General features: G+C 36.5%; 1 protein-coding gene across 1 annotated transcript; it reads left to right on the top strand.

Moving 5' to 3' along the window:
* Nucleotides 1–15,699: 15,699 nt before the first annotated feature.
* LOC107867923 (E3 ubiquitin-protein ligase BRE1-like 1) lies at nt 15,700–49,106 on the top strand. Its single transcript, XM_016714417.2, has 19 exons — nt 15,700–15,887; nt 18,152–18,313; nt 18,515–18,602; nt 19,732–19,953; nt 20,046–20,207; nt 22,595–22,788; nt 22,876–22,959; nt 23,067–23,186; nt 23,271–23,457; nt 23,565–23,725; nt 23,823–23,894; nt 24,119–24,195; nt 29,971–30,165; nt 32,714–32,786; nt 32,894–32,980; nt 47,336–47,473; nt 47,550–47,752; nt 47,854–48,019; nt 48,801–49,106. Exons 1-19 carry the CDS (start codon nt 15,780–15,782, stop codon nt 48,930–48,932), a joined length of 2,631 nt encoding a protein of 876 aa, XP_016569903.1. The 5' UTR covers nt 15,700–15,779; the 3' UTR covers nt 48,933–49,106.
* The last annotated feature ends 22,983 nt before the right edge of the window (nt 49,107–72,089 follow it).

Genomic DNA, 72,089 nt, shown 5'->3' with positions numbered 1-72,089 from the left:
GTTTAAAACTAATTATCTCCTTAATGCCTGCAGTACCTACACTTATTCAGAACAAACAAACAAGAAGATTAGAGGGATGGGTTGCCTCCCACCAAGCGCTTTAGTTTTGGTCATGGCTCGACTCTTCTTTTTGAATTTTCATTTACCAAAAACAAAATCCTAGTAAAACCATGGGTTGTCTCCCATGTAGCGCTTGATTTATTGTTGCGGCACGACACAGTTATCTCGATTACTCAGACTTATAGAGATATATGGTGGCTATACATTTTATCAAGTCGGTTGGACCAATATATAACTTTACTCTTTGTCCATTCGCCTTAAAGACACTACCATCATCATTTTCTAACTATACTACTCCAGATGAGTAGACTTTGTTGATTCTGAATGGACCAGACCATTTAGACTTCAACTTACCTGGAAACAGCTTCAGTCTGGAGTTGAAAAGGTGTACCAAATCGCCTTTCTGAAAGTTTCGTTGGATAATCCTTCGATCATGGTACTTTTTTATCCTTTCCTTGTAAATATCTGCTCTTTCATATGCATTAAGATGGAATTCATCCATCTCATTCAGCTGTCCCAATCTCATATTTATTGCATCATCCCAGTCAGGTTAAGCTGCTTCAGTGCCCACATTGCTTTATGTTCTAGCTCAATTGGCAAGTGACAAGCCTTTCCAAAAACTAATTGGTATGGTAACATGCCAATCGGTGTCTTGAACGCGATTCTATATGCCCATAAGGCATCATCCAGCTTTCTGGACCAATCTTTCCTGCTGGCATTCACAGTCTTAGGAAGGATCAGTTTGATTTCCCGGTTTGTGACCTTCACCTGCCCACTAGTTTGTAGGTGGTACGGTGTAGCTACCTTATGTTGCTTAACCCCATACTTTGCCAATACGGCTCTGAATAGCTTGTTGCAGAAATGTGATCCTCCATCGCTTATGATGGTATGGGGTATCCCAAAACAAGAGAAGATATTTCTCTTTAAGAATGCCACAACACTCTTACCTTCATTATCATCTAGAGCGACTACTTCAACCCATTTGGATACGTAATCCATAGCAACTAAGATATATTTCATCCCAAATAAACTCACAAATAGGCCCATGAAGTCAATACCCCAGACATCGAATAACTCTACAAGCATTTTGGACATGGGCATCTCATGGTGCTTTGATATAGAACCTTGCCGCTGGCACTGATCATATTTCTTACGAAATCGTAGGCATCCTTGAATAATGAAGGCCAATAGTACCCACTTTGTAGTACTTTCTTAGCCGTCCAATCACCTGTATGGTGACCTCCAATTTGGGAAGCATGGCTTGCTTCCAGTATGCTAGACACCTCTACTTCTGGGATGCACCGCCTAATAATACCGTCAGCACATCATCGAAAAAGATACGGCTCATCCCAGAAGTAATGCTTCATATCATGCATGAACTTTTTACTTTGATGAAAGGAGAGATTCTCAGGAATCACATCGCTTACCAAGTAGTTAGCAAAATTTGCATACCACGGTAAGTTTTCCACCATAGTTGCTAGAATCTCTTCATCGAGGAATGCATCATCAATCTCTAGGTTGTTCTGCACTGTGTGCTTACTCTCAAGTCTAGATAGATGATCAGCTACTTGGTTTTCACAACCTTTTCTATCCTTTACCTCGAAATTAAATTCTTGAAGCAGTAGCACCCACCTGACTAGCCTTGGCTTGGCATTCTTCTTTGCCATTAGATATCTCAAAGCCACATGACCTATATGAACCGCTACCTTGGTTCCCAACAAGTAAGCACGGAACTTCTTGAAAGCATAAACAACCGCAAGAAGCTCATGTTCAGTGATGGTATAGTTCTTCTGTGCTTCATTCAAGGCCTTGCTCGCATAATAGATTGGATGAAAGAGCTTTTCTCTTTTCTGACCAAGTACAACACCCAAGGCTATACCGCTTGCATCACACATAATGTTAAATGGTAGAGACCAATCGGGTGCTACAATAATAGGGGCTTCAACTATCTTCCCTTTGAGGTATTCAAACGCCTTCAAGCAATCTTCACCAAAGTAAAACTTCACCTTCTCTCTAAAAGTTTGTATAATGGGTTTGCAATCTTGGAGAAGTCTTTAATAAACCTCCGATAAAAACCAGCATGACCGAGAAAACTACAAACTCCCTCACAAAAATTGGAGGTAGTAGTCTCTCGATAACTTCAATCTTGGCTCGATCAACTTCAATTTCTTTTTCAGAAATTTTATGCCCGAGAACAATGCCTTTCTTAACCATAAAATGACACTTCTCCCAATTTAACACAAGATTGAATTCCACACATCGCTGTAAAGCCATACTCAGATTTGCCAAGCATGACTTAAATGGCTCACCTACAATCGAAAAGTCATCCATAAACACCTCCAAGGTGTCTTCAACCATATCTGAGAAAATGGACACCATGCACCATTGAAAAGTGGCAGGTGCATTTCATAGCCCAAATGGCATCCGTTTGAATGCAAAAGTACCATATAGGCATCTAAAAGTGGTCTTCTCCTGATCTTCAGGAGTAATGCAAAACTGGTTATATCTGGAATAACCATCCAAGAAATAGTACCATCCTTTTCCTGCCAATCGATCAAGTATTTAATCCACGAATGGCATTGGGAAATGGTTCTTTAGCATCCATGAGTTTAGCTTTCGGTAATCTATACATACCCTCTACCCTGTGACAGGCCTGAGTGGAATTAGCTCGTTCTTCTCGCTCACCATGACTGTCATGCCCCCTTTCTTAGGCACACATTGTACAGGACTCACCCATTTACTGTCTAAGATTGGGTACACCACCCCCACATCTAGCCACTTGATGATTTCTTTCTTCACCGTTTCTTGCATAGGTGTATTCAGACGACATTGATGCTTAATAGTGGGTACACAATCTTCCTTTAGCTGAATCTTATGCATACATATGCCAGGAGGGATGCCAATGATATCTACAATAGTCTAACCAATAGGTCTCTTGTATCTCTTAAGAACAGAGATGAGAGCCTCTACCTATTGTTCACCTATATCAGCAGCAATAATAATCGGTAGTGTATTTCCACTACCCAAGAACACATACTGTAAATGACTGGGTAGCTCTTTCAAGTCTAACACCGGTGGCTCTTCAATGGATGGCTTCGTTGGTGGTGAAGGTCAATTTATAAGGTCAAGATCCAGCTTTTGGGGGGCATAAGAATACGACCCCATTCCTGTCAAAGCACAGATAGTTTCTTCGTACTCATCAATATCCTAACGATCAAAGTTCATAAGCACAGCAGCCAATGGCTTAACAGTAAGTTGCTCTTCCAAAGATAATTCCTGCTCATCCTCATAATAAACATCAACTATAGAGAACACATTCATATCCTTGGACTGCTTCATTGATTTGCATACATCGAAACGTACCACTAAATCATTCATCCAAAATAAAAGCTCATTTGCTCGCAAATCAATAAGCACACTTTTGGTTGCAAAAAAAAGGTCAACCCAAGATTATGGGCACCTCAAAATACACCTCGCAATCCAAAATAACAAAATTAGCAGGAAAAATGAAGGTATTCACCTTCACTAATACATCGTACAGAATCCCAACATGCCGTTTTACCGACCTATCTGCCATTACAAGCCGCATGTTGGTTGGTGTAGGATCTCCCAACCCCAACTATTTATAAATGGATAGCGGCACCAAATTAATGCGAGCCCTCAAATCACACAAAGCCTTAGCAAAATCTAAAGATCCAACCATGCAAGGAATAGTGAAAGCACCAGGATCTACCTTCTTCTGTACTAAGGACCTTATGGTAATCGCATTGCAATAATGGAAATTATCTGTCAGTTTATAGCTTACTGCCCTTTTCTTTGTCAAAAGGTCCCTCATGAATTTGGCATACCCTGGCATCTGCTCCAGTGCCTCCACCAAAGGCACATTTATAGTCAGTTGCTTCAGCATGGTCATGAATTTACTGAACTTAGTATCATCGGCATTCTTCTCCAGTCTCTGAGGAAAAGGGGTGGTGGTTTTGGAAGAGTTTTCTCCACCGCTTACTTTTCATTATGCTTCTCATTATCAATCTTTTCAGACTGTTGACAGCTAGGTGTAGTATCATGAATGACCTCATCCTGATTTTCAACTTCTATAGAATCATCACAATCCACTTCAATAACATTCTCCTCCATACTATCAACCACAGACTTACCCTTGGATGGATTTTCCAATACGTTATCACTCCTGGTAGTAATGGCCAAAAATGATCCATCTTTCCTTAGATTTTGCACAGTGTCACTTGGTAAAGTTCCAGCTTTCCTTTCATTGAATGCCATCGATAGTTAACTCATTTGTTATTCCAACTGTTTTATTGAAGTGGAATACAATTCAACTAATTGATCCATTGAGGACAAATTATTTTTTACCTCAGCTACTCCTGTGTTGGTTGCCTCCCCTCCTTTTAACAACTTGACCATCATGTCCTCCATGGACATCTTCCCAGAGCTAGATGTAGCAGCTTCACGATTTCCAAGAGGGACATACAAACCTCTCCTGTCATTCTTATTCTTTTAATTCCCTTGGTCTCGGTCCTTGTATCCAGATTTTTCATAATAGTTTCGACCTTGGTTTCTTTGGCCACTACCTCGAAAACCCCTCTGATTATTCAAGTAATTTGCTTCCTCCTCAGAATCGGAGTCAGCTCTTCCCTGTGATACAACAGCTTTGACCTTTTCTATCTTCCCCGATAATAAATGCTTAGTAAGAAGGTTCATCTGCGTTTTCATGTGAGCCATATCCTGGTCACATTCATCTTTCCTTTGTCTCTGTTCTGTCGTCATGCCAATAGATACAGTAGAGCTTGCTACCTCAGAGTCCTTGGTATGCCAATATCTACTCTGCTTTGTCATACGATCCAGCATGTCAGATGCCTCAAGAAAAGTAAGGTCCATGAATGACCCACCTGCAGCATTATCTACCACTAGCTTAGTCATCGAGTTCAAAGCCCTATATAATAGCTCCATCAAGTGGACATTGGTCATCTGATGATTTGGGCATCGCATAAGCTTCTTCTTGAACCTCTCCCAAGTCTCGTAGAGAGCTTCAGTTGGAAGTTGTCTGAAATTGCTTATCTCATCTCTCAATTGTGCCCTCTTGGACGGCGGAAAGAATCTTTCTAGAAAAGCATCTTTCAGTTGCCTCCAATTGGTAATAGAGTCGGGAGTTAGCCCGTTTAACTATAGAGTTGCCTCTCCAGATAGAGACAATGGAAATAAGTGCAGCCGGATCGCATTTTGTCCAATCCCTGTATTGCCAAACAATTTGCATGTTGAGATAAAATTAATCAGATGTATATTCGGATCATCGCCTGTAAGTCCACCAAATAGCCCTTTAAGTTGTAATAGCTGGATCATAGTGCTGGTGATATTGAACTTAGCTCCGAGTGCTAAAGACGAAGGATTAATAGCCCCCATGGCACCAGCCCCATCCAAGTCATCATCATCATCATCAAAAGCAAACTGCATAGCTCTGCGTTCGGGTCTCATTCTAGCATGGCGATCTCTGTTGACATTCCTGTTCACAAGTGCAGCCAAATCCTCTGCACGCCTTGGATTTAATAGCTCATCATCACCCAGGTCTTCATCATCCGAATTGGGTACCCGACCTGGGTTATCAGTATTATGCCGATTTACTTGCACAGCTGCCAAAGCAGCTAATCTAGCCTGCTCCTGTTAAACAGCTAATCTAGCCTGCTCTTATTGAGTAGCTATCCTTTTCGGGTCTCGTTGCACATCCATTTTACCAATGAGATGTGGTTCACGATTTATAGCTAATAATGCTTGACCCAATCTCCACGTATTTGGCATACAATCCACTCAACCTGAACAAAACAAAAACAACAAACAAAAAGTAAAATTTTAGGAATCTTTCACCAAAATTTCGATTAACAAACACAACCTTAGTTGACAACCGTATTCCCCGGCAACAGCGCCAAAATTTGATATGCCCAAATTACAACTCTCTTACGAGAATGTAAGCGGTCATTGTCAAATATAGAACCCAACTAGGTTGGGTGTCGAATCCCACAAGGAATACTGTGTTACTAAGTATTGTAGTTGTTACTGGACTGTTGGTCAAAGGTTCCTGAATAGGGGGTTTTGATTTTTCTCTGAAGTGATAGTTACAATATAACAATGAAGCAATATGTGTATTAATATTTGATTACAGAGAATGACAAGTTAGGGTTATGTCCACCTTGTAGCTTTTACTTCTCTATTAACTATGAGTATTAAGGATTTATACATGCATGCACTTATAGAGAGATGTATTCGAATTCTAAATCCAAGTGTTTCTCAACCATCAAGGATTAATTCACTTTAGTTCTCTCGAATCCAAAGTGTACAACCAATCATACAAACTCTCCAAGTTATCAATCCTATTAAGGCATTAACGTGTAAAATAGAGGTTGGCAACCCTATTTTCTTGTCGCTACTCTCTTTTTCAAACATTAACTTTTCTATCGAACAAGTTATTGCTATAATGGCATATTCCCTACGTTTACAACCACGAGAATTCAATCATAACGAAGAGAGTAATGATATAAGTGGATCAACACATCATAAATTCAAAAACCCATAGCAATAGGGAGTATATTATAAGGTTTCCATAACTCTAACAAATAAGTTTAGCTACTCATGAACCAAAAGGAAATAACCATAAGAATGTTCATCATACCCAAGATTAGAGGATGATCTTAGTGTCCACAAAATAAAGAAAACAAGAGGAGAAAACGCTTTCTCCCTCTCACCCTCAACTAAGCCGCCTTTCCTTGTTTGAAAATAATATAAAATTTTCTCTCATAAAAATTCAGCCATAAGGCTTTTAATAACATCATTCTCTAATAAATTGCTACTGAGTCCTCAACTATTTAAAAATATTGAGTTTGCCCGAAAAAAGTTCCCATATATCACATTCAGTCCAAAAGCTGCTTTTCTTTTATGTGAAGTTTCCTCTGCTATCCACAAGTCCCCAAAGTGTTGTAATCTTCTTCATTAGTACCTGAAAAGCATGCTAATCACATTGGTCAGCTCACTTAACTAAAAATAGACTAAAAGTGCAAGAATTATGTATTTTATCCTCAAAACTTAGCTAAAACATAGGTAAGTTATGGTGCTTAAACGTATAAATACGCCCAACATCAGTCATTAGGCATGAATCAATAAACTTGTCCTAAGTTAATTTGGGCTTTCAGCCCATCATCATATGTCCTAATTTAAATATTGGGCTTTCAGCCCACAACCTGTCCTAAACTATATTTTTGAGCCCTTTTGGCCCAAAATCTGATTCACCTATATTAGTTTACAACTTTGGCTTCGAGGTTCCAAATGAATGAATTAAGAAGTAAATAAGTAAATAAAGACAGGTAAAGCGATAAAACAAATGAGACTTTTCGAGTCTCTTAGCTACTTTAACAATGGATTTTTGATTCATTTTCCTTCTTCTTTCATCTTCTTGCACTCGCACACCATATAATCAACTTTTGAACTTAATCTTCAAACAAGTGAATCCCATTGGCCCATTATGAAATCAAGAGAAGAGGAGTCCATTTGGACTCGAGACATTTTTTACATGCAAAGAAAATATAAAGAAATTAATATACGTTCAAGGCATAAAAGTGACATATTTCAAAGCAAAAAAAATATCAAGAACCAATCTTTAAATGACAATGATAAGCACACTTGCACACGTATAACAAGAATGAGAGTCAATAGATAAAATGCAAAGCAAAGACACCCACTTACATGCCTCATGATTTATGTTCATATTAAGAATGAATAAAGGTAAAAGGAAGAAGGTCATATTCAATGAACTAATGCGAGAACAAACAACGTAAGCTTTCGAAAGTAAAGGGATACGACAATTAGAAAAAATACACATGACTTCTAAAATTGAACAAACATAGATACTAATTCATATAACAAAAGAAAATAAAGGTTAACTTTTCAAGAAAGGAAATCTTTAAATTTCTATTTAGGCAGCATTAACGAAAATTCATACATCCAAAACGTGGCCAACTTTAGGGAACACATGTAACGATCGATGATTTATATTTCTAAGACATCGTTGATTTTTTTTATATTATGAATCAAAGAGAAACATGAATCAAGTCCTTACACACACAAAGAGCACATATAACAATCCGAAGTAAGAAAATTAGAAAAAAAGTTTAGCATATCTAAAAGTGAAATATCTTTCAACAATCATACTATGCATGACTCAAAAATATCTAAATAATTCTATTTAGCCAAAAAAGTCTAAACTTCCTCATCATTTTGACAAAACAACATGAGAACAAAAGAGGAATAAACATCTTGGATGGAAAACAAAGCTAGCACTTCATCTCTTATATGAGGATTTTGAAATCCATTAAAATAATTAGCAAGCAAATGACAAATTCTTGACTTAACCAATTACTATTTTACTAAGGCGAAACAAGCAATAGTAACTATTTTTCCAACATAAAAGAAATAACTTTATATGCTAAAAACAAACATATCCATCAACAATGACTTTAAACATGGCATGAGTACGTCTTTTGAGCAAAGATCAAAACTTTATACATAACAATCAAAGAATAAAGCCAAAAGGCAAAACAATCAATATTAACTATTCTTTTCAATATAAAGGAAATAACTTTATATGCTAAAAAAACATATCCACAAACAATGAGTTTAAACAAGACATGAGTATGTTTTTTAAGCAAAGATCGAAACTTTATCCATAATAATCAAAGAATAAGGCCAAAAAAATACGTTCAACTATTGCTAACTCATTTTATATCATTTTTATACCATGAACATGAAAATAGTCATCATATCGATACCACAACGTCCTATGTCCTTCAAGGTTGCTTACAGCAAACAATCCCAGCAAATAAAATTACAACTACTACGAATTACGAAGAAGAAGAAGATGAAGAAGAAAATGATAACAAAACTAAAAAGGGAAAGGTGTGTTTACCTTTATTGGAGCAGCAAAATGGGACTTCAAGCTTTCTTCAGAGTCTTGATCGCCACCGGAAAACAATCTTTCAAGAACTCCGATTAGACTACCGTTTGAAATTTTTACTAAAGAAAAGAAATTTAATTATTTGCTCAAAAGTTTTTTCCACTCTTTTAGACTTTAGACTTTGAAACTTGGTATCTCTACAAAAATAGTGGTAGTATTTACAGAAAAGGATGGGGATCCAATTCTATTAATCCACCAATGTGAGAGAAAGTATTTAGGTGTATTTTTGAAATTTTAAAAATTGAAGATAAGCTGAGGTGGAAGATAAGGTGGGGCAAATTGTACAATGTAGTAAAATTTTAAATTTCAACATTGGAAAAAGGACAAGGTTGAAGGAGGGAATTGTACAAATGTAGTACAATTTTTGAATTTGAAAATTTGAATTCGAAAAAAGGGCAAGGTTGAGGAAAAATTGTACAATGTACTGCAATTTTTTAATTTCAAAATTGGGAAAAGAACAAGGTTGAGGAAAATTGTACAATGTAGTATAATTTTTTAATTTTAAAATTCGAATAAGGGATTTGAATTTGAATTGGTGGGAATTGGGTAGAAATTATGAGAGTTTTTGGGAATTTATGGTTATTTAAAATATAACCCCAACTAAAATTTAAAATTTAGCTAAATTTATTTAATTTTGACCAAATTAAAAATCAATTGGCAGATTGCATTTCAATTATGATCAATTTGATTTCAATTATGGCCAAATCTAATAGATTGACTAAATTAAATAAAAACTCAATACGCAATAATACTTCCTTTAATCCTGAACTTCTTGATTTAATAAAATCAAATCAATATTTCTCCAAATAAATTAATTTTGAGAATAAATTTTATTTAAATCAAGACTTTATCCATTTAGATTAATTTTCAAGTTTAATCATTAAAAGTCCAATTTTGATAAAAATGTTCATTTAAATAACAAAATTCATACAATTTCGCATATATAAATACGAAAACGTATAATTGTCAATTAAATGACAAAATTAACCTAAATAGTTATTTTAGAGCGCATTTATTAAGATGATATGAACATTTTAATTTTATTAAAAATTGAAGAAACCCAGAGTTAAATTTAGTCATGGATCGTAAAAATTAGGTGTCAACAACAACAACAATAAAATAATAATAGCAGCAATAGTAATAATAATAATAATATTTTTTTAAAAAAAAGTGATTTGTCTTTTAAAAAAAGGGAAAAAGGAAATTAGACCGTTTTGTAATATTATAATAAAAAATTTTAATTTAAAATTTTTAAATACTTTTAGAAGAAAACAAAAAAATTCATTAACTTAAAACTAGGAATTCATAATTAATGAGTCATAAATAAACTCTAACTATATGATAATCATAGTAATAATAATAATCTATGAATAAAGAATAGTAGAAATAATAATAATAATAATAATAATAATAATAATAATAATAATAATAATAATACACATATGTTACTGTTGGTAGTAGAAGTAGTATAATAATAATAATAATAGTAGTAGTAGTAGCAATAGTAGTAGGAGTAGCAGTAATAATAATTAATAAAATAAATTTGTAATTATTAAAATGTACATTTTAAATTTGATTTTTACTTCTTTAATTGGAAAAAAGGGATGATTTTAAACCCAAAAAATTGAAAGATAAATACAGAGAAACCTATTAGTAACAGGCTATCCATGCTCCATGTAATAAGATAATGGTAGTTTTATTTTGATTTTGAATTTAAGTTTATCAATATGTTGACTATTTCAATTTTGAATTTTTAAATTCAAAATGTTATCTATATAAAATGATCAATATTCATCATTCCACACAGTATTTTCTTGCTACTATTCATATTTTTTATTTTTTTTTTCTTCTAGGTAAGTCTACATATTGAAACTTGAAAGTAGGTAGTTAACTCTTATTTTTTAGATGTTAACATTTTTTTATTGCAACTTTTTATTTTGTTATATATATATATATATATATATATATATATATATATATATATATATATATTGAGGCAATCAATAGCTATTTAGTGTATTATATGTGCAATCATTATTGATAATTTTTCTTCTTATGTTCTTTGTTAGAAATTGTGCACTTATGATATTTGACTTACCTTTTAGCACTTGATACTTTGTGCAAATTGGAGCTAAATTTATGTTGGTATAGATTTTGATTGATTTTGTTTATGTAATTCTTAATTTATGAGTTTATGCGGAGGGACAGCTTCTTCAATTATCCTATATTTATGTGTAATATTCTTATTAATTTTCTTTAGAAAAAAATATGCAGTCTACTATAAAATACAAATGCAATTTTTTTTTTAAATGAAGTGCGAATTAGTGTGAATTATGTAAAATATAAATGAAGTTACGAACTATAAAATATAAATACAAGTGTAAACTGTGAGATACATACATATACAAGTGCTAACTATAAAATATAAATATAATTGTATCAACGAATCTAAAAAAAAAATGATATTACAAATATAAATACAATAAATAATTGTGATATTTTTATGGGATAACTACATAGCTTAGCAAATATAGACTCCTAATTACTCTATTTAGCCTAGTTTCAATTAATTACAATTCATAGCCCCTCTTGCCTATTAGTTATTTATAATTACAATTCATAGTCTCTCTCATGTATTTTTTCTCTTTTTCTATTTTCTATTATTCTCATTTTTTTCCCTTTTTCAATTTTTTTTATTTTCCTTTTTTTGTTGTTTTCTCTTTCTTTTTTTCACTTTTTTCTTTTCCTTTTTTCTCCTTTTTTTTTTCTCTATTTTATATTACTCTCCTTTTTTTGTATTTTTTTCTCTCATTTTTTCTCCTTCTTCTTTTTTATTTTTATTTGTGCGAACTAACAAACATAAATATAAGTGTGAACTATAAATACAAATACAAATGTGAACTATAACATACAAATACAAGTGTGAACTATAAAATACAAATGCAAATACGAACCATAACATAAAAATACAAGTGTAAACTATAAAATATAAATATAAATGCGAACTATAACATACAAATACAAGTGCGAACTATCATTTATATTTTTTTAATTATTGAAAGGAATGATTGATTTTCTTTCTAAGAATACTTGTTTGTATTTATTGATACGAATTGTATATATTGATACAAATAAATACAATTCAAATTTTTATCCAAATACAATACATACAGTTACTTCTGTATTTGTATTTGTAAAATTATTTATTTGTAATTGTATTTGTACCAAGTGATATTTGTTTATTTACAAATATGAATGATAATTTTGATATACAAATACAAAATGGTACTTTTGTATCAAATGATACATTACATATTTATATATTTTAGAACCAAGAAAATAATTAATGCATTTACTTGTTCGTATACAAATACAAACGGTAAATTGTACATAGTCACGATTAAATACAATATCCAATCAACTTACAAATACAAAATAATTTTTAAAAAATAAAAATGAATCGACGAAAATAGAATACAGATACAAGTATAATCCAAATATACAAACATAATAAAATCATAATCTAAATATAATTCTATATAATATGTAGTCAATTATAAAATACAAGTACAAAACAGTTCTTTAAAATACAAGTGCGAATTATATAAAATATAAATAATACTGCAAACTAACAAATACAAATACAAGTGCTAACAATAAAATACAAATACGAACTATAAAATATAAAATACAAGCGTGAACTATAAAATAAAAATACAAATACAGTTGTATCAATGAATACAAAAATATAAATGCCGACATGACTATAAATACAATAAACAATTGTGGTATTTACGTTCTCATTCATGAATTGTGCTCGACTAGTCATATTTTTTGAAAATATAAAAATATAAAATAGAACAAAAAAAATGATAAAGAAAATAAGTACCAAAAAAAAAAAATCAAACAAGAAAATAAAAAAAAGAAAGAGAAATAGAAGTTAGAGATTAAAGAGAGCAAAAAAGAAAAAGAAAGAAACGAAAAAAATAAAAATTGGAAAAAATAGAAAAAAGAAGAAAAAAATGGGGAAAACACGAAAAAGAAAAAAAATAAAATAATGGTAGTGTTTTTGGCGAGACTAAATATGTAATGTATTTATGTTTCTTATGAATACAGACCACTGAGTAAAAGTGAATACAACGACTGAAAATCAAATACATCGGCTATAAATGGTAATTATGTAACATGTGGCTATGGAAGGAGGGTTTTATAACAAAGTGCTGCTATTTTTGAAAGATCCCCTTATTATATCTGTAGACAGTGAAATTTTGTGGACTCTACAAAAAGAGTTCAATTTTGGTTAGAGTTCTTGAGGGCTACGTTACCCTAAATCTAGCTTGATGACCACTCGACCTAAACCCTAAATTATGTCTATATAAAGGGGGCAAATATCCTTTTAAAGAGGCATCTTCAGTATTCTACAAATTCACGGGATATTCACAAAGAGATCAAAGATCTGAAAAGTCCCAATAAATTCATGGGATATTCATAAAGATCAAAACCCTCTCTTCTTGATAATCAAATACATCAAGAAAACAAAACCTCATTTCATGGAGATCAAATCCAAATGTTCTTACGTTCGAGAAATACGCCACTAACGGCCCTCGAATTAAGGAGAAAATCAAGAGAGAGGAATCAAGGAAGGAACAGATTTGTACCCCCATCGTTTATCAATCAAACTGTTGTTTTTTCATATTTTTATTTGTGGTTGAAGTTTATTTTCCATTAATTAAATTATGTTGGAAACAAATTGGCACGCCTAGTGGGACAAAATCTGCCCTTCATCTCTTCTCTCATAAATCAAATATGCAAAACTATAGCCGCAGGATCGTAAAGATGGAAATGGTACTTCAAGACTCGTCTTTGAGTTTATCAAGTCTACACTCCGACAAGTCTTGAAGCATGGGGCATTTGTAGACATTGAAATTTTGTGGACTCTACAAAAAGAGTTCGATTTTGGTTAGAGTTCTTGAGGGCTACGCTACCCTATATCTAGCTTGATGACTACTCAACCTAAACCCTAAATTATGCCTATATAAACGGGGCAAATATCCTTTTAAAGAGGCATCTCCAGTATCCTACAAATTCACGGGATATTCACAAAGAGATCAAAGATCTGAAAAGTCCCAATAAATTCATGGGATATTTAAAAAGATCAAAACCCTCTCTTCTTGATAATCAAATACATCAAGAAGACAAACCCTCCTTCCATGGAGATCAAATCCAAATGTTCCTACATTCGAGAAATACGCCACTAACGACCCTCAAATTACGGAGAAATTCATTTTCAAATCTTCATACATTCGAGAAATATGCTACTGACGGCCCTTGAATTATGGAGAATGTGAAAATCAAGCATCACAGCTTGATGATTCATGAACAAGGAAGAAGAAATGAGAGAGTGAAGTTGTAAGCTTTATTCATCATTAAAATCACATGTTACAATCAGATATTGTACCTTATATAGGCTATGAAAGATATACAAAATATCTAATAACTACCTCCTTTTAGAATATTCTATTTGACACCTCATTGCACCTAACTAAACATTGTCTAACAATCTCTAACAATTTTCAACCCTTTATACGACTGACTTAACAATATACAACTAACTAACTAACTGCATATCTACTCTTATTAGTGCTACACATAAGTGGAACAGATGTTAATATTGGTCTTGGACCTAACTCACACCTCAAAAGCTAGCCCATGATGAGGAGGATTGCCCAAGCCTTATAAGGAGACCAATGACCCTTTCCTCTTCCGATATGGGATACTTAACACTCCCCCGCACGCCCCAGGATAACTGTAGCGTGGACAACACGCACAGGCTAACTGGAGTGTGGAAAATATATATGGGGGCCCACCATCGGTGAACAAATATTTGGAATGGGCCTGGCTTTGATACCATGTGAAAATCAAGCATATGCTTGATGATTCATGAACAAGGAAGAAGAAATGAGAGAGTGAAGTTGTAAGCTTTACTCATTATCAAAATCACGTGTTACAATCTGATATTGTACCTTACATAGGTTATGAAAGATATACAAAATATCTAATAACTACTCCTTCTAGAATATTCTATTTGACACCTCATTACACCTAACTAAACATTGTCTAACAACCTCTAACAACTTTCAACCCCTTATATGGCTGACTCAGCAATATATAACTAACTAACTAACTACATATCTACTCCTATCAGTGCTACACATCAGTGGAACAGGTAGTCACATATGTGTCAACAACACAGTAGTTAAAACAGAGAAAATCAAGAGAGAAGAATCAAGGGAGGAACAGATTTGTACCCCATCGTTTATCAATAAAACTTTTATTTTTTCATATTTTTATTTGTCGTTGAAGTTTATTTTCCATGAATTAAATTATGTTGGAAACAATATCACCCATGATTTGTGTTCGATGTAGACACATTTTTTAAAAATGAAGAAATATAAAATAGAATGAAAAAGTGTGAAAAAATAAAAAGGAAAAAAAGAGAAATAAAAGTTAGAGATAGAAAAGAAAAAAGTAAAAAAATAGGAAATAAACAGAAAAAATAAAAAAGGAAAAAAAAAAAGAAAAGGGCAAAAAAAGAAAAGAAAAAGAGAAATCGAAGCTACAAATCAAAATAGAAAGAGTAAAAAAACGAAATGTAACTCAAAACTCGTTTTGCTCGACCTTACTCTCAAAAAGAAATGTTCGTTTTCTGATGGTTATTAGTTGTTTGCCGGAGATACCAATTACCAAAGAGACTGTTAACCATATTACCAATTTCACTATTTTCTGCTTTTTTTCACCAATGGAAACCTTGCTACCGGTTAGTACTCTCTCCCTCGCCTCTTAATATGCACGGTTCACTTTGGTTTCATTGAAATTCAATTGCATAATTTATGTTTTCTTTTGTTGTTGTATATTTATCATTTGCATTTTTTTTTGTTATTCTCGGCAAGACTCTAAATGGTTGTTAGTTGTTTGTTTTATGAAAACTAACACTGTTCACTAATGCTTTTATTTGTATTATGTTTCGTTTTCTTATTGGGTTTAAAGATATACAAATTTTGTTTCCGGAAAGCAAATTGGGTTGGAAGGGGTGGTTGATTGTATAATTTTGTTGATTTGGAATAGGTAATATAGTTAGAAGGAAAGTATACTGCCAGGTGATGAAACCGTTGTGATCTTTTTTGATAACTATGGGGCCGGGGGCAGGATATGTCACTCACTGTATTGGTGCAAGATGGATGAAATGGAGGCTCACTTCTGGAGTCTTGTGTGATAAGAAGGTGCCTCCGAAGTTTAAGGACAAGTTCTACATAGTGGCGGGTAGGCCAGTTATGATGTTGTATGTAGCAGATTGTTGTCGGGTCAAGAATTTTCACATCCAGTGGATGAAGGTGGCGGAGATGAGGATGCCGGGATGGATGTGTGAGTTTACTTGGAGAGAGAGGATTAGACATGAGGATATCCGAGATAAGGTGGGAGTGACTTTGGTGGAAGATGATGCAGGAAGCGAGATTGAGAAGGTTCGGATATATGAGGAGATGCATGAGTGCCTCATTACAGAGGTGTGAGAGGTTGACTATGGATGGATTCATGAGGTGTAGAGGTAGACCAAAGAAATATTTGGGGAGGTGATTAGACAGGATATGGCGCAGTTGTAGCTTACCGAGGACATGACCTTAGATAGGTAAGTGTGGCGAATGCGTAATAGGGTAGAAGGGTAGGATGTCGGTTTGTGTCCATGCTAGTAGGTAGGAGTGTTATGCTTATTAGTACTTGTAGTGATGCACTTGTAGTTTTGTGTTCCTGGATTCTTGTTGATGTATGTTGTTTCGGGTAGATCGCTTGTAGTATTATTTTATTTTAGTATTATTCTGTTACTATCTGTTTTTGTACCTCTGTAACATCTTTTTCTAGAGTGTATTTGTCTTGAGCCGAAGATCTATTGGAAATAGCTTCTCTACCTCAGAAGTGGTACCGACTGCATATACTTTACCCTCCCTAGACGCCACTGTGTGTGTGGGGGGGGGCAACACTGGGTATGTTGTTGTTGATAATTGTGGGGTCAGGGTCATCTTCCACTAGCAACAGATACCAGGTACTAGTTAACTCTGTCCACCGAGTTTAGGACGGTTGGGAAGAAATCACCTAGTGTTATTTTGTCTCCGTTGGGATTTTGAACTTGAGACCTCATGGTTCTCAACCCATTTCATTTATCACTAGGCCACACCCTTGGGTGCAATGCTAATGAAGTTTTGGTAGTGTCTAATCTGGGGTACAGGTCTTCTCATGACCCCCCCCGAAAGCAAAAAAAAATAGAAGACAATAGAGGGATTGAAGTAAATAATAGGCTGGAATCTTTCTTATGCTGTCTGACTTTTCCTTCAAGTAAGAAGTCCGAGTTAACTTTTTGTGAAAGGAAAAATGGCTTTCTATTAGAGAGACATTTTCAGTTGGGAGCCGTTCTTTTGCAGCTAGGAGACATTCTTTTTATGTTCTCCAGTTATGAGCCATAGTTATGAGCCATTGTTGTGTGGTCCCTTTTGAGTGGTTCCTCCCCTAAACCAATCAAACTTGTGCCTTCGTTCCATTTGTTTATTTTCTCCATTGCTCATTTTGGGGGTATTAATATGTTTATTGCTTCTAATTTTCACGTCACAGAATTGTTTAGTCTTCACTTTCTTCGAAATTAAAATTGTCGAAGGGTATCCCATCTTTTTGATTGTATTCTAAATGTCTTTGAGTGATCTAGTTTACAAAATATTTACAAAGTATATAGGTTACGCATACTTTATACTAAATATACATATACTATACATATAATTACATACATATAGTGTATATGTTGAGTATATTTCGAACATATTGATAAACTAGTCAGCCAAACGGAATATAAAGAAGTCCAGTAATTTCCATATGAACAATGATCACGTAACCTTGATAACTAAATAGAAAATAGACTGCAATACTAGCAGAAAGTTAACATCAATTATAATATTTCAAATTTGTTTTTTTTTGCGTTTCAAAAGAAATGCTCCTACAAATTTTGTTTCATTCATGGTCATTATTTTTTGCTTGCTATAGCTTGACACTGCAGTTCTACTGCATCAAAATCAAAAACTCTCTCAAAAGCTAGAAGCTCAGAAAATTGAGATTGCGGTTCTTGAAGATAAATTCACTGAATTGAGGGATAAACAGAAGCCATACGATAACACTGTAGCAGTTATTCAGAAATCATGGGAAGAGGTATTTTATTTTGTTGCTGTAATTGGATGCTTAAGCATGATATTAGCTAACATAAATTTGTGCTCTCTATATGTGTACTGTCAGTCTGGTCCTCAAGATACACACACATTGACCTTTAGACACATGTATGGACATGTTTTTCCATGTCCTGTATGTTACTGCGTATTTCTGAATGGAACTTTTGACTTGCTTCTTTACTAGTTGGTTGATAAGCTGGAGGTATGTACCATGCACGCAAAGGATCCGTTAAGACATGGAAATGCAAGTAACCATCAGTCTAATGCAGAAGGTACGAGATGCTCGTCTATGCTAGTTTTTGTTTCTCGTTAATTCCCAAACGCTCCTTTCTAAAAAGGAACATAGCGTGATTGTGCAACGAAAGGGTTAGCAAGGTTCTGATTCGCTGTGCCTATCAGGATGGGATGCTATCTAGATTTTTTAAAGAAGTTTGATGTAACAGTATGTGCAGCATTCTAACTATTTATAACTTAATTAGCTATGATAAGCTGATAAGTAATTTTTTTCATTGATGATTATTGAAAACTAATTCTAATATCTATTTTATCTCAAAAAAAACTAATTCTAATATCTACTTCTTGTTTTTTTTCTCAGTTGGAAGTAGAAGCGAAGATAATTAAACTCTGTAGTGGATCACTGGTAGTGTTAATTAGGTAAACTAGTAGGTCATTATAGCCCTTCTCAATTAATTGGTGGCTCAAATTGAAATTATCCAGAAATCTATAGTGAGGGATATAACATTAACCCTAAAAAGAGGTGTTACATGTTTTATCTTGAACTCCATTGTCTAACTACCTTGTTCCTTTTTTTCTCTGTCCCGGAACTCTTGAAGTAAAACGTGGGAGGTAATGTAGTGGAAAGAGAGATGATTCTATAGTGTAAGGTGCTTTTTGGCCTTCCAATAAGCGCTTCAAGTTTGGTGTTGGTTTCCAAGAGCAGATGGCAGACACTAATGCGTTGTTTAGAGGGTGTGGTGCAGAACATTCTCACACATTGAACACTAGGGTATATAGTACATGTTTCATGCTTTTTGTTTTTGTTTTCTTTTTGCCATCTAGCCTATATTGTCTTGTTTACTACACTGCTGTTAAATTTGTGAGCCCTGTCTATCCAACCAGTTAATATATTGTTGATGGACCTCAAGATATTGTATAAAGACTTTTTGTTATCTTACCTTGAATACGAATTTAGTAAAAGTGTTTTATCTGGTGTTATATTTTTCCGGCTGTTTCCCTACACACTCTTATGGTAAGATAGGTTTATTCTGAAGATTCCTATCTCTTCTAACTTAGTTTGTGTTATTGTGTTCTCCTAGTAAAATAAAAAAATTGGAGATATACGTTTCCTGAAATTGGTTCAATTTGTTTCTCTCATCTGTATTTGTATCATCTTGTCGTTAGATGGTTCTTTCCACGCATGCGGGGATTCTTTCTTAAGTCGCCTTTTACAAACTGGTGCAACTGAAAGCAGCTCCGCTGTTAACAATCAAACAGAATATGAACACAAGAAAATGGATGATCAAAAGATCATGAATATATTGCAGAATATAGTATCCACTGTAGATGACATTTGGCAAATGAAGGACAAGCTGTGTGCTGATCTCAAGGTGCTTCCTGAAGACGGTAAGAAGTTCTCAAATGTTTTATCTCCAATTCAAATGATACAGCCTTACTCCTTCTCCAGTTTTAATTTATTCTAATTTCTTGCTCTGTAGGATCATGCCTCCAAAATTCATCGAGTGATTTGCATATAGGGGTTAAAAATCTTAGGCAGACAATAAATGAACTTCATTTGAAGCATCGATCCCTGGCCGGTGCATTACAGAATCATAGAGATACTGATGCAAAGAATAAAGCTGAGCTTAAGTGTTTAAGAGGTAACTCCTTATTCTCTAGTCAAGTTAACGCTAAGTTTTTGACATCTTATTATTGGGGAACTCAAAATACTCTGAATTTTGAAATTTTACTTTGTAGTTGGTCATGTTAGGTGTCAACTTGTTTAATTTAGTCAAATACTGTTTACTCAAGCATGTTGTGTTGATGTTTAAACTTGATAATGTTTTTTTCTACCGTCAGAATTCTGGTCACTTTGGGTCGGTTATTGAATTAGCACTTTTTTTCTCATTTTGTATCGTCTCCGGTATGGTTGTAGTGTATAAACTGACTTTTGCTTTAGTCGTTAAAGCATGATATCAGAAATTCCTGAGAGAAAAGATGCATAGCCGGTAGAAACATTGATAGCTAATTGCAACTATTAGAATATGAGTATGAATTGGAATAGGAATAGTAAATAGAATCCTACTTGGGAAAGGATTGTAATGTCAGTGTCCTAGTTGGAAAATGAGTCTCGTGCAGTTTCTAAAAATGGGGTCTCAATCTAATAATTTAGATACAACAATTCAATAATATTATTCTCTTATATTTCTCACATGGTATCAGAGCCTCTACAATCTTTGTAGATAATTAAAGAGCTTCCGCTGCCGACAGCAGTATGACCCATATATGCCGCCCATCTGACCAATGATTATGTTAGCAAAGGTTGGGTCACAATGTATCTTTTTGGTGACTATTTTCTCATATATGATTTGAGTAGCATCATGCATTTATTCGGTGACTACTTTCTCATACCAGATTTGCATAGCATCGTACATTTCTCTAGACTACTCATATTTAATTTGCATAGTACCGTGCATCTTTTCGGATTACTTTCTCATATCTGAGTTGCATAGCAGCGTGCACTTTTCCGGTGACTCCTTAGATCTGATTTGCATAGTACCATGCGTCTTTACGGTGACTCCTCAAATCTGATTTGCGTAGTCATGCCATCATTCGGACCCTACTCATATAATTTCTCTTTTTAAGTAGGGTTATGCCGTTATTCTGATCCTACTCGTATATAATTTCTCTTTTTCAGTAGGGTTGTGCCGTCATTCCGACTCTACCCATATAATTTCTATTTTCCAGTAGGGTCGTGTCGTCATTTCGCCTTACCTATATAATTTCTATTTCTCAACAGGGTCGTGCCGTCATTTCGATCCTACCCATATAATTCTCTTTCTCAGTAAGGTCGTGCCATTATTTCGACCCTACTCATATAATTCTCTTTCTTAGTAGGATTGTGCCGTCATTCTGACCCTACCTATATAATTTTTTATCAGATTGTGACCACTTTTTAGCCATCAAATGTAATAATCCAGTGCGTGAGCATGTTCCAACCAGTTCTTCGGTGACTTTCTTGTTCAAGATCTACTCATCTCTTGATTTCGAGATGACTCATATATTTAATACCAGTTTCCGGCAATTTTCCAGCGACAGATAGACTTTTCGGCGATGTTTACTACTTTCCAGATCACTTTTTCAGTTTGTTCCTTTTTAGTTAAGGTCTCCCAAACGTCCAGAACAATCCTTAACAATTTTCTTGCAAATTTCTTCACCAAGTCCCTCAACAATCCTCATATTAATTACCTCCATAACAAGCTTGGTACATATGCCTTGTATGCACCAACTTAAGGGAGAGTGCTAAAATATGAGTAGGAATAGGAATAAGAATAGTAAGTAGAATCCTACTTGAAAAAGGATTGTAATGTCAATGACCTAGTTGGAAAAGGAGTCTAGTGTAGTGTATATAAACAGGGTCTCAATGTAATAATTTAGATACAACAATTCAATAATATTATTCTCTTATATTTCTCACAACAGCCTACCCCCCCCAGACCCGCGTGTCTTGAGCCGGGGGTCTATCGGAAACAGCCTTTCTACTTCGTCAGAGGTAGAGGTATGGACTGCGTACATCCTACCCCCCAGACCCCACCAGGTGGGAATACACTGGGTTTGTTGATGATGTATATTTCTCACAACAACCTTTACCTTTCTCAAACAAAAAAGTAACAGCTAATTGTCCTTTCCAATATGATTTTAAATTTTCTTGATTATCCTTGGGAAGTTTGTCAAGCGTCATCTTAAATACAGGTAGGAAGCAAGAAGCAATCTATATTCCCCTTTTAAGTTTAAGTAAATGAAAACAATTTTTGGTGTACAAAATGAAAACAATTTTTGGTGTACAATCAATATCAAATGCATTAGGGTGATTAATCAAATGCTTAGTCAGCTTAGTTATAAGAATTTGTTTCACGTGCTTTTTCTGATCTATTCTATGGGATTTTCAGTCAAAACTGTCAACTTTGGTAATGCCATCATGAATATTGATTCCACATGAGCCAACGGTTTTTTTTTGAGATCAACTTTCTTTTCTGTCATTGTGAAGGGGAGTTGGAGAAAACCGTAGCGCATTTGGATGAGAGTAATAGAAAACTGGCAATACTAAAAGCAGAGAAAGATGCTGCTAAGGGGGTCCTCTTCCCTGTTCTGAATCTTGGAAATAAGCACTCTGCTAATGATAAGGCGAGAGACAAGCAGAGAGACATGCAGGATATGGAGTCCACCCTTAAGGAGTATTTGGTAATTTACTGGTTTGTGCGTTTGCACTCATGTTTGGATCCCATTTAAGTAGGTGAATGTATTATATGAACAAGATCTTGTTTACAGGACCAATCCTCTTTCCGTTTACTCGAGCTCAATCGTCTTCATGAAGAACGGATAGACATATTGAAGCAGTTGTCTAACTTACAGGTAAACTTTGGTTTGCTTGATTTCCTTCTTCCGCTCTCTTGTTGCTAGTGTTCTCTCTGTTTTGCTATTGTAGCATCTCATTTGTTGAATGGATATTTCCTTGACAGAACAAACTTAAGAATGTGAAAGCCATATGCTCTTCCCAACCATATGCCTTGGTTAAAGAGCAACTTGCGAAATCTAAAGAAGATGTATCTCTGTATCAGTCCCTATATGAGAAGCTACAGGTTGTAGCTGCTTAGTAGTTCAATTTTATTTTGTTCTTTATTTGGTTTATCTTGTTGCTAATTTTTTTTTTCCGATTAACCTAGGTGGAGAAAGACAATCTTACGTGGAGGGAAAAAGAAATGAATTTGAAGAATGATATAATTGATGTTTTTCGGCGATCTTCCACTGTTGCTGATTCAAGAATAGCCTGGTTAGAAAAGGAGATACAGAAACACATGCAAGAAAGAAATATGATCGAGGCCAAGCTGGAAGAAGCATCAAGAGAACCTGGTATATAGAAAAGCAGTTGTTTTTGGTTGCTATTTTGTTTTCCTTAAAATGTGTATTTCGATGTAGCAACATGCAGCAATATTTAATATAGATGCCATTTGTTTCAGGTAGGAAAGAAATAATTGCAGAATTTAAAAAATTGGTTTCTTCATTCCCTGAAACAATGGGCAATATGCAGAATCAATTAAGTACTTATAAGGAGACTGCTTCAGATGTCCATTCACTACGAGCTGATTTTCAGTCACTTTCCAGTATGCTTGACCGGAAGGTTTGGGTGCTAAAAACACTAACTCATATGATTCCCTTATTTTTTAAATGGTCATTTCTCTAAACTTAATGCCCTTTTTTAATTCCCTTTTTAATAGTCGAAAGAGTTGGAAACATTGTCTACCAAGTCAGCTTCCCAGGTGACTGAAATGCTGAAGTTGCAAGCTATGGTATGTTCAACCTTGCTCTTGTCTCTCTGCTTGCAGTCTTTCACCATCTATTTTCGGTCTGTTACTCTTGTTGGGTGCTTTGTTAATTTTAAGTTAGTTCTCACTTCATTATGCCATGTCACTTGCAATTTTTTGGCCTCTTCTATGAGTGTTTTTGATTTCAGGTGCTTCACAGAGTACATTTTAACATTAGGTTGCTCCTTGGTTTGAATTTCCTGGCGTAGGTTAATGATTTGAAAGAGAGTGACATGCAGTTAAAGCTCATTTTGGAAATGTATAAGCGTGAATCTACTTTCTCAAGGTAAGACATGGTTAAATGTTTATTCTGATCAAGTGAAGTCACTTTTTTTTTCTAAGAGTTTCCTGCTGCACGCTTAATGTGTGTCATGTGATTAAGTGTTGATTGTGTTGTTAATTAGCATGTTTTAGGAGATTCTATTTTTCCATTGCTAGCATAATTATAAAATAGAAGAAAATTGTAATTGATTGTCTTTCCTTAATCAATTAGGATTCACTTGTAAAAATATCCCTTTTCATGGGATGAAAAGACATACTGAAATACAAAAAACCTTTTTTTCCTCAACTTCTACATAGTATCAAAGCCATTGGTGCCTTTTTGAGGTGAGTTTTTCTCCCTCACAGCAGCAATATGGTTCCTGCTTATTAAAAAGAGGTCAAATTTTCTCCCTCCTTGAAGCTGTCTGCAAAGGCTACCTCCGGCGGAATTTTTTCAAGATTTTTTCTTGCTTGGGTTTGTCTGTCAGATTTCGAGCCTACCCACCAAGCTTCATTGGATTTTTCGATCACCAGAGTTAGGGCTCCGGCAAGGCAGTTTTCGGGCTAGACAGATCTATCCGGCAATTTTTTTTCCAGTTTTTTCTTCTCCGAGGGACTTATTTAAAGATGATTTCCTTCTGGAGGTTTAGGAAATTCTATTTTCTGATTTGAAGTCCTATTAAAACTGTGGGGGAGATGACTTCAGGAGAAACTTTGCCTTCGGTGAAATTCAGCATCTTCACCGATTCTTGATTAAACATGACTCACCTTCTGTTGCAATATCTAATTACGTGCAATCAGGTACTGCCTTTATTACAACAACAACAACAACAAATCCAGTGTATTCCCACCTAGTGGGGTCTGGGGGGTAAGATGTACGCAGTCCATACCTCTACCTCTGATGAAGTAGAAAGGCTGTTTCCGATAGACCCCCGGCTCAAGGCACGAGATACCACACAAACACATAGTGCAGCACAGAAGCAGATTACATAACATAAATACGGCACCCATAAGTAATATAAAGCAGAGGAAAGCAGGGGAAAGCACACAGATTCGTAATACAACATGGAACACGGAACACGGAATCATGACAAGAATACAACCCCCACCAAGTAATTCCCTACACTAGCGACCCGAACTGGCCCTAATCCTCTGCCGTAATTCGCGTCCTCCAGACCTTCCTATCTAGGGTCATGTCCTCGGTGAGCTGTAACTGTTCCATGTCCCGCCTAACCACCTCACCCCAGTACTTCTTCGGCCTACCCCTACCCCGCCTAAAACCATCCAACACTAGCCTCTCACACCTACGGACCGGGGCATCTATGCTCCTCCGCTTCACGTGTCCGAACCATCTCAATCGTGCTTCCCGCATCTTGCACTCCACTGAAGTCACACCAACCTTCTCCCGGATAGTCTCATTCCGAACTCTATCCCCTCTAGTCAGTCCACACATCCAGCGCAACATCCGCATTTCTGCCACCTTCATTTTTTGGATGTGGGAGTTCTTAACTGGCCAACACTCCGCTCCATACAGCAAGGCCGGACGGACTACCACCCTGTAGAATTTGCCTTTAAGCTTGGGCGGCACCTTCTTATCACACAGCACCCCCGACGCGAGTTTCCACTTCATCCATCCCGCCCCAATACGGTGCGAGACATCCTCGTCAATCTCACCGTTACTCTGGATCACGGACCCAAGATACTTGAACTTGTCCCTCTTGCATACCTCCTGAGCTTCCAGCTTCACTACTACCTCATTCTCCCGCCTCACGTCATCAAACTTGCATTCCACATACTCTGTCTTGCTTCTGCTCACCCTGAACCCTTTAGACTCAAGAGTTCGCCTCCACACCTCTAATTTGTCATTCACACCCCCTCGAGTCTCATCTATCAGAACTACATCGTCTGCAAAAAGCATACACCACGGCACCTCCCCTTGAATACGCCGCGTCAACACATCCATCACCAACGCAAACAAAAAGGGACTAAGAGTAGATCCCTGATGCAATCCTGTCAGGACAGTGAAATGCTCCGAATCTCCTCCCGCCGTCCTCACCTGGGTTTTCGCTCCATCATACATATCCTTAATTACTCTGATATATGCCAGCGGTACCCCACTCACCTCCAAGCATCTCCAAAGCACCTCCCTGGGGACTTTGTCGTAAGCCTTCTCCAGGTCGATAAACACCATGTGCAGATCCTTCTTCCTCTCCCTATACTGCTCCACCAACCTCCGTACCAGGTGGATTGCCTCCGTCGTCGAGCGGCCGGGCATAAATCCGAACTGGTTCTCCGAAATAGACACTATCCGTCTCAGCCTCACCTCGACCACTCTCTCCCAGATCTTCATCGAGTGACTCAATAACTTAATCCCCCTATAGTTATCGCAACTCTGAATGTCCCCCTTATTCTTATAGAGAGGGATCATGGTACTCCACCTTCACGCCTCGGGCATCTTTGCCGTCCTGAAAATTTCATTAAACAATCCAGTCAACCAACTTACACCAGCCTCTCCAACGAACTTCCAAAACTCCACCGGTATCTCATCCGGCCCTGTCGCCCTACCCCTTCGCATCCTGCGGACAGCCTGTCTAACCTCTTCTACCTTAAAACGTCTACAGTAGCTAAAATCCCGACACTCCTCTGAGTGCTCCAGTTCCCCTAACACAATAGCTCTATCCCCTTCGTCATTCAAGAGCCCATAAAAATACGACTGCCATCTCTTCTTGATGTGGCCGTCCTCCACCAACACTCTACCGTCCTCCCCCTTAATGCACCTCACCTGATCGAGGTCACGACCCTTCCTCTCCCTAGCCTTAGCGAGTCTAAACAACTTTTTCTCCCCTCCTTTCCCCTGTAACCCTGCATACAAGCTCTCAAAAGCGGCCGTCTTAGCAGCCGTGACTGCTGACTTCGCCTCCTTCCTCGCTAGCTTGTACTCTTTCCTGTACACCCGCTTCTCCTCTTCGTCCTTACTTTCCACCAACTTAGCATACGCCCCTTTCTTGGTCCCCACTTTCTTCTCCACCTCTTCATTCCACCACCAATCCCCCCGATGGTGCCCGGCCCGGCCCCTAGAAACACCCAACACCTCACTTGCATTCTCCCTGATGCACCTTGCCGCCCTGTCCCACATACTATCCACGTCCCCCCTACACTCCCACACCCCCATTCCCGCCAACCTCTCCCCTATCTCCCACGCATTCACTGGCGTCAGGCCGCCCCACTTAATTCTCGGTCTACCCTCCTTACTACTCCTCTTTCTATTCTTCTTTATACCCAAATCCATAACCAAGAGCCTATGCTGGGTCGAAAGATTCTCACTCGGGATGACTTTACAGTCCTTACACAACGCCCTATCCCCTTTCCTAAGCAACAAAAAGTCAATCTGAGTCCTGGCTACCGCGCTCCGAAAGGTGATTAGGTGCTCGTCCTTCTTCGGGAAGCCCGAGTTCACCACCACCAGCCCAAAGGCCCTCGCAAACTCCAATAGGGTCGCCCCCTCTTCATTTCTCTCCCCAAAACCAAAACCACCATACACATCCCCAAAGCCTCCCGGTAGCGCCCCGATGTGCCCGTTGAAATCCCCTGCTACAACAATCTTCTCCGAACTAGGCACGCCTCTCACCACCTCCTCCAAAGCCTCCCAAAACCGCGTTTTCTCCTCCCCCTCCGTTCCCACTTGCAGCGCATAAGCACTACACACGTTCAGGGTAAACCCCCGAATGACCAACTTAATAGTCATCAACCTATCGTTGATCCTCTTCACCTCCACTACCTGACCTCTAAGCTCTTCATCTACTAAGATGCCAACTCCATTCCTACGCCTGTCGCTCCCAGAGTACCACAGCTTGTAACCATCCACATCCCTAGCCTTAGACCCTACCCACTTGGTCTCTTGGACACACGCAATGTTGATCCTCCTCTTCCTAAGAATCTTCACGAGCTCTATGGACTTACCCTGAAGGGTCCCTATATTCCAAGACCCAACCCTCAGCCTACCGTCCCGCCCTCCACTGCCCTCCCTCCCCGCCCCGCGGCCAAACCTTGGCCTCCCTCCCACTCCCGCCCTCTCCTCATCCCCTGCCCCCACCACGGCCCCACGCCCCAACCCCCTCGGACATGACCCTATCCACCCATTACCACCCACAGCCACAACTACACGAAAGTATAAAAATATACAGATATACACGGTGGTAGTATCAAAGCAGCAGCAACAAAGAAATACAAGGCTCACACAAATTCAAAGGAATACTCCCGAAACAAAACTATACTCAATAATGGAATATGCAATACTGAAATAATACTAAGAATGGAATATGCAATAATGAAATACAATGAAATATGAAATAACGAAAATAACAAAGGTTAGAGGTCATCGGATTACGCTTGGGGCTGCGGCTGCTGGAGACGGAGCGGCGGGTGGCGGCTGGGGACCGGGTGGCGGCTGGCTGGGGACCAGGTGGCGGCTGGGGGGAGGGCTGGTGTACCCTGTCGGGGGGGGGTACGGGCAGGGCAGGTAAGGGTGGGGTGGGGGTCTGCACAACCGGAGGGGGGGGGGGGGGAGGGGGGAGCGGCTTGGAACCGGCGGTCGGCGCCGGAGGGTGGCGGGGAGCGGCGACGGGATCGGCGCCGCGGACCGGAGGTCGGTGCCAGCGGTGGAGTCGGATTGGCGCCGAAGGACAGCGGCAGCGCCGGGGACCGGTGCGGGAGAGAGGGAGAGAGGGTCGGCACCGGAGGTCGGGCGAGGGAGAGAGGGTCGGCACTGGAGGTCGGGCCCGGAGGTTGGGTCGGGTCGGCGCCGACGGGGGCCGGTGACCGGAGCTAGCAAGAGAGGGGGTAGGGAGGAAGAGAGAGAGCCGTTAGAGAGAGATGAGAGCCGTTAGAGAGAGATTTGTGTCCCACATCAAAAAGAGTACTGCCTTTATTGCTCATCGTAAATTTTGGATTGTTGATTTGGTGTGAATAGGCACATGATAGGTGTCTCTAAAGGTTCACAAAAGTACTCTCCTAGTTCCAAAGGGAATTATTTCAGAATAGGCAACTGGAAATTAGAACTGAGCAGTATATAGGGAAGCGACCTTAGTGTTACAACAACAACAACATACCCAGTGTAATCCTATCAGTGGAGTCTGGGAGGGTGTGTAGTGTACTCATACCTTGGTGTTAATTTCTTTAATTTCTCGTTATATACATTAGATTAATGTGATGGTGGATTTTCTCAAGTCATTTATTTTTTTTAAATTGGACTGAGATATTGTGCCTTTGCATTGGTGGTTTTAGCTTGGAATTTGTCATAACATGTGTATGTATGAAACCGAGGTGCATGTGTTGGGGATCTGTTTTAGGTGGCTTGATTATACTTATATTGATAACTAACGTGTCAATGTAGAAAAGTGGTTTGTCCTCTATATTTCTGAATATGACATTTTCCCATCATGCCTGTAAATTAGATATTGTTTATCTGGTGACATTTGCTCTTTTACGATGCTTCTAATTGCATTTGAGCTGCCTAAGGTACTTTTGACCAATCGTATGTCAAATGTTTGATCTCGAAGATGGTTTTTGAGATAAAATATATGGGTGAATATCCTTTTGCCGTGTGAAGTCTTTCCAAATACTGTTTGGAGAGGCGCTTCTTCCACTTTGTAATGCTGAAATAGCATTTAGTGTTTGTGATAGATATCCTTGCTGATAAGCTGCTGAATTCATATCTTTTAGGTACATAGATTTTCAATGGGCATATATTTACTTGAATAGATCTAAAGAACTCTTCGAAACTTTACCATGGTGACTGCAGGGATGTTTTTGAGGCTCGGGGTTCCGAGTACAGAGCTTGGGCTTGTGTTCAGAGTCTGAAGACTTCTCTTGATGAACACAATTTGGAAGTGAGAGTGAAATTTGCTATTGAAGCTGAGGCTAACTCCCAGCAGAAGCTAGCTGCTGCAGAAGCTGAGATTGCAGAACTGAGACAGAAGTTGGATGCTTCTAAAAGGTCTGTTCACCCTCTTGTTATTTTCAATGATGAGTTGTCATGCTGCTGTTGATAGATCATCAGAAAATTGTCTGTATGCACTTCAACAATAAAATGACATCTTCCTAAATAAGAGCTGAAGTTATTATGTACTCTCATACATGAAAACTCTCGTAATCCTGTTGTTTGTAATGGTGTTGGCAAATAACTTGCCATGCTTTCTGGGCTTGACTATGTAGAGGGTATTGGTTGGAAGGTCAGAAGTCCTTTATCGGTGGGAAGAGTAGAATTTATCCATGCACTCCCGGCTTCATTACAACTTCCAGCATGTTTAGAGAAGTTGACCTAGTGGGGAACCATGTTCTCATTAGGAGGTCTTTATGGTGTTGTCAGAGAACCTTGGACTTTTGAGAGAAAGATGCCTCTGGAGAAAAACTCTTGTTTTTCTTGTTCCTTGTAATAATTAAATAGTGTCTGATAATATTCACGAGTGCACGTTGTGGGAATATACTAGGTATGTTGTTGTGTCACGACCCAAATGGTCATGAGTGGCACCCAAACTAATCTTCCCGTGGGGGAACAATCTAAATCAAACTATTACCCAGTCACTTAGCCAATATTAAGATGATATTTCTAAAATCTACATTGTAACAATAATCCAGAACTAATCATTAATTATGCGAAAATCCAACAAACTCATTACTAAAATCCCCAAGACCCGAAAGTCATCGTACAAAACTACTAACGAAAATATTGTCTAAAGAGATATCCAAAATATAGTAAATAAGGAATGTTCCATTGCCCGAAAGATGGACAATAACAAATAAGATGACCCGTGGCAGCCTGAAGATGGAGTGCTGATCCTCGGATCAAGATCTGCTATTTAACTCTCGAGGTGAGGTCGTGTCTGAGCCTCTAGAACACTTTCTGCACTCAACAAAAAAAGAGTAGCAACCACACTGTAAACATCCACAGAATCAACACAATTATGTACACACATGCTATGGGACTTATTTTTGCCCAAATAGTCATGACCTGCAGCGAACAATCTATGTTCATGTACCGTATCGGCGTGGTACCCAATTCAACATATACATATTCGTACCGGCGTGGTATCCGATCCAGCATATACATATCCGTACCAGCGTGGTACCCGATCCAACATAAATATATCCGTATCGGCGTGGTACCCGATCCAACATATACATATCCGTACCGGCGTGGTACCCGATCCAACATATACATATTCGTACCGGTGTGGTACCCGATCCAACATATATAAGTATTATCAATATCAGTTTACACAACCTCACAACATACAACACAATGTACTGAGTTTACAAGTACACTCAAAGTCATAAGACAATTCCATCAAGTAAATTTTCAGTAAACATTATACACGCATCCACAATCCAAACATCAACAATTTCAAGCATGTACGAATACCAATCATCAAGTATCCAATTTAGGAGTGTACACACAATTAAATCGAGTCTAAACTCCAATTAAACCGTAACCTACCCCAACCAACAAATTTAAATGTAGTTAGTCCGCAAGCTCTTTTTCCTTCCTCGAAGTTTCAGAATCTGTTTCAACATGTAATTCCCATAAGAATACGAATCTAAAAACACCCATTTTATAAATTTTTACTTTAGTTTTTTTTTTTTATCTAAAGCCAAAGTTTTCTATAATAAAAGAGACTATAATTAGTGGCTAAGAGTTATTAAGATCATAATTACTGGGATTATCAAATCCTAAATAATCTAACCGTCACGCTGTTCATCATTGTAAGACCCTGAATAGCCATTATCGCATAATGATTAGAAAAAGAACAAAATTAATATATTATGCTTAATTAATCATAAGAAAAGCTAACAGAAAGCTTCCAGGAAACTTATTTGCACATGTTACTGCCACTTTCAATTTATTCCCATTCACCTTCACACCATCCTTAATACCATTTTGGCATACCATGATCACCGTATACACCTTGTCATCATAATACTATTATTATCCATCAATCAACTGTAATTTTTACCTCACAAAAACATAAATTGGTCATCCCTCGTCACTGTCAAGACTTTACTCACCCTTCATTCGTTATATATAAGAAATTGTAACAATAGGAACAACTTCACAAAAACAAGAAAGAAATCGTATACTAACCTAAAAGTGTCGACCCTTCTAAAGCTGTGAATGGGGAAAGAAAATATGCTAACCGTCATATTCCCCTAGCCCCAACTTTCTGATGGTATTAATATTATCATCTACTACCAAACCCTTTCCACTTAAATTAATTCTTGTATTGGCCACCTAAGTAAGTAAATTGTCACTTTAGCCCATTAAATCACTAATCAAATTAATTATCTAAAATATACCCAACTAATGACTTAACTTACTTCGGGACACCTCAAGAATCGGTACTATCTATCTCCGTAAGTCATAAATCACATATGCAAACTACGGAGAGCACAAAATAGAGAAGATGAGAAAATTCCACAAACGACCAAGAGGGTCGTTACATGTTGCTGATAATACTCACGAAGATAGTTGGTTCTCGTTACTTCAGGGAACAGTCTAGACTCTCAGAAGTCTTGAAGTCCAAGCATGAAGAAACCGAGGCCTACCTCTCTGAGATTGAGGTGTGTTTACTGCTTAACTTGTGTGCTTATAGGTCAGTTGTATGGAAGTTGAACATTAGCCTTGTAAAATAATCTGAATTCTGAAAGATAAGATTCTTTTGCTCCAGACAATTGGGCAGGCCTACGATGATATGCAAGCTCAAAATCAACAGCTCTTCAAGCAAATCACAGAGAGAGATGATTACAATATCAAGGTAATATATCTGACGAGAATGCCTTCAATCTCTTTAGTGTTTGTGTAAAATTGTTAAAAATCTTATAAACTGTTTTATGTACCATTAATTACTTAAGATAAAAGGTACCATTAGTCCTCCCTATTTTTTCGAATTGGTGAAATCTGGAAAGTTGATCTCAATTTAGATGTTTCATGAGTCAATTAACTTCTTCATGTGTGTGGAGTCTCTACAGTCTACAGTTAGGAGTAGTATGGTTTTGACATTTCTCTTCAGACTTCATTTGTCATATGTGAAGTATTTATGATGCTCTTCTCCAGCTTTTAACTTTTCATTTTCCTTTTACATCATATGTAAGGAGAAAAAATGATTGTATTGCAGCTGTTCATTGTTTTCTGATGAATGATTTTTGCATTGCTTAAGGGTGTTAATAATATCAGATTCAACTAATTACCAGCTTCAAAATAATAATTTCAAATGCAGCTTTGTTATTGCATCTATATTGGTTTACTATACCAGTAGCTCCTCTAATTCTAACTGCTAACCACTACTACGAAACAAATAATTTCAAATATAGATTCAAGAGATAATCAAGAAATTGGGGGGAGATAGGGAAGAAAGAAAGAATAATTCCACAATTGAAGTAAACTAGAGATGAACAAATGTAGATGTGTAATTCTCTAATTTGAACAAACAATTACATGATTAATTCAAGGGAGGAGAGAATTGAACTCATACATTAATAATCTTACCAAAAGATATTCAAGAGATTCAATATAGAGACAAAGGGATAAACCCATAAACTCACCAAAGAGTGTTCAATCTAAAAATATTGTCCACCTAAAATAATGTTCATCCTATTCTATTTATAGTGCTAGGGTTGGCTAAGATAGAAAAAGACATAAATGCCCTTAGTCACATGTGCATCATGGATGCTCTATTACAAGTGTGGATGGTATTTGGTGTTACTTACACTGTAATTAACGTTCACTAACCCAACGTTCACTGACCCTTGACCGGCTGACGCTGGTGACGACGTCGGAGCGCCAGTAACAGTCAAGGACACTCCCTCTTTCTCTCTCCCCAATTCTCTTTACCCTCTTCTCTCTCCCTTTCCCTTTCTCTCTACGCCGTTTGAACCACCCACTGCTTTCGCCGGTGGGTCAAGGTCACCGCCGACATTCACTGACCCTTGACCGGCTGACGCGTCAGAGCGTCGGTAACAGGCAAGGACACTTTCCCTCCCTCTTTCTCTCTCCCCAGTTCTCTTTATCCTCTTTTCTCTCCCTTTCTCTCTACGCCGTTCGTACCACCCACTGCTTTCGCCGGCGGGTCAAGGTCACCGCCGGCCGACTCCGACGGCATAGGCAGCGCGCAGCCCCGGTCACAAGCTACTGATTTCGGTGGGTCCACCTGAAGGTTCTACTAGTTCCGATCAGATCTGATTCCGGTAGTACCAAATCTGATTCCGGCGACACTCCGGCGATAATATTCCGGCGACCAGTTTCTGTATCAGTTTGCCGGGATCCAACATACTACGCAGGAAAAGAGGACGTGGTCTACAAGCGTAACCCGGTGACTTCTAACCTTTGCTATTTCCTTCTTTGTATTAATTCTAATATTATCTCCTGTATCTTGACTTGCGTTTAATTTGTTGGGATTGTCTGTTGTCGTATAGTGGTGACTTGCCCCGCTTTTAATATTGGTTTTGCTGTCCTTGGTGCTAGGCCATTAGTGTGCTTTATATTTCCTGCGGTTAGTTTTGTTTCTATCCTAATTTAATTTTGTTTGTATCATTGTTTGTTTCCTGCTGTTAGTTTTGTTTCTATCTTTGTTTGTTTTTCTTGAGGAGTGGCTTTGGGCGTTGATGACAAGGTAGGGTCATGTTCGAGGGGGTTGGGGCTGGGGGCTGTTGTTGGGGTGGGGGAAGAGGGGAGGGCTGGGGGGGGGAAGAGGGGAGGATCGGTTTCGGACTAGGGGCAAAGTATGGTGTTAGGTCGGGGTTGGGGTATGGAGTGGGGTTGGTAGAGGTAGACGTGTTACAAGTATAGATAGGGTGAGGGTGGGGTCGTGGAACATAGGGACCCTTCAGGGTAAGTCCATAGAGCTTGTGAAGATTCTTAGAAAGCGGAGGATTAATATTGTGTGTGTTCAGGAGACCAAGTGGGTAGAGTTTAAGACTAGGGATGTGGATGGTTACAAGCTTTGGTACTCGGGGAGTGAGAGGCGTAGGAATGGAGTAGGTATCTTAGTAGATGAAGAACTTAGAGGGCAAGTAGTGGAGGTGAAGAGATGACGATTAAGTTGGTCATTAGGGGGTTTACTATGAACGTGTGTAGTGTTTATGCGCCTCAGGTGGGCTTGGACGGTGAGGAGAAGAAGCGGTTTTGGGAGGCTTTGGATGAAGTGGTAAGAGGTGTGCCTAGCTCTGAGAAGATTGTTGTAGCAGGGGATTTCAATGGTCACATCGGGGTGTTACCGGGAGGCTATGACAATGTGCATGGGGGTTATGGTTTTGGGGAGAGGAATGAAGAGGGAGTTGCTCGTTGGACTTTGCGAGGTCCTTTGGGATGGTGGTAGTGAATTCGAGCTTTACGAAGAAGGAGGATCACCTGATCACCTTTCGAAACGCAATAGCTAAGACGCAGATTGACTTTCTGCTACTTAGGAAGGGGGGATAGGGTGCTGTGTAAGGATTGTAAGGTCCTTCCGAGTGAGAGCCTCTCGACCCAATACAAGCTTCTGGTGATGGATTTGGGTTTAAAGAAGGATAAGAAGAGAAGGGGCGGGGAGGGTTATCCTAGAATAAAGTGGGGGGCTTGACACCGGTAAGTGCGCTGGAGATAGGGAAGAAGGTGGCGGAGATGGGGTGTGGGATTGTTGGGGGGACATGGATGGTATGTGGGATAGGGCAGTTAGGTGTATCAATGAGATGGCTAAAGAGGTGTTGGGGGTCTCGAGGGGTCGGGTTGGTCATCGTCAGGGGGATTGGTGATGGAATGAAGAAGTAAAGAAGAAAGTGGAGAGTAAGAAGGGGGCGTATGCTAAATTGGTTGAGAGTAAGGCTGAAGAGGATAAGCGGGCAAATAGGGAGAAGTACAAGTTAGCTAGGATAGAGGCTAAGTTAGCAGTTACGGCTGCTAAGACGACAGCTTTTGAAAGCTTGTATGCGGGGTTGGAGGAGAGAGGTGGGAAAAAAGGTTGTATAGGCTTGCTAAGGCGAGGGAGAGGAAGGGTCGTGACATTTATTAAGTGAAGTGCATTAAGGGGGAGGATGGTAGTGTGCTGGTGGAGGACGCTCATATTAAGAGAAGATGACAGTCGTATTTTCATAGACTCTTGGATGATGAGGGGGACAGAGATATTGTGTTAAGGGAGCTGGAGCACTCGAAGGGGTGTCGCGATTTCAGGTATTGTAGGCGTTTTTAGGTGGAGAAGGTTAGCGAGGCTATTCGCAGGGCGACGGGACCAGATGAGATTCCTGTGGATTTTTGAAAGTTTGCTGGCGGGGCGGATTTAAGGTGGTTGACCGAATTGTTTAATGGCATTTTCAAGACTGCAAAAATGCCTGAGGCTTGGAGGTGGAGCACCATGATTCCTTTATATAAGACAAGGGTGACGTACAACGTTGCAACAACTATAGGGGTATTAAGTTGTTGAGTCACACTATGAAGATTTGGGAGAGAGTGGTCGAGCGGAGGTTGAGGAAGATAGTGTTTATTTCGGAGAACCAGTTTGGCTTTATGTCCAGTTGCTCGACGACGGAGGCAATTCACCTGGTGCGGAGACTGGTGGAGCAGTATAGGGAAAGGAAGAAAGATCTTCACATGGTATTTATCGACTTGGAGAAGGCCTACGACAAAGTCCCTAGGGAGGTTCTTTAGAGATGCTTGGAGGTAAGTTGGGTCCCGGTGGCGTGGCGTACATCAGATCGATTAAGGACATGTATGAATGAGCTAAGACCCAGGTGAGGACGGCGGGAGGAGATTCAGAGCATTTCCCTATCTTGGTAGGATTGCATCAGGGTTCGACTGTTAGCCTTTTTCTGTTTGCTTTGGTGATGGATGTTTTAACGCGGCGTATTCAAGGAGAGGTGCCTTGGTGCATGCTTTTTGCGGATGATGTAGTATTGATTGATGAGAAGCGGGGAGGTGTGAATGATAAATTTGAGGTTTGGAGACAAACCCTTGAGTCTAAAGGGTTCAGGTTGAGTAGGAGCAAGACAGAGTATATGGAATGCAAGTTTAATGACTTGAGGCGGAAGGACAAGGTGGTAGTTAGGTTGGATTCCCAGTGTGTGTGTAGGAGGGATAGTTTTAAGTATCTCGGGTCCATGATTCAGGGAAATGGTGAGATTGATGAGGATATATCCCACCAGATTGGGGCAGGTTGGATGAAGTGGAGGCTCGCCTCGGGAGTGTTGTGTGATAAGAAGGTGCCGCTCAAACTTAAAGGAAAATTTTACAGAGTGGCAGTCTGTCCGACCATGCTGTATGGAGCGGAGTGTTGGCCAATGAAGAACGCCCATATTCAAAAATTGAAGGTGGCGGAAATGCGGATGTTGTGTTGGATGTGTGGGCTTACTAGGAGTGCTAGGGTTAGGAATGAGACTATTCGGGAGAAGGTTAGAGTGGCTTCGGTGGAGGACAAGATGCGGGAAGTTCGGTTGCGATGGTTCAGGCATGTGAGGAGGAGGGGCACGGATGCCCCAGTTTGTAGGTGCGAGAAACTGGCTTTGGATGGTTTCAGACGGGGTAGGGGTAGGCCGAAGAAATATTGGAGGGAGGTGATTAGACGTGACATGGAGCAGTTACAGCTTACTGAGGACGTGACCCTAGATAGGAAGGTTTGGAGGATGCGGATAAGGGTAGAAGGGTAGTACTTGCGGGTGGACCGTAGTCAGCAGCTAGGAGAGCTTTGGGGTGGGGGTATGTGGGTAGGGATGCCTTTGGTTTGTTAGTATAGGGTATTACTGTGTGGGTGCCTCTTCTATATTGTGCCAACTTATTTCATTTCATATTGTATTATGAATTTGCTTATTATTCTTAGTCCTGAGCCGGGGGTCTATCAAAAATAGCCTTGCTACCTCTCTGGTGATAGTGGTATGGACTGCGTACATTTTACCCTCCCCAGACCCCACTGTGTGGGAATACACTGGGTTTGTTGTTGTTGTAGTTACATGTGCATCATATATGACCAAAAAAGACCCTAGAATATAATGTTAATCTTCTCTTTTGTTGATTCTTGGCTTTCATACTCTCTTGAAACACTCCAAACTTTTGATGTCAAGTTGAAATCCATCCATGCAATAAGTACTTTCCGAACTTGCATCATTCTCCCCTTGTTGAAAAGAATTTGACCTCGAATTCATACCTTGCAAATCATAGAGCAGAATTAGTACCTACGCCAAAAAATAATCTTCCAAATAAGTTATATACCACTCCCAAAAATACACACTTGAGTCAAAAATCATGAAATCCCATAAAATTCAACTTTTCAAACATAGTATCAAAACCAAGAATCATGAAATCCCATAACAACAACAATTATAAAAAAGGTTAAAGAAACTAATAATTCTACACATTAGAACTTTTAAGTCAAAACTGGTTTCTTCAACAACTTGGACCAAATAGTTCCTTAATTCACAATTTAATTGTACTGTTCTATCCACATGATTAAGAGAACTAACAATATCATCCACAAACCTTGATTACAAGTATGATTCCTGGAATCAAACACAAACATCAATCTCAAAACTTTTTTGTATTTCTCACTTAGTAACTCACAACATGAATCAAATAGCAACATTAAAGAATTCTCACTAATCACAACAAAGTTGCTAGTATAAAGGTCAGAGACATAGAATTTTACCTTTATGGCTTTAGAAAGTCCAAAAATAAGCACTAGCCATTCAAACAAATCATTCTTGGATTTAGAAGACAAAGATACCTCAAATCTTTTTGTAGCCCAAGAAAAATCTCCCAAATATCTTACCTTATTGTAGAATCTCTCTTGATGGTGTTTCACAAATAGATCAACAAGGTTAGTAAACTCATCAAAGAAAGAATTGTCATATTTATGTCCATAGATATTTGTGCTTCCAATAGATCATATTTACATTTCCTTCTAGAAGCATTTAAAAATTCATCTCAAATTAAATACTCAAAGGCAAGATTAGAGTAAGTAAATAAAGTGACACAAAAACTAGCATCTATCAATTTACCACTCCAATCACTTGTGCCTCCCCCATTCTTTAAAAGATTTTCTTCAATTTTAGAGGACTTTTCAACACGAGAAGTACTTCCAACAAACAATTTGGGAGTTAGCTTGCTAACATCCAAACAATTAGCAACCTCAAGCAAGCCACAAAAATCATTTTCATAAGTCATGCACTCTTTAAATTTTGGATCGTCATTTTCATCAAGTGCATATGAGACAACAAGGAATGAATCATTCAATTGAATTTCGTCAATAGTATTCACACTTTTAAACTCAATTTTCAAATTATGATCATTGTTAATCACACAATCAAGATTAGGATAACTCAAAGAATGACTCATATTATCAACACAAAAATCACTTTTCAAATTTTCTTGAATATTTTCACCAAATAAAGGATTTTCAAATATTTTGAAAATTTCATATTCTTTTGGCTCAAAAAGGATATTATCACACATTGCATGCTCCATTCCAAGTGTTCTACCACATAACATATTCATGTCCTTACAAGATGAAGAATTGCTACGATCAAACTCTCTTGCAAAGAGACATTCATCATCAATCACATTTTTAGTGTTCCTAGTAGCTAAAGAAGAAATATATTCATCTTCATCACACGAATTCAATTGAACACCATGCTTTTTCATATTTGACATAAAACTTGAAACATTTTAAGCTCACAATCAATAACAATTTTAGCTCCACAATCATATTCAACTAGTGTATGACCATCATCCATTTGTCTATTGACACAAAGTAAAGAATCATCAATCTCACTAAAAGATGGTCTAACATTAACACTTAAGTCACTATCAAGTCCATTTGAAGTAACTAAAGAGTTAAGATTAGTCTTTTTACCTTGGTGAACACTTAAAGAATCTTCTTTACCTTGATTTTCTAAAATTAAGCTCACTTGCTCACTTGAAGTAGTCCCAACTTGACTTGCTTCTTTCAATTCTTGAATTTTTTCCCATGTTGAGCCATTCTTTTTGTGTTCTTCTTCAAGAAGATCTACAAAAGAAGTGGAAACACTAGAAGAACAAGAATTCAAAGGATTAGAGTTAGAATAAGAAAACCTCTCACTCGAATAAGAAAACCTCTCACTCACTCTCTTTTGTTTTTCTACAACAACAACAACAAACCCAGTGTATTCCCACATAGTGGGCACTCTCGTGTTTTTCTATTATCTCATTTCTTTTCTCTCACTTGCTTCACTCATCTTCTTTCCTTGTGATAATTCATTCTCATTTTTCAACTTTCTTTTCTTTTGTGCTTGTAGCCACTCATTCACTTCATTCCAAATATGATCACACCACTCAAGCCTTTTACCACCCAAGGGTATTCCTTAGTCTCTTCACGGTTCTACAAGCTCAAATTATTTCAAGGTAAGCTTTCAAGTATCGATTCAGAGTAGAGTTTATGTCAATAACAAAGAAGGACAAAACACACTAACGGACAAGAAATGAATTAAACATACAATGAAACTAGAAAAAGAGAAAAGTACGAAAGAAATTGACACGAAATGAACACAAAAATAACTAAATAACACAAGTAGAACTAATACTCATGTAATCTTGCTAAAGAAATTGACATACAATATGATTTATCCATAAATCAAACAACTCAAATGTTAAGAGTTTGGAAAGAAAGATCACTCAAAACAAACTCAAAACACCGCATTCATCAAATCTATCAAGACCCAACTCAAATTAAGTTTACCCAATCAATATGGGACAATTTTAAGCATCACCCAATAGTTTTCTAAGTAAGGAATCAATTTAAACTTCAAAGTTTCACTAAAATTTGCACAAGAAAAATACCCAATTTTTGAATCCAAAATTGACCCTAAATTCATCCTTAGATCCCAAAATTGGAACCTAATAAAGTTTACCCATGAGAGAAACAACTTAAATCCAAAAGATGGGACTAAAATTTGTATTAAGAGCTCAAAAATTCAAATTTTCGCACTTTAGAAAGTGCTGAAATTTCAGCTGCGAAAATGGGGCAAAATCAACTCCAAATCAACTTTAAATGCTCCCAGATTTGATATTCAAACACTTTGAACTATTCCCAACAAAACCCACTTGAAAATTTCTCCAATTTTCAGTTCGATTGTTTTTCCCCAATTTTTTTTTCTTGAATTTTTAATGATACAAACCAAGAATTAAGTATTGTAGAAACAATTTTTTAGCCTTGCTCAGATACCAATTGATGTAAAACAAGTTACAAGATATATAGATTCAAGAGATAATCAAGAAGTTTGGGGGAGATAGGGAAGAAAGAAAGAATAATCCCACAATTGAAGTAGAGATGAACAAATGCAGATTTGTAATTCTCTAATTTGAACAAATAATTACATGATTAATTCGGGGGGAGGGAATTGAACACATACATGAATAATCTTACCAAAATATATTCAAGAGAGATCCAATGTAGAGACAAAGGGATAAACCCATAAACTCACCCAAGAGTGTTCAATCTAAAAATACCATTTATCTTATTCTATTTATAGTGCTAGGGTTAGCTAAGATAGAAAAAGACGTAAACACTCTTAGTTACTTGTGCATCATAGACGACCAAAAAAGATCCTGAATATAATGTTAATCTTCTCTTGTGTTGATTCTTGGCTTTCATACTCTCTTGAAACACTCCTAACTTTTGATGTCAAGTTGAAATCCATTCTTGCAATAAGTACTTTCCAAACTTGCATCAACCTCGACCTACATTTTTCGTTGTTTTCACTGGCTGATGCCTCACTTTACCTAGCTATTTTTGCTTTTCCTTAAAAATAAATATTATTACTTCCTGCCACAAGAGAGTGCTATAAGATATATAAGGGGAAGCATCACTACTTGCTCCAAAAAAAAAAAAAAAAGTAAAGAAACATATCTTTATTTAATGCTAATTACAGATTCATATTCTCTTTCTGTAAGCACATTGACTTCCTGTTACTTCCATGGCTGTCTTTCTTCAGCCATTAATCTATTTTATGTATTTATTTGGGGAAAAATACTTAGAGCTATACAGCTAATACTAAAATGAGTGAAAGTAGTTTAACAGTGAAGAATTTTGGAAAATCTTTTAACTTCAAGAATTCTTTCAACCAAATTGCTTGGAACCTTAGTTTGTCGAAATTGACTACCTAACAACCATGACAAGGAGCCTGAAGAGTTGGTAGAAGACCCTGAAGTAAACAACACAATTATCTCATTACAAGTCCTCAAAGGGTCAAAGACGTAGAGTGAAAGAAAGGGACAAGGTCAGTTGGTGCTCAAAGCACAAATATAGAGTGAGATCATTAATGAAGAAAGGCGAATAATAAAAAGAAGATAAAAGATGTATATAAATATGGTCAAGACTCGAGAATATTAAGCATTTTATCAAAGGTGAAAAGACGAAAAGTTCTATTGGGTTTTTATGCGAAACGCAAAGCACTTGCCTTAAGAAAGAAACGCTATAATGAAGAGAGAGAGGGCATATATATATATATACATGTATTGTAGTTCAGCTTACAGAGAATATGACTCTAGATAGGAAGATGTGAAGGAAGCGGATTAAGGTAGAGGGCAAGTTCGTTGGAGTTAGTCTTAGCTAGTAGATAGGGATGCTTTGTTGTAGCCATGCTAGTAGTTGTAGTGCTATGCGCGTGTCTTGGAGTTTTTGTTCTTGGGGTTTGGTTGCTTTTGGTTAGATAATGTATAGTACTACTTTGTGGGTGTGTTATTTCATCATGTTTTATGTTTTGTTACGTCTTTGTATACCGTCTTTTTCTATCCTGAGACGGGGGTCTATTGGAAACAGCCTCTTGTTGGTTTTCAGCTTTGAAATTGGAGAAATAACAGAGAAAGAGTTGGAGAAAAATAAAATACAGCAATAGTATTTTCAAAGGAAATTATTTTATTAATAACTCAAAACATGTATTTATAGCTAAATTTCTAACTACACTCCAATTTAAATTGGGATAACTAATTTCTATTCAAATAATTAAGGAACAACTAATTCCTAAGTCACATAGGACTCTAATAATTAAAAGCTACTAAAAATATCTATTCCTACTTTATTTCTGAGACATTTTCAACACTCCTCCTTGGATCAGAAATTGTCTCGGCTTCGGCTGAATTTGACCTCTTGAATAATTCTGTTAATTCATCTTTGTTCTTGCATGGCTTATGTGCATCCTATTGGATTAAAATATGAAACTTTTGTCTCTCATGTCAACTTGTAAAATCTCATGATTAGTAGAATCAAAGATTCGACAATATTTGTCTCCAAATAATAATTTAAATCCTTCTTCCATTAGCTGGCCAACACTTAACAAACTTTTGTCAATATCGAGCACGTAAAGGACATTTGAAATTATTTTTGTACCTGAAACTGTTTTAATTGCAACATTCCCTTTTTTTTCTGCAGGAATATAGTCACCATTCCCAATTCTGATTTTCTTATTTTTCAAAGGCAAAAACTCTTTAAAAAGAGTTTTGTCATATGTCATGTGGTTTGTACAACCACTATCAATCATCCAAAAATCAGATTTCTTGGTTGAAGATGTTGCCACAAATAAGTGATCTTCATCTTCTTTGGTGACTTGGGCTTCTGCTTCATATTTTTGAGATTTGTTTTTGCAAATCACAGCTTCATGGCCAAGTTGATTACAAATCTTGCATTGTGCATCTGGTCTCTTCCAACATTTAAATAGAGGATGACCTATTTTGCCACAGTGTTGGCAAGGTGGGTAATTTTTTCTTGAATTATTACCCTAGCTTTGAGTCTTGTGGTTGGCTGCCAAAGCTCCTTCAACCATACCATCTTGCCTCATAAGCCTTCTTTGCTCTTGCGCCTGCAACGTATTTAACAATTCTGCCAAGGAAATCTTGGACAGATCTTTTGTGTTTTCCAAGGTAGTTATTGATACTTCGTATCTTTCAGGCACTGTAACAAGAATTTTTTCAACAAATCTTGAATCTTTAAATTTTGTGCCAAGCAATCTTACCTTGTTAACAATGTCAAGAAGATGGTCTGAGTTCTTTGACGGTCTCAGATTCCTTCATCTTTTGCAATTCGAATTCCCTTATTAGATTCAACACCTTCATGCCTCGTATTCTTTCATCTCCTGTATATTCTTCCTTCAGATAATCCCAAATTTCTTTTGCTGATTTAAAGGCCATAATTCTCACGAAAATTGTTGGAGAAACACTAGCAAACAAAGTCGCGGAGAAACACTAGCAAACAAAGTCACTTTTGCTTTTGATTTTCTTTTCCTTTTGACTTTTGACTTTTGATCTGGGTTACCGTGGGATTATCGGGCAGTAGAAGAACCTCATAATCGTCATCCACGGCCTCCCAGAGATCTAAGGCCTCAAGATAAGTCTCCATTCTTACAGCCCAAAGATGGTAATTCTCACCATCAAAGATAGGAGCTATTTGGAAAAAGTTGCTTTCAGAATTCATCTCTCACAAATCCGTCAAGAAACTGGCGCTTGATATCAATTGTTGGTTTTTAGCTTTGAAATTGGAGAAATAACAGAGAAAAAGTTGGAGAAAAATAAAATACGGCAATAGTATTGTCAAAGGGAATTATTTTATTAATAACTCAAAACATGTATTTATAGCTAAATTTCTAACTACACTCCAATTTAAATTGGGATAACTAATTCCTATTCAAATAATAAAGGGACAACTAATTCCTAAGTCACATAGGACTCTAATAATTAAAAACTATTAAAAATATCTATTCCTACTTTATTTCTGAGACATATTTTCAACACCTTTCTACTTTTTTTGAGGTAGTGGTATCAATGGACTGCATACACTTTACCCTCCCTAGACCCCACTCTATGGGAACACACTGGGTATGATGTTTTTATTGTTGTAGTTCAAGCATCAGAATGATAACCAGACCCAAACAACAATTAGCTTGACTAACTAAAATGAATGAGTGAAATATTTGTTTTTTAGTGTAAGTCTCTTCAAGAAAGCTTATAGCAAAAAGGCGTATGCCTTAGTGCCTTGAGGCCTGTACCGAACTGCCCCATAAGGCACGAATAACTATTTGCACCTAGCTTCAAGGCTTAAGTGTCTGTAAGCGATCCGTTGACAATGCTGAAGTCGTGGACATTTACAGCAAATTGTGTTCAATTGGTTTCCCCTGTTCTATGGCGATTATTCATTGTCTTTTTTTTTTGTGTTTCTTTTTCCTTTCTCCATTCTCAGTCATGGTTCTTCTGATCTGACTCTATAACTTGGGTTGCATGTTTCATTGTTTTGTTTTACTTAATTCCTTTACAATCTGATCTGTATGCATTACATTTTGAAACATATCCTATTAGGGTTTTCTCTTTCAAGATTCTCATGCACTATTGCCTGTGTAAATATTTCTTCTTCCTTGTGGCTGTTATGAAATCCTATTTCCATGACCCCAACTTATTTTTGAACTGGAGGGTAAACATTTGGCTAATCAATAGTGGATTGATTAGTATTACCATTTCAACAACAACAACAAACTCAGTGTATTCCCACATAATGGGATCTGGGAAGGTAAAATGTCAGTCTATACCACTACCTCCGAAGAAGTAGAGAAGCTGTTTTCGATAGACCCCCGGCTCAAGACAAAGGACAGTAAACGAAGTCGTAATAAAACATGAAACAAGATGAAATAACAGAAAAAAGACATCCACCAAGTAATACTATACACTAACAAACCAAAGACACCTACCACACCCAAACCCTCATAACTAGAAGCTCCAACCTATGGACACAACCCTAAGACTACTAGCCCGGCTACACCAAAGCACTCCTAACTACTGGCTACGACTCACCCACTAGCCCTCTAACCTAATTCGTGTCCTCCATACCTTCATATCTAGGGTCATGTCCTCAGTAAGCTGTAACTGCCCCATGTTACGTCTAATCACATCCCTCCAGTATTTCTTTGGCCTACCTCTACCCCGTCTGAAACCATCCCAAGCTAATCTCTCACACCTATGAACTGGGGCATCCGTGCCCCTCCTTATCACATGCCCAAACCATCTCAGTCTCACTTCCCGTATCTTGTCTTCTACCAAAGCCACTCCCACCTTTTCTCGAATAGTCTTATTCCTGACTCTATCTCCCCTAGTGAGTCCACACATCCAACTCAACATCCTCATTTTCGTCACCTTCAACTTTTGAATGTGGGAGTTCTTGACTGGCCAACATTGCGCTCCATACATGGCCGGACGAACTGCCACTCTGTAGAATTTGCCTTTAAGCTTGAGAGACACCTTCTTATTACACAACACTCCCGAGGCGAGCCTCCACTTCATCCATCTTGCCCCAATACGGTGAGAGACATTTTCGTCAATCTCTCCATTCCCTTGAATCATAGACCCAAGATACTTAAAACTATCCCTCTTACAACCAACCTGGGAATCCAACCTCACTACCACCTTATCCTCCTGCCTCAAGTCATTAAACTTGCATTCCATGTATTCCGTCTTGGTCCTACTCAACCTTAACCCTTTAGACTCAAGGGTTTGTTTCCAAACCTCCAATTTATCCCCCCGTCTCATCAATACGCCGTGTCAACACATCCAACACAAAGGCAAATAAAAATGGGCTAAGAGTCTAGACTCTTTCCCTGGTGCAACCTTGTCAAGACCGGAAAATGCTCTGAATCTCCTCCCGCTGTCCTCACCTGAGTCTTCGCTCTATTATACATGTCGTTAATCGATCTGCTGTACGCGAATCCCCATTGTTATCCATTCTCAATAAGACTGAGCACTGCCTTCTTAAATGCGGCATTAATCAGTCCCTCACTGCTTTGATGCCCAGGAGATTCCAGCATTGCGTTGTGCATTATTACAAATTTATTTTCGTGCTTGTACTGCCGGCAATATTTCCATTGTCCCAGTTATATGCAGGTTTTATCCTCTTTTCTCATGGTTACCACCTCCGCAACATTAGTTCCTTTTCTGCGATCACTATTTTAGACACATTTCTGCAACTTTGGCTGATATGTGTTGGGTTTTTAAGGAGTTCCCCATCCACCAAATTTTCTTGCATCACTTAAAGAACTTCAAAGATACTCTGAAAAACGTTTTGTCCGTGCATTTCTAGTGTCTCAGGTTTCTACCACTAACAATTTTATACTCTGTAATTAACTTATTTTCTGTTCCACAGCTTGTTTTAGAAGGAATACGGGCAAGACAGCAGCGGGATTGTTTGTCCTGGGAAAGTCAAATCACAGAGAGAGCAGTTGAAGATGCCAATACAATGGTCAATTCCTATGAAACGAAAGCTGCCAAAATTGATGATCAGGTAATTGGAGATCTTCTCTGAAGTGCCAAATGTTTATGATTCTCCACATACTTAAAGTGTGTGTATTTCCTTTTAGTTGAGGGGATGCTCAGACTTGGTCCAGAAACTTGCAGAAGATAGGGCTCAGAACTCTCTTGCTTTAGAGAACACCCAAAAACGGTTGTTAGATGTAAGAAAATCTTCCCAGCAATTGCGGGAGACACTGGAAGAATTGCAATCCAAGATTGACAAAAGTCGAGTTGATCTTGCACAGTTGCAGATAGAACTAGAGAAAGAAAGGTATTGGAAGGTTAACTTTTGTCTGTATGCCAGTATAAATTTAGTTAAACCAATACTCTCATCCGTTCCTTTATTATCTGGCCTTCACTTTACTTGTCTAGGTTTGAGAGAAAAAGAGCAGAGGAGGATGTAGAAGCTATGAGGAGAAAGATTTTACGTTTGAGATCATATATCGAAGGGTCATCTGTTATTGAGAAGCTTCAGCAGAAACTAAGGGAATACAAGGAAATACTCAATTGTAGAATTTGCTTTGATAGGCGAAAAGAGGTTGGACCAACTGATCTTTTCCTTATTTATTTTGTCGATCAACATTAGTTTGGTGAAGTTGAAAGTACCTATAAAATGTCTCATCTGATGTACGATCCACTGTTGCAAGTTTGTGATTCTGGCAGCAGATGGATAGAAAATATTATCCGTTCTTACTGTAGATTGGTTATTGAGATAATAGTATGGCGCTATCCAAGAGATTCGTCAGTGATGAGATCCATGGTTCTGAATTTGGGAAACAACCAGTACCGGGACTGAATAGTACCTCCTTTTAAAATAAATAGTACATCTAACCAAACATGTGATAACCAACAGGCTAACTACAACATAGATATTAAATTTGTTACGATCTCGTCTGATATGGATAAGCAAAGTGATGCTTCCACCATTTTGTGAGATTCTGAGAGCAACTTATTACAGTGATTGGTTCTATTTTTTTCGTGGTAGTAATAGAACTAGTATTCTCCAATTTTTTTTTTTTTTGATGACGACGGTGTCCAGGTCGGTTTGTGCATGTACTGGGTAACCTTTCCTATTAAGATTAATTATGGTTTAGGCAGATGAGAAGAAAGCACCCCTTGTTTTTGTGTTCTTTTGTCTGTTGGGCTTTAATCCGCTTCATTTGCACCCACTTCATTGACCGCCAGGCCACACCCGTGGATGCAACGAATTTTATCCAAACATGTAATTCTCTCCTCAGAGTAAAGAATTTAGCTTCGCTAGACTCTTTATCTGATACATGTATTATTCTGAGAACTAAGATTTCTTTATTACATTACAGGTTGTCCTGGCGAAATGTTACCATCTCTTTTGTAATCCGTGTATCCAAAAAATTTTAGAGAGTCGTCACCGCAAATGCCCTGTTTGCTCTGCAAGTTTTGGAGCAAATGATGTGAAGGCTGTTTATATCTGACCAAAAGCATGAGAATGTTTACGTCTTTCTTTATGTTACTGTTGTCATTTGTGAAGCAAGATTGTCGTCCACTGATGGTCTGGGCATATTTATGACAAGCAACTAAAATAACATAAAAAGGAAAATTTTTCTGTTGGTTGAAAGTTGATGGTCTGCATGGATTTGCTGGTGCTAGTCCGAAGGTTATTGATTTTGTTATTTTCTTGCTGGTGCTAGTCCAAGGTTATTGATTTTGTGAATTTTCCTTTTGTTTAAGTGGAAGCACTAAGTTCGCATCTTTGGTTACTGAGTGCTATTGTAGATGGCCATGTTATCGTCTACCCAATGCCTCAAATAGAGCTTGCTCACCCCGTTGTAGCCCTCTCCGTACCTTCTCCTTTTTATATAATGTTATTTTTCCATAGTTACTGCCTGAATAATTATGTAGTTCCAACTCTTTTAAGAAAATTAGCTCCGGTCAGTAGTGACATGTTCTACCTTTAAATTAGCAAACCCAACTGCAAGACGCAGCGTTAAGTACACTACTAGTGGAGACTTTTGCTCAGGACTTCAGAAATTTTGAAAAATATTTTTAAGAAGCTTCTTGGAAATAAAGAAAATGACTTCCTTAGGGGAAACAATTGACATTGTTATCTCCCACCCTCACATCCCCAGCACCACTGCCAAATCCACCCATCCCGCTCAACTGCACCCGTGCCCCAACCCACCGCCCTTCACCTTCTCCCACCTCGATACCCATCACTTCATCTCAATTCATTCATATATTTGTGTTAGATATAATGTTTTTAGGATATTATCTTTTACTTGCATAAGAAAAAAAGGGTAAAAAATTACATGTTTGAAAATATTTTCACCAAGGAAAACATTTTCCTCTGCATACGGAACAAATGCTTAAATCTTTTTCTTTTCAATTGCTTACCATGGCCTTGTGTGATCAGAAAAAATAATGAGAGATCCCAGAAACAGCAGCTTGAAAAGATGTTTTTTGGGTGAAAACCACAATTGCAACTTTTAGCTAAGGAAAAAAATTGAAATATACATTTCTTGATGGTATATTGTAAGTCATAGCAATAATTCTTAAATTGTAGCTAATAGCAGCTTTTAAAACCACCCAAAAAAGAAGAAAAAATTCAATAGCAGTGTTACAACAAAAAGAATAGAATATCAGTCATCTCCAAACAATTACCTTACTCTTTCACAATTAAAGCAAATTCTTCTATTATTCATTCGAGTTTTACTTCATTTATGTTTATCAAATCAGAATTAAGATCGGAAGGCAACTCAAATTCTCTCAAATTATTGATCTTATTCGTCGGAATTTTTTCATTAAAATATAGATTTACTCATTTAAATTGCAATGGATCGTTGTTTCATATTCCATAAAATGATTGATCTTATTTGTAGATTTAGTTGACTCCATATAATAATCATTTTCACTTTGAAATTTTGTTGTATATATAAATTGGTTGATTTACCATTTTCGTACACTTTTTACATACACTATTTTTAGATACGAAATGTATATAGATATTGATTTCGTACTAATAAGTTAAGCTATTTGGTGGATTCGATATGATTTCACCATTTTTTATACATTAAAAATTGATTTATATATTTTTGTAAATTGATTTATCATTTTCACACACCTTTTTGTGTGTATAAACTGATTTATCTTTTACATACAATTTTTTTTAGTGTGTGTATGAAATGTGTAGACAAATTGATTTTATACTGGTAAGTTTACCATGCGTGAATTTTATTTAATTTATCATTTTCATACATAGAAAATAAATTTTAATATTATAATGTCGCTATCCACATCAGGTCGTCAGTCAAAAACGAAAAGTGAAAGAGTTGTATATAAAATTGGGAGAGAAATTTCAACACAAATTCAAATGAAATAAGATATAAAGATAAAAAATTCATAAATTAAAATTGCAAAATCCAAAAATCTAATGAGATTATACTTGATTTGTATATTCCGAAATATGAGAAAAGATGGAGTGGAGTAAAGAGAGCAGTAAAAAAATAAAATACGGAGAGAAGTAAATAATAAAAAAGTAAAAAGAGGATAAAAATCTGATTGAAAAGGAGTCAAATACCCACTTTTTACTCTTCTAAAGAATATAAATACATGTTAATTTATGACAAAAAATTGACAATATAAAAAATAAAATTATTAATATAATTTGTCAAATCTGCTATGACTTGTAATTAAAAATATAATTTAATAATTATAAAAAAAATATAATTATAATTTACTGCTAAGTTTACTATTTGTGTGATTTTACTGATAAGTTTACCATTTGTGTGAATTTTATTTAATTTATCATTTTCATACATAGAAAATAAATTTTAATATTATACTGTCGCTATCCACATCAGGTCGTCAGTCAAAAATGAAAAGTGAAAGAGTTTTATGGCAAAATGGCTTGACTGACCCTTGTACTATGTTTTGTAATGTGAATACTCTTATTAACATGTTTATCATTTGGACCCTTGAACTCACTAAAAAGCAACATTTTAAACACTTTTTTGGTGAGTGTAACACACTCGCCCCACGTTAGCTTCCATGTCAGCTTTTCTGTCATTTTGAATACTACATTAAATTTCACATCATTTTTAAAATGCCACATAAGAAATTCAATATTAAAAAAATAAAAAGTTTAAATTGAGAATTAAAGAAAAAATAAAAATTAAAAGGCTCTCTCTTCTCCATCTTCCATTTTCTCCATCACTCCACTCTCTCTTCAAATTCAAATCAGGCTTGGGATAATTTGATGGGGCTTTTGTGAAATTGAACTTTTCTAGGTCATTTTCAATCGAATTCAATTGCCCCAATTGATTTATGTTCATCGGAATAGCTTCGTCGGTTAAATTCACCAACACAGAATCCTCCATAGATACCACACACAAGACACAATACAGTACACACCACACACACAAGCTGCTACACAAACATACATAAAAAAAGAGAAAAATCAGAAAGATCGAGAGAGAAATAGAACAGAGAGAGAGGAATTGAGTAAAAAAAAAGAGTTGGTTGGAGAAAAATAGAGAAAGAGTAATCAGAAAAGAGTGATAATTAATGAAAATAGTGAGAAAAATAGAGTGAAAAAAAGGAAAAAACAGTAGTCTAGACTACTCAAATTTTCCGTTGAAATATCACCAGAAATGCCATCTTAACTAGCGATCAAACGACCCCCCTGTTGTCGACTCCGGTGATAGTTCGCCGGAAATCAATTACCCCCCGTCCCTGCACCAGGAAACAATCAACATTTCTTGTTTTTGTTTAAGGGGTTGTAATGAATTAATGAAACTTCATCTGGGGTTTCTCCAATTTCTAAAATTCTTTAGGATTACACGATTCTTGAATTGAGTTTTGAAAATTTACTTTTAATGTAGTAGTGGAACTCCATTTGATTTTTTTGAATTTTGAAATTCTTAGGCTTTTTTCTATGAATTTTGGTTGATTTACACGATTCTGTGAACTGGGTTTGAATCTTGATTGTAAAGATTGAAACTTTATATGATTTTAGAGCTAGGTTTCAAATTTTGTTTATGAAAGGTTGAAACTTTAGATGATTTTGGCGCTGGGGTTTGAATCTTGTTTATCAAATGGTTGAAACTCTATCTGATTTTGGAGTTGGATTTCAAATCTTGTTCGTGAAAGGTTGAAACTTTAGATGATTTTGGAATTCTAAGAATCAAAATAGGAAATTTATTGCAGGAAGAGGAGGTGAAGATGAGGAATAGAGGAGAAAAGGGAAGGAGGGGTTCTTTAAGGTTAAGGTTGAAACTGTAGATGATTTTGGAATTCTAAGAATAAAAAAAGGGAATTTGTTGGCGGAAGAGGAAGTGAAGACGAGGAATAGAGGAGAAAAGGGGAGGAGGGGTTCTTTTTTATTTTTATAAAAATTATTTTAATATAAAATTTATCAAAAAATGACCCTCACTCGCACCTCACACGCGTGTAATCACACACTTTGTCCTAATCAACCGATTTGTGCCACATAGGCTTGGTCAACGGTCAGATTGGTTCAAAATATTTTATTTTGATGAGTTAAGGGGTTCAGATGAAAAATGTATAAGTAGAAGTATCCACATTACAAAACAGACATAGTACAAGGGTCCATCGAGCTATTTTATCTAAAATTGGGAGAGAAATTTCAACACAAATTCAAATGAAATAAGATAAGACAAAAAATTCATAAATTAAAATTGCAAAATCCAAAAATCTAATGGAGATTATACTTGATTTGTATATTCCTAAATATGAGAAAAGACGGAGTGGAGTAAAGAGAGAATAAAAAGATAAAATACGGAGAGAAGTAGATAAATAAAAAAGTAAAAAGAGGATAAAAATTTGATTAAAAAGGAGTCAAATACCCAGTTTTTACTCTTCTAATGAATATAATTATTTTAATATAAAATTGATCAAAAATGATCCTCACTCGCACCCCACACGCATGTAATCACGCACTTTGTCCTAATCAACCGATTTGTGCCTCATAGGCTTAGTCAACAGTTAGAGTGGTTCAAAATATTTTATTTTGATGAGTTAAGGGGTTCAGATGACCAATGTATAAGTAGGAGTATCCACATTACAAAACAGACATAGTACAAGGGTCTATCGAGCTATTTTATCTAAAACTGGGAGAAAAATTTCAACACAAATTCAAATGAAATAAGATAAAATAAAAAATTCATAAATTAAAATTGCAAAATCCAAAAATCTAATGGAGATTATACTTTATTTGTATATTCCTAAATATGAGAAAAGACGGAGTGGAGTAAACAGAGAAATAAAAAGATAAAATACGGAGAGAAGTAGATAAATAAAAAAAGTAAAAAGAGGATAAAAATCTGATTAAAAAGGAGTCAAATACCCACTTTTTACTCTTCTAATGAATATAAATCAACGTTAATTTATGACAAAAAATTAACAATATAAAAAATAAAATTATTAATATAATTTATCAAATCTGTTACGACTTGCAATTAAAAATACAATTTAATAATTATAAAAAATATAATTATAATTTACAATAAACAATCTAAAAGTATATATAACATAATTTTCACTTCTTAAAATTACCCATGAAGTATATTGAAAAAGCTGTCCAAACGTGAATAGTTGGATGGAGGTAGGTAGACACTTTAATGTTGCCTAAGAATGTTAATAGAGAATTGTTATTATGTAAGTCTATTTGTTTTGACTTGTATCAAAGTAGCATTTTATTCGAAGCCACAATCAAAGCATGTAAGCTTTATGTTTTTCATGCAAGCTTTATGTTTTTAAGTGTTTCGGTTGAAATATTGCCAAACAAACTCTCATTTAAACTGCTTCGGTTGAAATATTGCCAAACAAACTCTCATTCAAGCTGTCTCACCGTATAATCTCAGTAATTGTGTAAAATGTTATTACTAAGGTAATAGATTGGGTATTTTTAGCTTGTAAAAGTTACATAAATTTCAACCAGGGGAGGATCTATATAGTAGCTTGAAGGTGCCACGACACCCGGATTTCTCGGTAGAAACTCTCTCTCTATAGGTATATATATGTCAGATTTAGTATAGGTTTATAGAATGACACCCGAAATAACAAGTGGGATATAGTGCAGATGGCAAAGGGCCTAACATTTTCTTCTGAAGTCATGAGTTCGACTCTTGCATTTGACGGTATTTTGCACAATTGTTGAGTTCGACTCCAGCATTTCCGAAGTCACAAGTTTGACTCTGGCATTTGACGATATTTTGCACAATTGTTGAGTTCGACTCTGGCATTTGACAATATTTTGCACAATTATTTTAGAAGACATTTCAAAATGTTTCAAAAAACATTGTGACTCCTTGAATTTGAACCCTAGACATCTTTCTTTATAAGCATTAAAAAATACTAGTGAGCCAAGACTAGTACTTTGACAAATAATCAATATGTGGTTTCTTAATCCATTTATTTTTCAACTTATTTTTTCAAAAGCACCTTTTACATTGTTGATGAGAAATATCTTTTTAATTAATAAATATTAAAAACACTTTGGAGCAATAATTAGTGTTAATCAAGTATGTTTAAGTGTATTTTTCTCAAAAATATTTTCTAGGGAAAAAAATTATTTTTTTAATTTCTGAAAATTGTATTTGTTACTCTCCAAAACACTTATTTTTTCTTAAAAAAAACTTGGTCAAACATCTCTTTTTTTTTTAGAAATAAGAATTTTTAGGAGCAACGGGCTATTAGTCTTTTCTTCTACGTAAATATGGTGCTACTGTTCATAGGACGTGGCACCCGAAACCTCAATATCCTAGATCCGCCTCTAATTTCAACCCTTTTAAAACTAATTATTTCCTATCTCAATTTTAATCAAAATTACTTTAAATTTCAAATTTTGTCCATCCGAATACAACACTTAACACTAGATGCATCATTGTCATCGATACATTAGTAACTACTTAAGCGAGATAAAAAATAATAATAAAAATCTCTTCATCAGTGGAGTAAATCACCCATCAGTCATTTTAACGTCTTCTGAGTGTCCCAGATAATGCATAATCAATTCAAAATTCAAATTTGAATAACTGGATCACGTAGTTCGTTTCAAAAATATGTTTCTTTTTCTTTTTTTCAAGTTCGAATATTTTTTTCTGGTATTTGATTGTTGGATATCAAGTACGAAGGATACAAAAGTGATAAGATTGTATTAGAGAGAATTTTTTGTATATGAATTTGATTTCAGCGATCGCAACTGAATTGAAAATTGATGAATTCAGAAAAAAATTAACATCTGATACGTTGTAGAAGGTAATTCATCACCAATGGTGATTCATAAGATACAACCCTTTACGTGTAATGCATCAAAAATTATAATTTTTTGTGTATATCAGTAAAATAAAACTCATCCCGATACATAATTCTTATGTATCCACAGAAGAAGCAGAGACGGTTCAAGCATATTGGTGGCAGAGGCGGATCTACGTTGGGGTGAGGGGGTTAACCCCCTCAACCGAAAAATTACTTTATGTATATAAGGTCAAAGTTGAAGTACAAGGACATAAAGCTTTTAATGAACCCCCTTAATAAAATAGAAAGTTGCAGCTTAGTGGCACAGGGGGTTCATTTTGAGACCCACATCGTGGGTTCGAACCTCACTTGCATCTCTTTTGGTAATTCTTTAAAATCTTTTCCACTTCTCAATTTTTTCCTATTTAATTCCCAATTGGGCTATGCCTGTTTCCCGTTGGCAACTGGCCTGAATAACAGAAAAATTACTATATGTGTATTTATTATATATTTTTAAAAAAATTACTCCCCCCGTTTAAAAAAGAATGATCTAGTTTGACTTGGCACGGAGTTTAAGAAAATAAAGAAGACTTTTGAATCTTATGATGTTAAATTAAAAATATGTCAAATGTACCAAAATGCCCTTCAATCTTGTGGTCTTAAACATGCCACGTGGAAAGTTAAAATTAAAAAGTTGCTAAAAAAGAAAATGAGTCATTCTTTTTGAAACGGACTAAAAAGAAAGTAGATCATTCTTTTTGAAATAGAAGGAGTATTTATTTATTAATTTCCAAGTATTTGGGCATTCAACTTTTTCTTTTTCGATACTCTCAATACTAGTTTAAAGTCATAGCTAAAATTATATAATTTTCAAATTAATTCTCAACCCCCTTCCCTCCCCCAAATAAATAAACAAATAAAAAATACGATGCATATATATATTTTTTTTACGTTATGTGTTACGTTTGTTCAAAATAACTTCATATATTTGACTAGTTTTACATAACATACAAAAATTTTGCTTTGTCAACGTTTACAGATTATTTTATCGAATTATATAGCTCGTTCTTTTAAAATATATTTTATTATTCAACATATTAATATTGATATTATTCAGTCTTTTTTATTTTGTACTAAATATATATTATAATATAAATAATTCAATGCTTACACTTTTCAAGAACTTTTTTTGTGTGTGTGAGGGTATTAATTTGAAAGAAAAAAAATTAAAATAAAATAAAACTATAAAGTGAAAGAAATAAAAGATTATTATTTTTTATGAAGGTTCGCAAAGTAAAACTTGAAAGTAATCTTAAAAGGAAATGATAAGGCAAGTTAAAATTTAGCGAGTGTTCACTTTGTTTTTGTAATGTACTTTTTATATATGCTTGCTTCTTTATATGTCGAACTCCTAACAAAAATTCTGGATCCGCCACTTATTGGTGGCCTAAGGGAAAATAAAAAGTAGGCCTTATATTTTTAAGAAAAAATAATTTTTTTTTTACCTACTCTATTTTCAAAATTATATAATCGATTTTTTCTAATTATTCCCTTTTAAGTGATAATATAATTAATGTATTTAATCTTTCTTGAAACATAATACTCTATATATATGAACTTGTAATAATTCTTTCCTTTTATATAATTTTTTTTTTAAAATTCATAATATATTATCGTAAAAAATGAGGCCTCTCAAATTTGGGGCCTAAGGCGGCCGCCTATTTTTTTTGTAAAGTAGAGCCGCCCCTGGGAAGAAGAGGTGGCAGGGTGGTGGTTTTCTAGCGGGTTGCTGGTCGCTGGTGTTCATGATGAATTTCAATTAAGGAATTATGAATTGAGTCTGAAGGGAGTATTAATTTGGTGAAGAATTGGTTGCTGTCGTGTGTTAGAGAAGCGAATGGAATGGAGGAGAATGTTGTAATGGAGTGTTAATAACCTATGAATTTTTGTGTGAATGGAGAAGTTTGTTTTCTGGAAAATTCTTGAAGAAGGAGGAGGTTAGACGTGAATGGAGTATTAAATTGGTGGAGAGAATTTTTAGTTGAGATTTGTAGGTGAGAGTGATGTATCTGAAATTTTAAGGGAGAAGTTAAATCAGAAATTTAAGTAATTAACCAAAAAGAGTTGGAATTTTAAGCAATTAAGGTAAGTTAATTTATGATATTAAGTATTTTTTCCATAGTTCATCCTACCTGCTTTGTTGTGGTTATCTAAGCTTGCATCTTTTGAGGGGTTACTCGTGTATTAAAATTGCATAACTAGTACCATATTTGGTTGAGTTTTAGTTGCTATGTATAAAATCCGATACATAAGTACATTATTTGGTTATTAGTTTACAGTTTCACATAACTAATACATGTATAAGTTATGAGGGAATTTATGTATTATCTTGATTATGTTTGGCATGGAGGAAAAAAAAAAGTTTCAAATTTTTGTTCATGTTCTTGATCAAATTTTTTGAAAAACATTTTTTTTAAAGAAAAACTAGTTCCTTAAAAACGAGGGAAGTGACTTTTCTAGTATGAAAAATAAGTTTCTCAAGTAGCATTTCCATTCGTCACACCTTATTTTTGCACTCACTCTTGTAGTGGTAGTCTTCATCTCCATCACCCCAAACCTTTACCCCTCCTTCCGCCTCCCACCGTAATTTTCTGGCTTATAGGATAATACTAGTTTTTTCACAATTAAATACTGAACCTAAAAAATAAGTAAAAAATTCGCTTATATTTCTAGAAAGATATCATACCAAATCCACCCTTCATTATGCTGTGTAAGGCACAATTGGTTTTGAGAGGTGCATTTTATCAAGAAGTTTCAATAAGCTGACGTGAACCCGGATATGTCAAGTCGCACATAAATGCAGTGACATTAGGAGTAAACGATTACACTGTGGGGATTGATTTTACAGGTTGATAACAAATGATCTTTTAGTTTATGGCCCTTCTCGAAGGAGATCGGTAATATATAACACTTTGAAATGGATAAATGGCACATCAGATCGCTGTAGAATCATACTTTTTTTTATTCAAGTTGCAATTTGAAATAGGAATTATCTTCTCTAATATTGTATGCGACCTAGACTTTATTCCCATTTTGTGGATAACTCTTACCAACTTGTTGAAGTTTAGTGAAATTTGGTAACTTAAAACGAATAGTTAGTCGCTAACAACAATATAGGATCGAATTACTTCCAATTCAGTATGATTGTATTGATGAATATGTTTTGTCCTCAAGTTGGATGACTTCATCTGGTGTATAACTTAGTACAACTGTGTTGATTGACTTCTACTATACAACTTATAAATTAGTGAATTTGTTCTGAATAAATGATATTGTCATAAATCCACATTATTTCAAATGTTATAAGTAATCAGTACTGAGTACTTGAAAACAACCACATCTTATTTTTGAAATGCAGTACCTCGATCAAAAGAATTTAAGTAATCTCTTAGGGTCGTTTGATAGGGTATATAAGAATAATGCAAAATATGATGTATTAGTAATGCTTGTCTTAGTAATGCTAGTGTTAATTATACTTGTATTAGTTATACTGAGATTTTACTTATGCAGTGTTTGGTTTGACGTATTAAAATAACATGCATTGCATATTTTTCGTAAAAGAATATTTTTTTTTACAAAAATATCCTCCACAAATATGATAGAAAAGATGTGAAAAAGGTTTTAAGGGGCAATTGTGTCTTTAATCATTCTATTGCATGCAATAGAATCCATTGCATTACTAATACCATTGATTTTGAGCTTTCAGTAATACACTCTACCAAACGTTCCTTTGGTAATACCATTACTAATACCATTACTAATCCAAGAGTAATGCATGTGTTATTTGTGTTAATACACTCTACCAAACGCTCCTTTACAATATAGTAAATGCTCTTTTTTTTCCTTTGTAAGTTTTATTCGAAATTTGATGTAGAAAGATTTTGTCGAGAGAAAAAAAAAAGTTTAATTTGTAAAAAAGATTAAAGGCAAGTGAATTAGGTCCGATCGAGTTTTATTTCCTTTTTGGCTAGACGAGTAATTCAAACAAGCAAAGCAGATATGAACAAAAAACGAAGATGATTAATAATGCAAGTATTTTGAATGTATGATGAGAAGGAGAATAAAAAATGAAGAAGATTAATAATGCAAGAATTTCGAATGTATGTCGAGAAGGATCGTATATGCAGTTTTGACAATTACGCGTAGCTTAATACGATGACAATCAATTCATATTCATAATAACATCGAAGTTGATCATTTTTAATTCAACTAAGTCAACAATAGTATCATCATGGAACACTATAATCATGCATCCTATAAAACCTTTTAGAAATAATCGACTCTCTATCAAGAGTGGATACGATAAATTATTCATGTAGTTGTTTGGGCTCTACCCTAAACTTCTTTGCAACAAAAGGGTCATACATGATAAAGTAGATAAATTATTTATAAAATCATAAACATCATATTTGAAGATGATGAAGATATCTGTGATGACACCTGAGCTTGTCTCTGAATTCCGACGACTAGCTAAATCATATAAGTGGTTTTGACCTCTGCCTCTACCCATGCCTTGTGAAGTCCTCTAGCCTACACTAGCTAGCAAATGTGAGCCTTGTGCTCTAAATCTGTGACCTTGACTAGACTAAAATCTCTGATCATATCTTTCTCTCAGAGATGGAGTACTAGCTGCAGAAGAGAAAGGTTCTAATGACCTCTTATTGAGGAATGATCTGCCACCACCTCTTGATATCTTCCGTTGCTAGCTAACTTGGCCCTCCTACTCTATTGTCCTCTCAGTCAATTCTAGTTTGCAACCTACATTCCTTATTCTGCTAAGAAAAAGCTATCAATCTAGAGATATTAATGTCTTTGTCAAATAATGTTATAAAACACACCCCCACCACAAGAGTTCCTAATTAAAGTATGAACTTGAGAAACCGTGGTCTCATGATAGCAACTAACTCTGGAGAATAATAGATTAACTGAGAAAACTTAAGACTATATTCTCTTACACCTTACACTCATGTTATTCTATTCGAGTATGGTGAACTTATCGGCCTTGGCCTTCCAAAATTTTAGGGGAAAAATGATTGATGAAATGAAAAGTATTCCCAAATCAGGAGGTGCCTCCTCACCCAGTGAGTCTTCCTAAAACTCATATGACAAAATATTTAATGCTCTTTAGATGATAGGAAGAAAATTCAACTATCCAAGTCTCCGTAGCATGCATCATCTTAAGAATTTCCTTTATATCATTGATAAAGTTTTAGGGATCCTTTTCAAGGCTGGGCCCTATAAAAGATAGAGGGTTCATGTGGATACACTATCTAATTGTAGAACCTATTGTCCCTTCATAAGAAGTAGTCCTCTGTGAAATTGGAACTATGCAATAACAAGTTGGGTAAACATTTGGATAGCTCCCCTTAATTCAACATCATAAGTACCTGGTGTTGGTGTGGATGGCGTGAGACTTATTATAGAATTCTCTATTAATGATGGGATTGACATACGAGTTTCCTAAACTGATGGAGGACCCCGAGATCTAGTCTGAACACCTTGAGTCTCAAGCAACTCATTGGTGTTCACTTTTGCAATATCTTTAGCCCTTTGGCTTGAAGTTGCTTTTCTTTTTGCAGGCACTATTTGAGAAAAACATAGTAACATACTAAAACAATTCTTAAGGCTCAACTATCACACAATTTAGTATAAAAGAAGAGTAACATTCTTAAATATCGTGTATCCTTTTAATTATAAATGTGGAGAATGACTTGATTCTCGAAGAGTTGCGCAATGACCATACATTAAGAATCTACTAAACACGACTTTATAGATACCCTAAGACACTTGAACCTAGTGTTTGATATCAAGTGTGTCAAGCCTTGAACCTTGGCCTTAGAGAGATTGACTATACTTAAACTTGTCCAATGAACTAGCTTTCATGATATATATATGAGACACATGAATAATAAAATTAAAGCAATGCAGAATTTTCATTTTTAATTTTTTCATTAAAATATGAAACTTTTCCCTTATTTACATAACAAAATGTCTAGACTCATCTATTTATCTATGAAGCTCTAACATAACATGATCATAATATCTTAATGGGATATGACTCTAACATGCCCATACACTAAATAAAGAGCTGAAATAAATAACAGGCCTTAAGAGAAATTTGGCTCACATTTTTGTTCCCTGTGTCTGAATCTAAATCGTGAAATGTAGCATTTCAAGCAAAAAGGACATACATACGTTTTGAATAGTACCCATACGTACAATGACATGAATTAAATCATAAGAAATTTATGAAACATAAAGGACAACCAAAAAATAAGAAAGATCATGGAAATGAATCATAAAGATTAAATTTTTAGATCAATCTTAATGTTTTTCATCTTTTCAAGTTAGTTTCATCTTTTCAAGTTAGTTTGATTATGTGAGGTTCTTAGTTTAACCAATATAACCACTATATGAGTTGTCACTCTCCGACTCTGGGCCTACACAGGACCAAAAATTGATGCTTTAACTCATCCAAGAGAACAATCTAATATGATATAAACTTTAACATGCGCAAAAAAAGAAAAAAATAATTTATATCCTAAAGCAAGATTTTTTAAGAAGAAATTTTACTCATAAGCTTTCATTAAGTTCAGAATGTCAAAATTGTAATATTCAATAAATAGAAACATTTGTCACTGTTTCTTTCATTAAACATCTAGATTCTAGACTCTCCTAAACTATTAAGTTTCTAAATCAATAAAAATAAAATATTTAATCAGGACAAGTCCCCCAACATACTATAAGGTAAATAAAAAAGCTGAAAATAAAAGACAAGATTCTAAGAGTAGTCTCATTGTAACGATCCGATTTGCTGAACCGAAACGCTACACGGTGCTTATGACCCCAAGAGACCACAAACTAATCCATGACTGATATCTGTACCTGTATACTGTATAAGATAACTTAATAATGCAGAAACATGCACCGAAAGTCCATAAGGTTCAATACTGAGCATAACTGAATGATATAACATCTGTGTGGGGTAATAGAATACCCAAAACAAAATTGAAAATACTGAAGTATGAACATGATAGTCTGTATCTAGTCTACATCTAGTCTGAAAGCCTTTACTGTCTGAAAAATCTGAATAAGGAATTGATGGGAAATGTTCCCAACTAACTCCAACTAATAAGCTAATCAGTGAGATAATAGAAAACCATTATGTCCTCGAAGGATGAGGACTCACTTTTACTCTGACTGCTGAAACTGGAATCTACTGCTGATCCGGAACTCGTGTCTCTGAACCTATGGTGTAACATAAAAAGAAAGCACCATAACACAAACGCGTCAGTACATATGTACCGAGTATACATATGAGGTAGGCTATATGCAATGGTTTACATGCATAAATAATGCTAACTGACTATCTAACATGAACGTAAGAATATATACATAAATATGTAACTGTAACTGACAACATGATTTCATGATTTCTGAGTCTGTATACTGATAACGTGACATGCTAGTAACTGATATGATTGATAATATGAAGAACTATATCTGAATAATGCTGATAACATGGGTGACTGTGTCTGAGTATAACTGATAACGTGGGTGACTGTAGCTGACAGTCCTGTATTGTATCTGAGTTGATTGTATCTGACAGTCCTGAAATTTAAAAACTATCTGAGTTCTATTACTGAGACTGATTTACTATATCTGACAGTCCTGATTCTGTAACATGAAACTGTGGGAAGTAGTAACTAACTGACATGCCCCAAAGGTGCTATAATAACTGAGCTGTGGTCCAATCTATGCCCTGATTGGAAGGGTGTCAATACCACACCACTGGTAAGGACAACATGTGAGTAACCCTCAAGGTGACTTTAGCGAGAATGGTGGGAACCCTCACATAACAGGTTAAGCCATCTCATCTACCCTTATATAGCAGGCTACGATGTCTCAACCTATGCTAGCTACATAGTTCTGGAATGCAAGAATTGCTTCTAGGAATCACACCCTCATATAATAGGTGAGTTTCCATCCTTAGGTTCACTCAGTGTTAATTTCTACTGCCATCTGAATGGACATTGAACATGATTTACTGAACTGAACTGAGCATGGACTGAGTTACTGAATTTTTATGGTTGACGAAAATACTACTGATATCTGACAACTGACTGAGTCATGAGATTATGGAGATTTTTCCTGAGTCATAAGACTATCTGAAGTTTAAGAGTTCATAGCTTGACTGAGAGTATCATGAAAACATGACATGGATCTAGACACACAGCTAATATTTTGAGTACAAGTACCCCCAGGACTCGATGGAAGGAAACTGACATGACTTGATATTCTTGAATACATGATAATCACCACAATAGTTTATTGAATCATTTAATCAAACGTCTAATAGGCATAAGCTTGTACATTTATGGGGATTTTCATGATATCATGCTAGTTAGGCAAATTTCCTTCATCTAGGCATTTTATCAAACCTATGGCAGGCATAGTACATGTAAACATCATGGTATAGCAATTAAACATCATGGTTCAATTCCAATTTTATCATAAAAGGTTTTAGTCATGAGATTTCATAAACATTTATCTATATTAATCAACCCACATGGAATTTATCATCAAATCATGGAATAGAAATAAATTCCTCATTTATCAATATAAAAGAGAACATTCAAAGAATGAACACATGAAGAAAATCCATAACTTGTTGTTGAAAAGGGATTCTTGGACTTTATAGATGAAAGAAGCCCATGAATGAACATTATGCATACCTTAGTTCATGATTTTATGAAGATTGATGGTGAAACCTTCCTGAATTTGAATCCCCAATAGAAACTTTAGCTTGTTCTTTAGATAAACTTGAGAGAAACTAATATGTTTTGGGTAAAAAGTGGCTGAATCACGTGTTAAAGGGATTATATAGGGGTAGGAAGTTGAACCTTTTAACCTTGGACACGTCATTAAATTTTTAGTAAAATTTCCCGAGTTAGGCCCTTGGCGGATACGGCATTATCGCGCCGTGTCACTGGAAATTGACAATTGGGAAACTGCATGGTGGCGCGATGCGGAGCTATCACGTTGCCATCTTGTCTACGACCTAGAAGTTTGGAGCGACGCGTCAGTATCACGGAGCAACACTGAAATTTGACAAAGCAAGTTCTAACATCCTTGGGATGATTTTCGATCTAAGAAAACGAACGGGTATTACAATATCTCCCCCTTGAGAATATTCATCCTCGAATGAAACTGACTGAGAGGGGAAATAATAAGCTGAACATGAATAATTGGAACATGATCTCATGACGGACGTGACTGATAAACTGAACATAACATACTGAATATGCATATATGATGCATGTGTAACTGATTCATAAATGCATAACTGAAAGTTCTAAAGAACTAAGTTTTCTCACAATAAGAATACAAGTTTGATGCATAACTATATAACTGATCTGATACATGAATGCATGACTGAATATATGGTTGTACTTGATACCAAGTTTATTATAAGAACATGAACATGATACTGAATACTAAGTCAGTGATGTACACTAATCATAAAACTGAGTAAGCTTAAGGAGAACTATTATTTTGAGCTTGATCTGAGTTGGCGGGGAAAAGGTGAGGGTACTTGGTACGCATATCTGCTTCTGCTTCCCAAGTATCTCCCTCTACAGACTGATTTTGCGAAAGAACTTCAACTAAAGGAACTTCTTTGTTCCTTAATCTACGGGTCTGATAGTCCAGGATTTCAATTGGAATCTCTTCATAATAGAGGCTGTTCTGAATATCAATGCTTTGAATAGGGACTACGACTGATGGGTCACCTATACACTTCTTGAGCAAAGAGGCATGAAAGACTGAATGAACTGAGGCTAGATATGAAGGCAATTCGAGCTCATAAGCTACCTTGCCGAAATGATTGAGAATCTTGAAGGGACCAACATATCGGGGACTGAGCTTTCCTTTCTTGCCGAATCTCTTCACTCCCTTTATAGGAGAGATCTTGAGGTAGATATAGTCATCAATCTCAAACTCGAGATCCTTTCTACGAATATTTGCATAAGACTTCTGCCGGCTCTAAGCAGCTCAGAGTCTTTTTCTAATTAACTAAACTTTCTCTAAGGCGTCGAATACTAAGTCAGGACCTATGACTGAGGCCTCACTAACTTCGAACCAACCGATTGAAGATCTACATCTCCTACCATAAAGAGCTTCGAATGGATCCATCTAAATACTGGAATGATAGCTATTATTGTATGCAAATTCAATCAAAGGCAAGTGGTCATCCCAACTACCTTTGAAATCAATTGCATACACCCTTAGCATATCTTCTAAAGTCTGAATGGTTCTTTCTGCTTGACCTTCTATCTAAGGATGAAAGGTTGTACTGAGTTGAATTTGGGTACCAAGACCCTTTTGGAATGCTTTTCAAAAATAAGAGGTGAACTGAGTACCTTTATCTAAAATAATAAATAATAGAACACCATGCAATCTGACCTACTCTTTGATGTAGAGTTTGGCATAATCCTCGGTTGAATAAGAGGTATGAACTGGAAGGAAAAGAGTTGATTTGGTCATTCTATCTACTATGACCCAGGCTGAATCATGCTGACAATGAGTTTGAGGCAAACCTGTCACGAAGTTCATGTTCACAACTTCCCACTTCCAAGTAGGAATACTGAACTCCTGCATAGGACCACTAGGCTTTTGATGCTCTATCTTAACTTGCTAACATTAGAGAACTTAGCCACAAATTCTATAATATCTCTCTTCATCCCACTCTACCAATAGATCTCCCGCAAGTCGTGGCATATCTTCATGGACCCTGGATGAATAGGGTAATATGCACCATGAATTTCTGCAAGAATTCACTGCCTTATGTCATCTACACCTGGAACACATAGACAACCCTAATAACGGAGAATGCCATCTCTCCCTTGGGAGAAAACCTCTATTTTCTGATTCTGAACTGACTTTTTTAGCTTGACAAGGCTAGGATCCTTATCTTGCTTTTCTCTTACCTCAGAAACTAGAGATGATTTTAAATTACTCTGAACACATACACCGCCCTCTGAAGAGTCGACTAAGCAAATGCCTAGTCTAGAAAGCTGGTGGATTTCCTGGGATAACTTCTTCTTACTATCATTAGCATGAGAAATACTACCCATGGACAATCTACTGAGAGCGTCGGCCACTACATTGTCCTTGCTCAGATGATAGAGGACACTCATGTCATAATCTTTCAAGAGCTTTAACCACCATCTCTGATGAAGATTGAGATCTTTCTGAGAAAAGACATACTGAAGGCTCTTATGAGCTGTGAAGACGTCTACATGAACTCCGTAGAGATAATGCCTCCAAATCTTTAAGGGAAAGACTACGACTGCTAACTCAAGGTCATGAGTAGGATAATTCTTCTCATGGGGTTTAAGCTGTTTGGAGGTGTAGGCTATGAACTTACCATGCTGTATGAGGACACAACCTAAACCCACTCTAGATGCATCAAAATAAACTACAAAACCATCTGAACCATCTGGTAATGCTAGAACTAGAGCTGAGGTGATTCGAGTCTTCAATTCTTGAAAACTCTTCTCGCAAGGATCTGACCATTGGAGCTTGACTTTCTTCTGAGTCAATCTGGACATAGGGGACACAATGGATAAAAATCCTTCAACAAACCATCTATAATAGCCAGCCAAACCCAAGAAACTCCTGATATCTGATGGATAAATAGGGCGAGGCTAATTTTTTACTACTTCAGTCTTTTGAGAATCTACTCTAATGCCATTACCGAAAACAATATGGCTAAGAAATGCTACTAATGTCAGCCGAAACTTGCACTTACTGAATTTGGCGAATAACTAATAATTTATGAGAGTCTGAAGTATTGTCCTGAGATGGTCTGCATGATCGCGCTCAGTGCGGGAATAGACCAGAATATTATTTATGAAGACTATGATGAACATATCCAAGTACTGTTTGAACTCGCAGTTCATCAAGTCCATGAAAGTGGCTGGGGCATTGGTAAGACTAAATAACATGACTAGAAATTCGAAGTGACCATACCGCATATGGAAAACTATTTTTGGGATGTCACTTTCTATAACTCTGAGCTGATGATAGCCGGATCTGAGGTCTATCTTAGAAAAATAACTGACACCCTGAAGTAGGTCAAATAAGTCATTAATGTTGAGAAGATGATAATTATTCTTGATCATGAATTTATTGAGTTGATGGTAATCTATACATATTCTGAGTGAACCGTCTTTCTTGCGCATGAATAAGACTGGTGTGCCCCACGGGGAAATGTGGGTTTGATGAATCCCTTATCTAAGAGATCCTTCAACTATTCTTTTAGTTACTTGAGTTCTGCTGGTGCCATTCTGTATGGTGGAATAGAGATAGGCTGAATGTATGGAAGAAGATTAATACGGAAGTCTATTTCTCTTTCAGAAAGAATTCCTGGAAGATCTTTAGAAAAGACATCTGAATATTTATTCACTATTGGGACTGATTCGAGACTAGGAGCCTCAGAACTAGGATTTCTAACATGAACTAGATGATAAACACATCCCTTAGATATCATTTTCCTTGCCTGAAGGTAGGGAACAAGACGACTTCTGAAGACTGAAGTACTACCCCTCCACTCAAGTACGGGTTCATTCGAGAATTGAAACCAAACTATTCTGTTTATGCAGTCGACTGTGGCATAGTAGGAATAGAGCTAATCCATACTGAGAATGACATCAAAATTAGTCATTTATAATTCAACTAAGTCTGCTGAAGTGACTTTTTGAAATATCATAATCGAGCAGTTCTTGTATACCCGCCGGGCTATGATGGTTTTACCCATTGGGGTAGAGACTAAAAAGGGTTCTGCTAGAATTTCAGGACTGACTCCGAAATCAACTGCTATATAAGGAGTAACAAAAGACAAGGAAGCTCCTGGATCTAGCAAAGCGTAAACATACACATGAAAGATTTATAACATACCAGTAACTGTATTAGGAGAACTTTCCTGATCTCGCCGAGTCTGAAGAGCATAGATATGATTTAGGCGTTGCCTGCTAGTAGCACTGGAAGTGGCACCCTACTGATTTGGGCGACCGGACTAAGCAGAAGAGCGATTTTGTTGACCTTGAGGACCTGGCTGAAGATAGTCTCTAACTCTGTGAGTCTCTAACTCTGTGGCCTAGCTTGCCACAACTGAAATAAATGCCACTAACCACTCTACAAATTCCCTAATAGTGCTTTCCGCAAGTCTGGCAAAGAGGATAGGTACGTGCATTGCTAACACTGCTCTAGGACTTAGAGCCTGGTGCTCTATCTTTGTTACCCTCTCTGAGCTTAGGAACTGGAGCACTGGATATAGAGGGGGCTGGGACTGATGACTTAGGATGAAACTGGGAATGGTTTCCTTATTCTGATTTAGGTTGACTAAAATTTAAACTACCTATCCTAGCTTTCTTATTCTATTTTTCCCTTTGCTTAATTTTCTGCTCTTCTATCTGCTGGCTATGGGTCATAAGTCTGGCTAAGGTCATGTCACTATTCAGCATGGCGGATCTGCACTCATTAACCATGCTGTCGTTCACCCCTGAAGAAAACTTACTCATATTGGATCTACTATCTGCAACCACATGAGGGGCATACCTGGCTAATTGAGTAAACTTAAAAAAATACTCTTTCACTGTCATATTGCCCTGCCTGAGGTTGATGAACTCTAGCACCTTGGCTTCTCTAAGCTCTTGGGGAAAGAATCAGTCTCAGAATGCAGTGACAAACTCCTCCCACTCTATAGGACCTGCATCTTCTGATCTTTTGGACTTCTACTGTTGGAACCAAGCATGAGCCACATCTTGTAACTGGTATACAACTAGCTCAGCACTCTCAACACTAGTCACCTCCATGGTGTTTGTCACTTTTTGAAATATATCTAAGAATTCTTGAGGGTATTCATCTACCTTAGACCAGAGGAAGGTTGGAGGATTCATTCGGGTGAAGTCCCAAATTCTTGCTGCGACTGAGTTGGCCACTAGGTTGGATAAAATGATTGTTGGCCGTTCATTATGGGCAGCTACTAACTGAGCAAGAGTGGTAAATGCGGTTCTAAACTTCACATGAGAAACATGATCACCCAAAGATTCTTCGGGCTGAGGGGATGACTGATTTCTATTTCTTCTTTTAGGAGGCATATTCTGCAGAAGAAAGGGAGAAATAGATTAGACTGAGAGACTGACTTATGATTGTACTCACAGGCACAACATGAATACTGAAAGAAGGAAAACTGTTATTTTAAACATCTTATAGCCTCTTGCACATAAATGTGGCACGCAATACACCTATGTACAAGACTTTACTAGATGCAACTTTCAGACTTTCTAGGACTCTATTGAACCTTAGGATCTGATACCAAGTTTGTAAAGACCTAATTTGCTAAACCGGAATTTTACACGATGCTCATGACTCTGAAGGAACACAAGCTAACCCATGACTGATATCTGTACCTGTATACTGCATAAGATAACTTAATAATGCGGAAACATGCACTGAAAGACCATAAGGTTTAATACTGAACATAACTGAATGATATAACATCTGTGTGGGGTAATAGAATACCCAAAACAAAACTAAAAATATTAAAGTCTAAACATGATAGTCTATATCTAGTTTGCATCTAGTCTGAAAGCCTCTACTGTCTGAAGAATCTGAATAAGAAGTTGATGGGACATGTCCTCAACTAACTCCAACTAATAAGCTAATCAATGAGATAATAGAAAATTATTGTGTCCTCGAAGGATGAGGATTTACTTCTACTCTGACTACTAAAACTGGAATCTACTGCTGATTTGGAACTCGTGTCTCTGAACCTATGGCATAACATAAAAAGAAAGCACCATAGTGCGAATGCATCAGTACATATGTATCGAGTATATATGTGAGGTAGGTTATATGTAATGGTTTACATGTATGAATAATGCTAACTGACTGTCTAGCATGAATATGAGAATAAATGTATAAATACATAACTGTAACTGACAACGTGATTTTGTGGTTTCTGAGTCTGTATAGATAATGTGACATGCTAGTAACTGATATGACTGATAACATGAAGGACTATATCTGAATAATACTGATAACATGGGTGACTGTATCTGAGTGTAATTAATAATATGGGTGACTATAGCTGACAGTCCTAAATCTGATAGAACTATCTGAGTTCCATACTGTATCTGAGTTGACTGTAATTGACAGTCCTGAAATCTGAAGAACTATCTGAGTTCTATTACTGAGACTGATTGACTGTATCTGATAGTCCTGATTCTATAACATGAAACTATGGGAAGTAGTAGCTAACCGACATACCCCAAAGGTGCTATAATAGCTGAGCTGGGGTACAATCTATGCCCTGATTGGAAGGGTGTCAATACCGCGCCACTGGTAAGGACAACATATAAGTAACCCTCATATAATAGGTAACTCTAGTGAGAATGGTCAGAACACTCACATAATAGGTTAAGCTACCTTATCTACCCTCATATAGCAAGCTACGATGCCTCAACCTATGCTGGCTACATAGTTCTGGAATACAAAGATTACTTCTAGGAATCACACCCTCATATAATAGGTGAGTTTCCATCCTTGGGTTCACTTGGTATTAATTTCTCTCCCATCTGAATGGACACTGAACATGATTTACTGAACTAAACTGAGCATGGACTGAGTTACTGAATTTCTATGGCTGACGAAAATACTACTGATGTCTGACAACTGATTGAGTCATGAGATCATGGAGATTTTTTCTGATTCATAAGACTATCTGAAATCTAAGAGTTCATAGCTTGACTGAGAGTATCATGAAAACATGACATGGATCTAGACACACAGCTAATGTTTCGGGTACAAGTACCCCCAGGACTCGATGGAAGGAAACTGACATGACTTGATATTCTTGAATACATAATAATCACCACAATAGTTTATTGAAGCATTTAATCAAACATCTAATAGGAATAAGCTTGTACATTTATGGGGATTTTCGTGATATCATGCTAGTTAGGCAAATTTCCTTCATCTAGGCATTTTATCAAACCTATGGTAGGCATAGTACATGTAAAAATCATGGTATAGCAATTAAACATCATGGTTCAATTCCAATTTCATCATACAAGGTTTTAGTCATGAGATTTCATAAACCTTTATCTATACTAATCAACCCATATGGAATTTATCATCAAATCATGGAATAGAAATAAATTTCTCATTTATCAACATGAAAGAGAACATTCAAAGCATGAACACATGGAGAAAATCCATAACTTGTAGTTGAAAATAAATTCTTGGATTTC

The sequence above is a fragment of the Capsicum annuum genome, chromosome 4, assembly GCF_002878395.1.
Source record: "Capsicum annuum cultivar UCD-10X-F1 chromosome 4, UCD10Xv1.1, whole genome shotgun sequence".
In the NCBI taxonomy this organism is placed as follows: Eukaryota; Viridiplantae; Streptophyta; class Magnoliopsida; order Solanales; family Solanaceae; genus Capsicum; species Capsicum annuum.
The sequence above is the reverse complement of the archived record's forward strand: the minus strand, read 5'-3'. Positions and strand labels throughout refer to the sequence as shown.

Excerpts from the sequence above, each read along its gene's own strand:
- LOC107867923 (XM_016714417.2), top strand. The coding sequence starts at position 15,780 with ATGGTTATTAGTTGTTTGCCGGAGATACCAATTACCAAAGAGACTGTT. Across the intron at positions 23,458-23,564 it reads AGAAGCATCAAGAGAACCTG|GTAGGAAAGAAATAATTGCA; the intron begins GTATATAGAAAA and ends CATTTGTTTCAG. Across the intron at positions 32,981-47,335 it reads GAGATGATTACAATATCAAG|CTTGTTTTAGAAGGAATACG; the intron begins GTAATATATCTG and ends TCTGTTCCACAG.